At 42.3% G+C, this 72089-nt stretch overlaps 4 protein-coding genes across 5 annotated transcripts in view; 1 reads left to right on the top strand and 3 right to left on the bottom strand.

The window, feature by feature from the left end:
- The window catches only part of CASP2 (caspase 2), a 20460-nt gene extending 18516 nt beyond the window's left edge, over positions 1-1944 (bottom strand). For both annotated transcript variants that reach the window (XM_081102500.1, XM_081102499.1), the window contains exon 1: positions 1791-1944. In XM_081102500.1, coding sequence (XP_080958626.1) covers positions 1791-1864 — 74 coding nt within the window. In that variant the 5' untranslated portion in view covers positions 1865-1944. The remainder of the gene's footprint in view (positions 1-1790) is intronic.
- A 301-nt stretch (positions 1945-2245) lies between these two features.
- Positions 2246-4677, bottom strand: TMEM139 (transmembrane protein 139). Its single transcript, XM_081102511.1, has 2 exons — positions 4386-4677; positions 2246-3904 (listed from the first exon to the last, which is right to left on the bottom strand). Exons 1-2 carry the CDS (start codon positions 4616-4618, stop codon positions 3490-3492), a joined length of 648 nt encoding a protein of 215 aa, XP_080958637.1. The 5' UTR covers positions 4619-4677; the 3' UTR covers positions 2246-3489.
- An 8500-nt stretch (positions 4678-13177) lies between these two features.
- Positions 13178-18205, bottom strand: GSTK1 (glutathione S-transferase kappa 1). Its single transcript, XM_081102512.1, has 8 exons — positions 17900-18205; positions 17310-17391; positions 17037-17165; positions 16628-16728; positions 16423-16458; positions 14530-14646; positions 13719-13812; positions 13178-13455 (listed from the first exon to the last, which is right to left on the bottom strand). The coding sequence occupies exons 1-8, from the start codon at positions 17969-17971 to the stop codon at positions 13406-13408; spliced, it is 681 nt and encodes a 226-aa protein (XP_080958638.1). The 5' UTR covers positions 17972-18205; the 3' UTR covers positions 13178-13405.
- A 34618-nt stretch (positions 18206-52823) lies between these two features.
- Positions 52824-66646, top strand: LOC308527366 (olfactory receptor 5V1-like; the record flags this gene model as incomplete). The annotated part of the gene is made up of 2 exons (XM_081102664.1): positions 52824-53747; positions 65711-66646. 2 exons carry the CDS (start codon positions 52824-52826, stop codon positions 66644-66646), a joined length of 1860 nt encoding a protein of 619 aa, XP_080958790.1.
- Positions 66647-72089: the final 5443 nt, after the last annotated feature.

Genomic DNA, 72089 nt, shown 5'->3' with positions numbered 1-72089 from the left:
CAGTAAAAACCTGCTACAACACAATATACAGAAATCAAAAAACTATTTAATAATCACTTTAGAACACACCAAAGCAATAACAATGATAAAACTCAGGTTAAAATAAGTGTAATGAGGCCAACCTCAACGTAAAGCCATCAGTAAAAGGCTTTGCCATACTCATTTTAATATGTGCCCGTTGCTGTTAACTTTTGATGAACAGAAAACTAAAGCAGCCCTGGCCGGTGTGGCTCAGTTGGCTGGGCGTTGTCCCAGGCACTGAAAGGATGCTAGTTCGATTCCCTGTCAGGGCACATGCCTGGATTTTGGGCTCATCCTCGGTGGGAGACATGCAGGAGGCAGCCTATTGAAGTTTCCCTCTCACATCGATGTTTTCTCTATTGGTGTTTCCTTCTCGTGCCAATGTTTCTCTCTCTCTCTCTCTCAAAATAATAATAATAATAATTAATAATAATAATAATAATAATAAAACTAAATCAAACAAAATAAGTTTTTCCTCCCTTGGATCCCATGACACCATTCTCTCCAGGTCCTCTCTATGACCACCATATTCCTCGAGAGGACCTTTGGCCTGCCCTTAAATGTTGATATTAAGAACCCCTGAAAGAAGCTGTCCCTAGTCTGTCTCATCCATACTCATAATTCAATAATTAACTCCCAGTTTTTAAACCTTGCAAGTCCCATACCTGAATTTTCAATCAAAAACTTCCTTGGGTTTGATCTGAAGCATCATCTGTTTTCTTTTCTTTTCTTTTTGTTAACCCTCACCGAGGATATTTTCCCATTGATTTTTAGAGAGAGTGAAAAGGAGGGGTAGAGAGAAAGAGAGAGAGAAACATGGATGTGAGAGACACACATCATTGGGAGCCTCCCACACATGCCCCGGGTGGGGGCCGGGATCCTGCTAGCAACCAAGCAAGGTATGTGCCCTTGACCAGAAACAACACACCCTTTAGTCTGAGGACCGATGCTCTGACCACTGAGAAACCGGCCAGGGCAGCATCGTCTGTTTTGCACACACCTGCTCCTTTCTGTATTCCATATTGAGCCGTGAATCTCAAAGGTGGACTTTCCAAAAGTAACCACCATCCTAGAACTTTAGGACTCATCTGGAAGGGGAGGACGGGGTAGACAAAAGGACACAGAGTTCTTCAGTCCTGATCCAGTGTCCTCCATCAAGTTTCAGTTCCGAAGTCTTCAATTAATCTTGTGTCTGGACCAGGAGGCTCTTAAATGTTATCCTGTGTGCTGTCTGCCATTAAATGCTATAACTGGGGCAGAGATGGAGACACACAGGGGGCCTGGGGAACCTCCTGGTCCTTTCAAAGTGATCTCACCCTTTCAAAGCCTGTGCTGACTGCTTCGAAAAGCTGGTCATTAATACCCAAAGCAATACGGGTCATGCTATGCTCAATCCAAATCAAATGCATATTAGGCAGCATCAGGAGGTCTGCAGGTCTCATGCAGAAGGGAAGCAGGGGAGAGGCTCTCTGAAAGATTTAAAGATGGAGAATCTTTAAGAGAGGCCGAGATTTGGCAGGGATGGAAAGCGCTCCCTTGTTCAAAGCCCCCCTGGGTCGGACGAATCTAGGCCGGGCAGGGAGGGACTTGGCCGAGAAGAGGCTCGCGCGCTCCTGGGGGCGCAGCCCGGCTTCCCACTCCTGGCAGGAAGCTCGGACAAGGCTCCTTAGGGGTCCAAGGTGGGGAGAGGCGCCAGGGCCACACGCCTGAACCGCGCGGTCGCCTTCCCTGGGCCCCACTAAGGACCCCTGGGATCTTCCCTCACTCACCGGCGTCCCCGGTCAGCGGCCATTTGCCCATTTAGGGGGAGGGCGGGCCGGGAGCCCGCGATCGGCGTCGCCATTTCTCGCTTTTCCCGGGCTATGCACGCACCGCCCACGATCCAAACAAACCGAAAGCCTCCGAGTCCTCTGCATCCCTCTCCCGACTGGCGGCCCCCAGCGCGCCTGCGCCCTACCTCGCTTGGCCCCGCCCCTCGACGAGGCCGCCCCGCCCCGCCTGGCACTGGCTGCGCGCGCAGGCGCAGAGCCTCCCGGTGGAAGCGCTGTCCAATGGAGAGCGCGCCCTCGGCGGAAAAGGAAGAGGTGGGCACAGCGCGAGGAGCCGCCCCGCCGTCCGTGGGAACGCGATTGGTGGTGGGTTCCCGCGGAAATCATGGCTCCTTCCCCCGCACCGCCCACTCCGCCCACCTGGCCTATTGCAAGAACTTCACAGAGGCGGGCGTGGCCGGACTCTGTACTTTATTGAAATGTTGGGGCGAGAGGAAGGAAGCGAACACTAGGAGGCGCCAGACCGCTACCCGCTCAGTGACTGGAGGCCGGTGTGGGCGCGCCCCGAAGAGGAGGGTAGGTCAGCGGTGGTTGAGCAACTCCCAGCGGCTCAAACCTACACCACCGCCCAGTACATGATTCCAGTCTCACACGGGCGGAATAAACGAGGCATGCGGGCCGCGAGTTTGACATGCTTGTGCCAGACCTGTGAGGAAGCAGGGCCGGGCTGATGTGAAACTCCAGCAGTTGAGAGTGCAGGGGTGAGGCTGAAGCGATGAGAGTCAGTGCGATTGATTCCAGCCTTCACATTGGATGACGCAAAGGGATCCTTAGATACTCCCCCACCTCTGCCGAGAAGCTCACGCTTTATCCTTGCTGATCCACCTCTCCACCCATCCTCGAGACGGGGAGACCGTAACCATGGGGCAGTTTTACTCCCCCGCTTCCCGTAGGATGGGGACCCTTCGTGGGGCACTGCTCTCCAGCCCTTGGGCCAGAACTGCTTCCCGCGTGGAGCAGGGGTTAGCACAGCTTTGACTAGCCTTGTGCCTCCGGGAGGCTGGGCACACGCCTGATCACTCTCAGCCCACCCTGTCCGCAGACACAACTGGTCCCCCACTCTGTCTACCATCCCTCACCAGCAGTTGCCTGAGACAGACCGAGAGATGTGGGGATGGCCTGCCTACCTTGTTTTGAGAACATCATAGGCTTTCGGATCAGAAGAGCAGAGTTCAAGTTATTTTTATCCTGTTTACTAGCCCTGTGCTCCTGTGCAAATAATCAAACTTCGCTGACCCTTGGAACCCTCATTTTCCAAATGAGGGTGATTTTACCCTATGAGGCTGGGAAGTCTAAGTGATCTAATGGAGGCAAAGCACCTAGAGCAGAGGCAACATAACCTCACTCAGGTGTTGTTTCTTTTCTTTCTTCTCCAGATTCTCTGGATCGTTGCCTCATCTCACCCTCAGTCTAACTCTGAAAATAACGATTTTGGGTTAGGTTTCTGAATGTCACCTGAAAAATTCAAATTGTACCACCAGCATCTCAACTGAGAAGGGCTTACCTTAGCCTAACTCCCCTCTGGGTTAAAATCCCCGTTGGTGATGTCCAGTTCCTGATGCGTAGCAGGCACTGGGAAAAGTGGTCAAATGAATGAGTGGGTCTGTTGCAGAGAGATGATATATCCTGGGAAAGTCTGTTAGGGGGGTGTCCAGTTGTCTTCATAAAAAACATTCTCATCATCAGGGTGACTGAAGCTGACATCATAGTCAGGCGGCGGAGTGAGAGGCTCCAATCTGGGGAGCGACTCCAATTTGGGGAGCATGCCCAAGCTCTGCAGATCAAGAGCAGTGGACGCAACTCGTGGTCCCCGAAGCCGAAGGCTGATCGGAGCTCTCCCAGCACTTCCTGGGGCCATAGACCCCTCTGAGCCCACTCGCCTTTCCACTCTGGCTCTCCTGGGCCCCTCTGGATGGTCAGGCTGTCCCTCCACAAGTCCTGGGGAGATTACCACACTGCTGTAGGGAGGTGGTTGATCCAACTCTTGGGGGCGGCACTGTGATTCCAACACCACGGCCTCTTCATAGGGTGGCACCTCAAAGGCTTCATTGTCCCTGACGAAGGAGAAATAAGGTCATTGGTGGCTTACTGAAAGGAGCCCTTTTCTATCTTCTACCAACAAAAGACCCCTCCATAGCCTCTGCCCCCTCCTCTCACTGATACCAGTGATAGAGGTGGAAAGCAGAGCCCGTATGTCTGAGAGACAGAGAGACACAGGGAGAATGGGCACAGCGCAGCGATTTTTCATCCGGTGTGCTCCAAGAATTTTAAAACATACCTGACTACTTAGTCAAGGGCACTGACCTTCCCCTTAGGCTGTCTAAAAGACTAACAGTAGCCATCACAACCATAGCTGTATGGTGTGAATGAATCAAAATCATACCTATTATTTTTGTCAGATTGGCAAAAAAAAAAAATACGTTTTTTGGTGTGCTGCAGAATTTTAGTAATTAGTTTATGTGTGCCACGAGTTGGAAAAGGCTGAAAATCACTGGTACAGTATATTCCTTCAATCCCGCCCACCCCTCGACTCACCGAGCATTGCCTGAGGCCCCTGGGCTCTCCGGCTGCACTGATTGGAACACCCGTTCCAGAAAACGGGCCAGCAGGCAGGCAAACATGAAGAAGCCACCCAAGGCCAGAAAGAAATAAGCAACAGGGACGGTGTCCGGCTGTATGCCCAGCAAAGCCAGCCCCAGGAAGAAGGAGGCACAGCACAGGTAGAGAAGCGGCTTCTCCAGTCTCCCCCACAGCTGGCTCGGCAACATGGCCCCTCCCCAGGCTCCTGCAAAAAGACACACAGCTGTTGTGTCTCGACCAGCAACTGGCATCATGGCTGGGACAGATTCCAAAGTAACCATACCAGACACCTTCTGGGGGTTTCAGGCTCTTCAACCTCAAATCAAATAAATGGCCAAAATAAATGGTCATCCGTGTCCTCTCCAGTTCTGTAATTCTCTGTAGGTTCACTCTGTACCGGGTCCCAGGGTATCAGGATGTGTGGAATAAGCCAGGACACCTGCCCAAGAGTTCTGATTCCCAGCCATCAAGCCAGCTTACTGTGTCATGGCCCTGCCCCCCTTCCTTCTTCCTTCTTCCCTGGATTCTCCCAGTTCTATCATTCCACATCAGGATCCCGTCCTGGGTGGGCCCTGGGACCTTGGGGTTCACTGGCATCTCTGGAATCCAGGTGATGGGGCAGGCCCTGCCCTTTTTCTATTATTGCTTGCACTGGACCTCTATTCCCCAGCCGCCCAGCCAAGGCCCTCAGTAAGACCCTGTTGGGGTGAGTAGGGAGTGGGGGGCACCACTTACCTCATGTCTGACCCCACCTTCACATTTCCTCCAGTCAGTCCATTCTAGGTTGGAGGGAGAAAATGCACAGGGCCACAGCTACGAGAGAATCTTACAAAGGCCTAGGGCCATGGACAGAAGCCAGATAACCTCTGACCTCTCTACACTTCACACTTTACACCCACCCGGGTCCTCCACCCTCTCCTGGGTCTAACTCAGTCAGCTCACATTTCTAGTTTTCTGCCTGCAGTAAACAGGGGCTGGGAAGTTCGTGGGAAGAAGACGCTTCTTTCCTTTGCAGCACAGCGGCAACTGACAGGCAACCATGTCAGGAGTTCCCTGAACTCTGCACAGCAAGGACTCACAGACTTTACAAAGGGACCAGGCCCCCTCCTTACACCCCTGCCCCAATCCCATGACCCTCCCGCCACCTGTCACTCACCTTAGGAGTTCCTACCTCACCAGTCTGGACCAGACACCAAAGAAAGTAGGTTGTGGGGGAAGTGGGAGGAGGAGAGGAGGTGGAGCCCACTGGCCCCACCCTCTTTTTTGCTCCAGTCTCAGAGTTCCAGCCCAGGCTTCATTTTTCCCCCTTTCTCCATCAGGATGACCTCTTGGGGCCCCGCCTTGATTTTTTTTCTCACTCCATCCACCCCCTTCAGTGCCTTAATGAGAGTGCTTTTCCTCCCACCCCTGTGAACTTTGTACTTAGGACCAGAGTTAAAATCACCTGTCCTTATCCATTCTCAATTCACAGTGCATTCAGAGCAGTTTGCCTTATGTTCAAGGAGTATATATTGTGCCTGGGAGCAGAGATCACAGTTTGTTTTAATCTCTGTAGATCATACTGTGCTCTGCAGACTGTAAGTACTGCTGTGGGCCTGGAATGGCGTGTTCTGCTTTCACTGCCACAGTACCTTTTCTATGAACTGCTTGTTTTCTGCAGACCTGTAAGATGAGTCTGTGTGTATGCTTCTTGGCATGGTTAACTCTTGATTCTTCAAAAGCCACCTCTAAGGTCATGCCTGCTGTGGAGGCTGTCTCCTCGCTGTGACCACAGCACTCCATCCTATCCCAGTCTCAGCCTTTACCTGTTTCTATAGTAATTTTTTGTTTATACACTTTTCTTCCACTGCAAGAAATCATGGAGAGTGATTAGTTTTCAGTCATCTCTAAATCCCAGCAACTAACTCAGGCCCTGACATATAGCAGGTGCTTACTAAACACAATGGAGGCCCAAGACCCACTCTTTCAGTTGTGGGTCAGGCAGTAAATCTGGGTGAGGGAGATGCTGGGAGGGTAGGTGCAGAGTGGCTGGAAGCACACCTTGTCCTTGAGACTCAGAGGACAGACAAGGCTGGGTGCCATGCCTTCAGAGAGTTACCACTGGACAAATGGAGGGGAGTAGCAGGTAACGGGGCAGAAGTCTAATCCCAAGGACAGTCATGGGGCATAGCCTGGGCTGTTGCAGTAGACCATGTGGAGCCTATGTGTGTGTGTGTGTGTGTGGTGTGGGAGGGCGGGGGGGAGGCGGGTGCCTGGAGTGGTATGCCTGTGTGTATAGTAGTGGAATGCCCATGATGATGAGTCTCTGTCCCAGACCGACGGAGAGGAGAGGGAAGAGATGTAACAGGAAGGCTGTTGTATAAATCAGGTGTGTCTCTGTCGACATTGGGAATGCAGAGTGGGAGGAGAGCTGATTGTTATTTTGCTTCCACCAATTTCCTTACTGTTCAGCTCTCATATGGGAAAAGTGTGGCTGGGGTCAGAAGAATTTCAGTCTGCAGTTAATATACTAATAGAAGGAAATTGGCCAACAGCCCTTGGTATCTATAATAAGTGTAGAGGTAAGAATGTCTAAACCTGCAGAGAATTTTTATGAGTTTATTTGAGCCAAAACTGAAAATTGCTGGGAAGCAAGATCTAAAATGCTCTGAAGAATGACAGGGTTGCAGTTTCTTTTATGCATTGGGAATTAAGGAGAGAACACAAGGAAGGTGGAGAGAGCAAGGTGGGCAGGGATGGCATTACAGGATAAGTTTATGTGCTCTCTTGAGGGGGATTATGAATTCAAGGGGCATTACTTCTGGTACTTCAAAGTTGTGTTTAACCTAGATGCACCCAGGGCAGGCTTAAAAACCGTTCACTAGAGAAGTGAAAGGCCTAGGCACAATTACCCACTGTGACCTTCCCAGTTAGGAATTTATGATTAGATCCCCCTGTGAGGTTACTTTCCCTTTTCATCCACAACATCTGGTAACATGTAATTTTCCCTCCTTTTTTGATTGTTTTCTCCAGTTGAATTCTGCTGGAAGCCGGTCCATCCTTGCTGCTTGACACAGTCGCTGCAGGGAAGAAACATCTGCACAGCATATGTTTCAAGGGACCTGGCGTATATGGCATACTGTTCTTAATATGTTTGCTTCCCTACTTAGCGCTATGTGTTTTAACCAAGGTCACCTCTCTGAGAAAGGTTGTTTCCCCAGGTGGGGATTTTTCCCTGGAGTTAGGGATTAAGAGGACTAAGGAAGGGAATAAATCAGTAAAACCCCTTAACTAAGTGCCAGGCGGGTAGTTAATCACTTTAACTATGAACAATCACGCTTAAGCTACATAACCTTTGGAATAGAATGGATAGGATTAAAATCAACTGGTATAAATACAGATATAAAGGAGAATAAAGACAGAACCTGGCTGGAGGACCTGACTAGAGAACCTGGCTAGGCTGCTGATCAACTGAACGCTGTCTCTATGTCATTCCTTCTTCGCCGACTCCATTCACACCTTCGGGAACCCCTGGACCTGCTGGGGTTGGACCCCAACAGAATTCTAATAAGTGTCATTACTGAGATAAGCAATTTGAAAGTGTTTATTGCCTAGAATACTCATGGCCAAATTGCTTCCCAAAGCTCTTATTCTTTTATCAATTTAGCATCCTTAGCAATTGCCCATCCATTTTCTACTTGCCTGCCTTCCACAAACCACCTTCGTAAAAGTTGGTTGACCCCTCTCATCTGGCCACTGTGCCCAACTCATTTGTGGGGATAATGGCAAAGGGAAGTGAGGGGCCCAGACGGCATGGCTCAGTGGTTGAGCAATGACCTATGAACCAGGAGGTCATGGTTTGATTCGCAGTCAGGGTATATGCCAAGGTTGTGGGCTCGATCCCCAGTAGGGGGCATGCAGGAGGCAGCCAGCCAATCAATAATTCTCTCTAATCATTGATGTTTACCTGTCTCTCTCTCTTTCTCTGCCAGGGCTGACCAGCAGCCCCTGAGTGATGGATGAACAGATTACCCTGACACAGTTTCACTATGGGGGAGAGGGATAAGGGATGGCCCAGCTGAAGAAGCCAGGCAGCCACGACTACCTGCCTCGTTAGCCTTTTTTTGTACAGCAGGGTGAGATAAAGTTTATCTTTTAGATTCAATCAGCAGGTAAGTAATATTGGGAGGACACATGTGTTTGCATTGTCCTCCAGGCAAGGGCATCCAGGGATTAAGCATAAGGATTCCAGTAAACACCCAAGGGTCTGCACATGCACAGACCTGTTTGGAAAAGTCAAGGAATAATTAGGGGCGCCACCTTCAACACTCCCCTAAATCTCCCCTAAGTTGGAATTCCAATAAACAGGGAAGACGACCTTCCACACACTTCCCTTTTCTCAGAATATCCTCCTTACAACTTTCCAACCAAGTCTTTTGTGCTCCTCAACATCTCCCTTCCTCTCTGAAATCAATATAAACATATTTTTTAAAAAGGGAAGTGCGGGGACAGGGGAAAAGGGAGAAGCGGAGATCATTGACAGACTTCCAGTGAGTCTACCACTGAATGCTTCTCTAAGACTGTATTTCTGTGATTTTGTGCTTCTGAATATGGGTCTGCTTTATACTTGTGGCCAGCATGTGTGCATTATTTTGTGTACTGCTCACTGTGCTAAATTCTTTATGCAAATTAAGTAATTTAAAATATGTAATAAGAGGTACTGTTATTATGTCCATTTTATGGGTGAAGTCAGAGACTTGAGGAAAATGTTTAGCTAATCAAGGGTGGGGTCAAGACTTGAACCCTCAGTCCCAGTCCAGAAACCTGGCTCTTAACCACTTAGTATGCCCACTCTAAACATTCTTTTTGGCTGCCCTCATAATGATAATTTAATGAAACACCTGTTATATTCTAAGACCTTTATTCTGATCTTCCCTGGAGAAGTGGTTAGATCAGGGGTGGGCAAACTTTTTGACTCATGGGTTCTTAAACTGGACCCGAGGGCCGGAACAAAAGCATGGATGGAGTGTTTGTGTGAACTAATATAAATTCAAAAGTAAACATCATTACATAAAAGGGTACGGTCTTTTTTTTCAATAGTTTTATTCATTTCAAACAGGCCGGATCCGGCCCGCGGGCCGTAGTTTGCCCACGGCTGGATTAGATGCTATTGCCTGTTGCAAAGGCAGCAAAAGAGAATATCAGAAAATGACATAAGATATGGACTATAAGGCAAGATTGGGAAATTAAAATCACAGGCTCTGTATCAGGATGCTTATCATTTATGAGCTCATTAAGACTGATTGTGAAAGGTTAACACTTTTTTTTAAAATATATTTTATTGATTTTTTACAGAGAGGAAGGGAGAGAGATAGAGAGCCAGAAACATCGATGAGAGAGAAACATCGATCAGCTGCCTCCTGCACATCTCCCACTGGGGATATGCCCGCAACCCAGGCACATGCCCTCGACCGGAATCGAACCCGGGACCTTTCAGTCCACAGGCCGACGCTCTAACCACTGAGCCAAACCAGTTTCGGCGAAAGGTTAACACTTTTAACTGAATGGCTCTGGAAGCCCAATGTTCGGGTGACTTCTTTAAAGGGTGTTGGTGGTAATATATGTGTGAAGAAACAATTTGGCCCACATCCATGATTTTCATTTGATCCTTAATAACAACCACGTGGGGGCAGTCTGATGATCATTTTCATGTTATAGCTCAGAGAAAGTACATGATTTGTTTCATTAGAATCAAACGTAGAATCTTGACCTCTTAACTTGGTTGAGAGTGTTTTTCTCTGTTAGTTGCCTTGCAGCTCCTCAAATGTGTAAGGAAAGTAGATGAATGATTTAACATGAAGCAGGTCAGAACACTGATATTTCTGGGTTGGAAACGCTTTCAAAGAATCATAAATCTTCAAGTATGTCATCACCTTCACCAACTAGTTGTCATCCTATATAATAAAGAGCTAATATGCTAATTAGACCAAATAGCAGATCAACTATCCAGATGACCTTCCGGATGAAGCTGAGGCAGCCTGGGGCTACGAGGGCTGAGCCCCTTGCAGAATTTCATGCATCGGGCCTCTAGTATTGTATAAAGGTCTCTGGGGACAAACTAAGTGAATATTGGGGTTCAGGCTGTCCCTCTCACTCAGATATTTAGGACTAAGCCACAAAAAGTGACTATGGAATTTGAGAAATTGTTTGTTATTGCCAAGTGACAAAAATGCATGTGTTTATTAGAGATGTCTACAGGTAGTGGTAACAGGTTCCCACATGAATATGCCCCTATATATGAGAAAACAAGGAGGCACTGATTGTGGTTAGTCACATATTTTTTTGGAGATGACCAAACCAGGTTTCAGATCTCAGTTCTACTGTTTTGCAAACTTGGATTTTATGTGTGTGTGTGAATGTATATATATATATATATATATATATATATATATATATATATATAGTTTTAAATTATGTTAATGAGAACACCTTTTCACTGTCTTTTAAAAAGATGATTTGAACTTTTAATCTGAAATGGCTCTGGCATTAGGACTTATTTGTCTCCTGGTCGACAGGGCTTAGATGCCACCGCATGGGTGAGCATGTCCTCCTCCACTGGAGGTCCTTGTCTTGTGGCCACCTCAGGAGCTTCATTCTTTTATGTTGTTGTTAATACTCACTCAAGAATATTTTTCCATTGATTTTTAGAGAGAGTGGAAGGGAGGGGGAGAGACAGAGAGAAACAATGATTGGTTGCCAACCAGGGCCAGGGATCAAGCCTGTAACCAAGATATGAGGTACGTGCCCTTGGCTGGAATTGAACCCGGGACCCTTCAGTCCATGGGCTGACACTCTATCCACTGAGCCAAACCAGCTAGGGCAGGGGCTTTATTCTTCTCAAATGTTTAACCACTGTCAATTTTCTATTCGCCGAAGGGGTTCTCCTGTGAACTTGAGGGGTATGCTCATTTTCTAATCTAAGCATCTTTATTACATCTTTCTCCCAATGAGGACATCTTCTTGAACTTTTTATTCTAGTAACAATGTGCAGTTAATGGGGGTGCACTGCAGATCACCACCATATTTTTCATGATCTGCAGGTGAAGGCTGAAACGCGTTATCTGGAATTCTTGTCTTGGTAGATTTGTGATGAATCCATTTTATACAAACAAAACCCTTTGTCATAGTTTGTAGTCTGCCTGGGGCCTCTGAACTAGTGAGCGCAAAACCCCGGCCTTGAGTGTGGTGACTGCTTTGCAGAGGCAGCAGTTGCTAAATGTCGTTCAGGCTGATTTTACCTGATGACCAATACATTTTTTATTGTTCCTGGATGTGACACTTTGAGGTATATACAATAGATCCCATAGGAATCTTATCTCAAGGGGCTTACTGTCCAGAAGAGGAAAGACAGGTATATACTAACTGTAAGACAAAGTACAAAGTGACAAATGCTGCAAACAAGGTACAAAGTGCTTCTGAGGTCAGAGGTGAGACATTGTGCTGAGAAGGGTGGGGACCAGGAATGTGAGGGGTCCCAGACTGCGAGAGGGTGCAGGCTGAGGGACCCCCTCCCCCACCCAGTGCACGAATTTTGTGCACTGGGCCTCTAGTGTAATATATTTTAATATATCAAGACAAAATTGAGATATACTATATAATCTTTTTTCCAATCAATAGCATAGCCTAAGATTTCCAATGTTCTTCATAATTCTTCAGACATACAGTTTTTGATGGCTATGAGACATTACATCTTGGATGTACCATAACTTATTTAAGCATCCTCCTACTACTAGATATCAAAGTTATTTGGTATCACAAACAATGCTGAGACAAGCACCTCATGAAATCTGCTTTGAAGGAGAGTGCTTATTTAGTCATGTACCTTGCGCACACTTCACAAATCAGCCTAGGAAGGATATCCTGAAATCCTGGAATATGCTGGAATAATGGAAAAGGGGGAGAGGGGACAAATGGAGAAAATAGATGTGAGACGAGAAAGAGCCAGCGGGAGGGGAGAATGGAAGATGGCTTTTGCTCTTAAAACCCCTCGAGCTGAGCCATCACAGGCTCTACGCTTGGTTCCCACCAGGCCTCCAAGTGTGGTTTCAGCTGCTGAATAAAGGGTATTCTCAAAGAAGTTCAAATACTGTTGGAACACAAGGTATTCTGATTATTGCACAGTGGGCACAGGTAGAGCAGGGACTTTGGATAAATAACTGGGGGAGTGGCAAAGCTATAGGTTAGTGTGGGAGCAGCAGGGCTTGCAGTAGGCAGGGAGAGAGGCCTGGGGTTTTCTCAGGATCTGTCCTGTGGGTGAGAGGGAGGAGCTATGAGGGGATGAGCAACTCCCTCAGGCCAAGGCAGCTCCAGCCTGTCTCCCTGCACTGCCTGCCCTGGTTCTGTTGGTCAGTGTAGCTGGACCTGGTTTAAATATTTGGGCACAAGCTCAGCCAACCTCTGGTTCCCTCTCGTCTTCTCCCACTGGGCCTCAGATTCTAGCCCCGTCTCAGACACTGTGGCTGGTCACAAGGTGGTAAGTGCCAAACTGGATAGTTGCAAAATCCATGTGGCTTAGTGTGCTGTCCCTGACAGAGAGACCTAGGGAATTTCTGCAGCAGAAAAAGAGGGACTGTTTCCTGCTCCTTCCACACAACCTGCTCGAGGGGGCAGGGAGCTGGGAATGCAGTAAGAGCTGCTCTTCTCAAACACCTGAGTAGACAGGATGTGATGGCAGCATCAAGGACACACAAACACTCGGAGATAGTATATCCAGTAGCATTAGGTTTATTCTGTGGGAAGGTCGAGTATGGGGCTCTCAAAAGGCACCTGTGAGGCACAGAGCAGCCCTAAAAGTGAGGCAAATAAGGCATCACAGCCAGGACCACAGAGGAACCTCCACCACATGGGGAAAACAGGGTCCTAGAGCCCCTTGGTGCAGGAGGGGTGAGCAGATGGTCTGCTTCTTATACCAATGGTTCTGCTTCCTCTGGGCATCCTTATAGTCTGGCACTCATGGCTGGAGGCACAGGGCCCATCCACTTCTCTCCTGGGTGGAGAAACTCACGCATGTCAGGCTGACTCCACAGCCCCAGGAAGAGCTGTGCTTGGTTTCAAGGCACAGAGGCTTCCTTCTCTCCTGAAGGTGAAGGTGGCCCCTCCCCATTCAACCTCAAGCAACTGTGTCTACAGAAGGCTTCACTGTTGGACATACCTGGAACATTTTTTGGTCTGAATATGTCCTTCTGCTCAACTGATATTAATGGCAGGGGGCTAGGGTCAAGGGCAGTTCAGTGTGAACTTGTCACTTACCCAGCAGGTGGGCCAGCAACTCCATCCGGTCAGAGCCAAACAGCATGTGGGTTTGGCCATCCAGGTGGGCCACAGTGAAAGGCAGCCCAAAGGCCTAGAGAAAGCATTAACAGTGCATGGAGGAGGGTGGTTGCAAGGCCATGAGCCGGAACTTGTCTGAGGACATAGAAGCAAAAAGCCTCTAAGACAAGCATGTCAAACTCAAAGGCTAATGTGGGCCAAATAAACAAGGTTTAAGTTTATGTGGGCCACAAAAAACAAAAGCTTTAATTTTCATAGAAATGTAGGTTTATTTCAAAAAGCATAGTATAAAAAAAAAGAACAAGAGCAATGATAAAATTAATGTTTTCTTCCTGACACTTGGCATCTCTTCTCTGCTACTATCTTTCCTACTTCAGGGGAAATCTTCAGTGATTACTTTCAAAACTGACCCAAGGTGAATGTCAGTAATTCTGGATCTGACAAGAGATTTATTTCCTGTCATGATAGTAAGTAACTGCTCATACTGTTATATTGGCTGGGCTGCAAAAATATTTGCTGTGGGATGCATGTGGCCAGTGGACTGCGAGTTTGACATGCTTGCTCTATGATAAGAGGCTCCATGGCTCAAAGGAGTTTCCTAACTCTCAGATGCTCTGTCTTCTATCACCATCTATCTCTCAGGGACAGGAAGAGAGAGGAGGGTCATCTGTGAGAGCTACGGAGGACTCATGTAGGGAGCAGCTTTGAACAGAAGCGTAGGGACCCAGCAGGGACTCACAGGCTCTGTTCAGCACTGGGGTAGGAGGCACACACATCAAGAGTGGCTCACCCCGTATCTGCAGGCTGCCTCGGTGGTCTCCTTGAGCTGGTTCTTCACCTGTGATGTTGAGATCTTTTCCAGAAGTGCCCGGGCTCCTTCTGTCGACATGCCTGCCTTCTCTGCAGCCTGAGGGGACGTGGCAGGGAGCACAACTGTGTCTGCATTAGTGGGAGTGGGGATCTCAGGAGAAAACTCGGGTCTTTCTACTTTCTGCCCCCAAGTTTTCCTGGCAAGGCCTTTACCCACCCACGAGCAGAGGTCTATCCTTGCCAAGAGGGGCTATTTTCTTCCATAAAAAAAATAAAAAAATAAAATCTGAGTTTGGTGGAAAAAGCAGTTATAGTTCTATCAACTGAACACCAGAGGGTGTCTTAGAGGCAGCTCCTGACCTCTTCAGTAACCAATGAGACAAGTCCAGGCGGTACCAGGCCAGGGGCCAGGGCAACTTTAAAAGCAGTTTGTTAGTAGCAGAACCAACGCTAGAATCTGGGGCTCTTGCCTTCCTACTTCTCAGAATTCCTGAATATCTCATGGTTTTTGTTGTTGTTTTGTTAAATCAAAGACTGTGCTCTAATTCCCATGGAATTTCCTGGGGACTTCTGAGCAGGGCACATGGCTGTAGCCACCTGCTTGGCTTTAAGAGGATGATAAAGACTTCTGTTTGGGGTTTATTATAATTTGGGATCAGTGGTCTGGCTGCACATTAGAATCTCCTGGGGGAGCTTTTAAAAATCCCAATTCATAGACCATCCCCTTGAGCAATTACATTGGAATTTCTGGATGGCGTTGCCCAGGTGTTCCAGGTGATTTTAATATACAGCCAAATTCGAGGACTACTGAAACCTGACCTCATCGGCCCCCCGGAGTGGAACAGGAAATCATGCAGTGCATTCCGATGCGACAGTGTCTTTTACTGCATGAGAGGACTAGACCCCAGACCAAATGCCCAATGTTAGGGGAATGGTTAAGTAAACAAAAACAAGTTCGCTGAATGGAATGCTATGTAGGAGCTAAGAATTACACTATAAATATTAAGTGAAAAGGCAAGCCTATGCATACACTTTGCAGGAATAAAAACACTGGAGGATATGTTGGCCATTTTAGTGTGTGTTTAACTTTTGTAATTTGCCATTTTAGATATTAAATTTGAATATGCCTCAACTATCTTTTGTAAGCTGAAGGGAAAATTCTGTTTTGAATTTCCCGATTTAATCCCAAAGAAAAACATTCTGTGTGGCACACATTTCAATGTTTTGAGCTATTCCCATTTGTTCTTCCTCAGGCTTTTTTATAATTCTGGCCTGACTCAGTTATCTCTTTTTGTCTTTTTAAAAATTTTATTAATTCTTTATTGTTAAAGTACATATGTCCCCTTCCCCCCCTATTGCCCTCTCCTAGCCTGTCCCTGCCCCCCAGCCCTGGCCTTCACCCCCTTCTATTGTCTGTGTCCATTGGTTATGCTTATATGCATACAGGTTCTTTGGTTGATCTCTCATCTTTTTGTCTTTTTAAAGCCTGTTTTTAAAGTATCCTGATTTCTACTCTGGATGTGTTGGTGAGATTTCTGTTGGGAGTGGTCTGGAGTCAAGACTTGACATTACTTCATCCCTTCCTATGGGGGGAGGGGAGGCGCGCTGGGGAAAAGCTAATAGTTATTCTCTCTCTCCCACTGACTTCTTCCATCAAAATTCAAATGTAGAATTTTCACTTCCCCTTTCAACCTTGAGGTATACTTTTGTGAGTCCTCTTAGTTCCAACCTTTCGGTAATCTGGCCTCTCAAACACAGATGTCCTTTCATCCCAAATAACAATGACCTCTTCCATGCAGTAAGAAAACTATGTCCTCTCCACCCCCAGCTGTTCTCCGATTCCCTATGGAGGGGGCAGGGCCAGGACACTCACTGCCAGGATGCTCTGGGGCTCCGTGATGTCTTCATCCTGGGAAGGAGAGCACTCAGTAGGAAGGGGTGGCCGGGGGAGGGGTGGGATGGCAGTAGGACAGTGCGCAACAGGGCAGGGCAGGAGCAGGTGTCTGGAGATGGGCCTCGGGGAGGGCCACCAAGTCCTCCAGGGTCTCCCATGTGGGTTTCTAGAGCCCTGCCCTCACCCGTGACCAGACCCGCATCCACAGTTCCCTGGACACTTTCTCCAGCATCTCAGGGTGCTCCAAGTTCACAGCGGTGAGGAAGCGCATGGCCGACAAACTTCCTGTGGGGCAGAGGCACTCAGAGGTAGAGCTCCCCCAGCTTGTTTCCCGATGGTGGGCCTGCTCTTTCCTGCTTCTGACATCCCCAGAGCTTAATCGCCCTCGGACTCCCACCCAGGTTTCTCATAACTGACTGTCCTGCTCTTTTTCCTCTTATGTCCCCTTAACATTCTGCTTGTTCAACTCCGGGCCTGAGTTTTTCCAGGGTTTGTTTCCTTGAAGTTAGTTTCCCAGCCCTTCCTTCTTGGGCCTACAATCTCTAACTTCGCTGCCTTCTACTTGCTGTCCCCACCTGTATCCCGCTCTTTACCTTTTTCAAGGATCACAGAGAAGAAGTCCTTGGGCATCTGGATGGGAACCTGGATGTGCTGTCCAAGGAGCTTTATGTCATTTGTCATATATTTGCCCTTCAGAGGAAGCAGAGCTGGTGGCTTGTTCCCTAAAAGTGGAAATTTGGACCTGCTGGTGAGAGACCTATGAATCCCAGCCTTGGGGGACCCCTACAGGGTTTTGGGCAGTCCCCCTGGGCCTTGGAAATCAGCCCTCCCTCAAATCCCAGCCCCAAGCGCTGCTTCCTTTATACCACTGTTTTTCATGACCCCTGCAATTAAGGTCGGGCGCAACTGCAGGTGGACGTTCCAGATGTTCTTATATCGGCACAGGATCTGCAGGAGCAGAGGAGAAGGTCAGAGTCCACGTGCAAGATGGAAGGCATGGGCATGGCAGAGGGAAAGGCAGCTGGTTAGCCAAAGGCTCTAAGCGAAAAGTAGGGATTAGGCGGACACTCTAAATTGCTTAGTTTGAAATGGCAAAACTCTCGCACTCCTAGAAATCTATCCCAGGACCTTAGCTCCTATGGACGGTTTCCACCCTCCCCGCCCCCCAAATTGACACCAGGGGGCTAAGAGGTGGGGGTGCCAAGGCTTTCTCCTTGACTTTTCTGAGCTGCCCCTTCTCCAAACCGCGGTGGGAAACCACTGTCTTAGGCTAGAAGGACTCGACCTGGAGCCAACGACTGTGTCCGTTTTACGGACACGAAGTGACCTTCAGCCCCGGTTCTCTATCTGCATGTCCCTAAACTCTTTAGGCAGCGCCAGGAATTGCGGGAGACGCTGGGCGCTGCGTCCTGCGCTCGCCTTCCCTCGGCCCTCGCCGTCCCAGCCCCGGCGTCACCTCGAAGCCCAGCCAGGAGTACGGGGACAGCACATCGTAGAACAGCTCCACCGTCCGCGGCAGGGGCCCCATGGCCGAAGAGAAGCGAGCGCGGCTCCAGAAGAGGCGGCGCACGTTTCCTTTCGCTGGAGCGCGGCGACACCGCCCGGCTCCCGGCCTGTCGCGAGGACCGCCTCCCGCCCTCACCGCGCAGCCTCCCGGCGGAGAACCGCCCCGGCGGGGTCAGGGGGCTGGCGGGGCGGGCGGGGCGGGCGGGGCTGCGCCGCCGGGAGCGGAGGTGGGTGCGGTGTCCCCAGAGGAGCTCGCAAGCCTGGTGACCAGCGGCACTCGAGGTCACCACCCTGCCTTGGGGTGGAGTCTGGGGCAAAAGGCGGTGGTTTGAGATGCATGCTGCACCTCCCACTTAGCTGTGCTCCCTGGGCAAGCTGCTCACCCTCTCTGAACCTGTTTCCTCAGCCATCTTACAAATGAGGATACTTATATGATAACCCCTACCTCATATAGACTTAAAAGGACTCAGATTGGCAGTTGCAGGAACTTCCCCGGACTGGAGCAGAGTAAGACGTGGCTAAACATATAGATAGATGGATATCGATATATAGATTATCTGTATTTCTCAGAGCTTAGCACAATGCCAGGAACATATTTGACCATCAATACATATGTTGTGAGTGAGGGAAGGTGAGGAGTAGGCCTTCCTGCAACAATAATTGGAGCGATAATGCGGAATGGTCTGTCTTATTTGTATTTGTGAATGCCATATTGTTTTATAATGGGATTACACTAAGCGCAAATACACAGACTTTGTTAAAGTTTCCTTTAATTTAAAATCACTTTTAACATTACTACTTTTGTTAACTGGAAAATACATAACAATAAATATTCCACTTCTCATTTGTATTTATAAGGAAAAACATAGGCCATCAGAATGCAAAGACACATTATAAACATTTACATAGAGAACATAGAAGGTGGAATGAGAAATGATGCTATCACTGTGCACTTGCAAATTAATTGCTTGTTGATCCCTGAAGCTGAAAAATTATACTTTGTTTTTCTCTATTGTTACAGAAAAACCGGAGAGGAACCAAGCAATGCTTAGAGAGATGGAGTTACATTTATTACGCGCAGGCCCAGAGGAAAATGTCTCTCAAATTCTGGGTGAAATCACACAGGAAGTTCCCTGTATTTATGCTATCTTACCCTCTTTGTTTCCCCAATATGGGGTTTTGCCGGTTCCCTTTGTAAGTTCTTAAAGGACCCTATGTGCTGGCGCTTTGAGACCTTGACCAAAGGCTTGGCCTGACGCCAGCACTGATAACTTCGTCTGGGGAAGGTTTAATGGCCTCTCTGAAATGGGAGTAGTCTTATTTTCCTTATTATTTAAGCCAGCAAGCATTTACAGAAGCCAGAAATAGCAGGGTTAAAATTTCAAACAGCAGTTTTTATATAAGATGGATGCTTCACTATAATATTATTTAAAAGTATCCAAGAGCTAATTGAGCCTGGTGATAATAAGATTTTATTTTAAAAAATAAAAAAAAGATTTTATTTTTAAAATTTTATTTTAAAAAATAAAAATAAGTTTTTAAACCTTTATAATATGGAAATAATTTTAGACTTAGAAGAGTTGTAAAGATAGTACAGAGAGTTTCTGCATGCCCCGCATCCAGGTTTCTCTCAAGTGAGCATCTTATGTAACCATGGTATAATGGTTAAACTTAACAAGTTAACATTGGCTAACATTACTATTAATTAGATTACGGACTTCATTTGGATTTCACCATTTTTTCCACTAATGCCTTATTCTGTTTCAGGATTCAGCCCCGGACACCACATAGAGTTTAGTTGTCATGTCTCTTCAGTCTCCTCCCATCTGGAAGTTTCTCAACTGTTTCATATGTTTCATGACCTTGACTGAAACTCGGCCAGGGGTGAACCTGAGGAGGGGCAGTGAAGGATTAAGGCAGACAGAGAAGAGATCACTGCCTGGATGAGGAAACAGTGACACAGCCTGTAAGCAGAAGCTTTGTTTTATAGTCAGATCACACAAAGCAAAACAAGGGGAGTGGTCAGCATGTTTACAATGTTCTTGCTGAGTTTCAAATCTATTTCTTTACTCAAGCCTTGTTTTGGCAGCACTTGCTGCACCTCCCACAGCCAATTAGCTACCTAGAAACAAGGGAGGATTATAAAATCAAGCTTAATTGTGCTAGGAGGGCTCTGCCCTCCAACCTGGGACTTGTATGTGGCTCTGCCACAGGTCAGTCCGAGGCTTGACCCTATAGCCGCTCCCTACACTTGACACTTTTGAAAAGTATTGGTCAGATATTTTGTACAATGTCCCTCAAATTGAGTTTGATGTTTTCTTAACACTAGACTGGGGTTATGGATTTTGGGGAAGTACTGTACACCACACAAAGTGCCCTTCTCCTCAAATTGTATCAGAGGGTTCCTAATGTCAACATGACTTATTACTGTTGATGTTAACCTAATCACTAGGTTAAGGTGGACCAACTATCAAGTTTCTCTACTGTAAAAATCACTACTTTCCCCTTTCCATACTCTATTCTTTGGAAGAGAGTCACTAAATGCAGCCCACTCTTGGGGTTGGAGGAAGGGTTGGGAAGATTAAACCCACCTCCTTGAGAAGAACAGCAAATAATTTGTGGACATGTATTAAAACCATCACAGTAGTTAAGACATATTTTGGAGGAGATACTTTGAGGCTGTGCAAATGTCCTGTTCCTCCTTAAACTTTCACCAACCAATTTTATCATTCATCAGTGAATCTTGCCTGCAGCAATTACTACTGTGGTGTTCTAATGGTACTTTTCTATTTCCCTTATTTTTTCTACATTTATTAATTGGAATTTTTCTGAAAGAAAAATTGTCGCATTTATTTATTTATTCACTCAATCATTTATATCAATATGGCCTCATGGATGACATTTAAGAATCATAGAATGGTAAAAGCATTTAATTTGCAAGTGTCTATATCCTTCTTCCATACATTATTATTATTATTACTAGAGGCCCGGTGCACAAAATTTGTGCACTCGGGAGTGGGGGCCCTCAGCCCTGCCTGTGCCCTCTCACAGTCTGGGAGCCTTTGGGGGATAGCTGGCAGTCGGACATCCTTAGTGCTCTGTGGAGGCGGGAGAGGCTCCTGTCACCGCCACTGCACTCACCATGAGCCCGGCTTCTGGCTGAGTGATGCTCCCCCTGTGGGAGCGCACTGACCAACAGGGGACAGCTCCTGCATTGAGCGTCTGCCCCCTGGTGGTCAGTGCACATCATAGCGACCAGTTGTTCCACACTTCAGTTGATTTGCATATTAGCCTTTTATTATATAGTATTATTGTTATTAGGTTGGGCCTTGTTGTGGATAATATGGAGTGGGACAACAATAGAGAATAAGTACACTTCTATGCACAATTATCTTCATACTAGAGGCCTAATGCATGGATTTGTGCACCAATGGGGTCCCTTGGACTGGCCTGTGGGAATCGGGCCAAAACTGGCTCTCCTACATCCTCCTAGGGCTCCTGGTTTCTGAGAGGACACAGGCCAGGCCAAGGGACCCCACCGGTGCACAATCGGGGCAGGGAGGGACCTCGGGAGGGCTCCAGGGCATGTCTGGCCAATCTCACCCAGTCCCCAATCGGCTAGACCCCAACAGCAAGCTAACCTACCAGTTGGAGCATCTGCCCCCTGGTGGTCAGTGCGCATCATAGCGACTGATCCAATGGTCAAACAATCAGACACTTAGCATATTAGGCTTCTATTATATAGGATTGCTGAGAGGAGTGTCTAATACTGTTTAGAGTTGTTGGAACAAGAAAGAGTATGTAAGTCAATATGTAAGGTAAGAAAAGTAACTGCTAGAGGAACTAAATGTGATGTAATTATACAAACTTTGGAGGAGGGAGAAGCGGGTATGTAAACCAAATTTCATCTTTCATGGACAAGTCAATGATATTGTCTACCGTTGAAACATCACTGGAGCTTTAGTCACGTAATTGAGAATTAAATATCTGAAACCAGAAATGCTTTAAAGAAGTTGCCTTTTCAAATCAGTAAAAGATGGATTATTCATCAAAAGGTACTGGAATAAGTGGGAGGTTTAGACAAAATGTAGTTGGACCCATACCTCACACCTTACACCAGGAACATATTTGGATGGATCAAATACTTAAATGTTAAAGAGAGAAACCAATAAAGTACCAGGGAAACTATGGGAAAACTTAAAAAAATAATCTTGTGCCCTGGTTAGGTAACTCAGTTGGTTTAGAGTGTCCTCCCAACAAGCCAAAGTTGGGGGTTTGATACCTGGTCAGGGCACATACAAGAATCAGTCAATGAATGCATAAATTCTTTCTCTCTTTCTAAAATTAATAAATAAATAAAAATTAATAATCTTGGCATAGAGACACCTTTGCTAACTATAATGCTAAAATGCAGAAACCTTAAAAGAAAAGATTTATACATTTAATTATATGAAATTCAAAAAAATCTGTTTGGCCAAATCCAATAAGTCAAAAAATAACTGGAAAAAATATTTGGGTTCATTTCAGTCAAAAAGCTAATTATCTTAAGGTAGAAAGAACTAAAAACGAAACAAAACACAACAAAGTAAAAGAACAGAAGCCTCGTGGGCAAATGAGCAAATGAAATGAACAGAACATTCTCAGAAATGGACACAGAGATGCTCTTAAACATAAAAAAAAACCTACTTGAACATGTTTATGGATATTTCAAGTTAAAATTACCCCAAGATATATTTTCATCTATTAAGTTGTCAGAGGTCAAAAAGTTTGATGACTCAGAGGGTTGCAAAGGCATTGTCTTATGTATGACAATGGGTGTGAGTATAAGTCTGTACAACCTCTAAGGAGGGCAGCTTAACAATATCTTTCCGGTTTACAAATGCACACACCCTTTGACCTGGCAATTTCATTTTTAAGAATTTATACTCTAACCACGTTTGCCTACATTCAGTATGGTGTGCAATGAGGTTATTTATAACAGCATGGTTTATAATGGCAAAAATTAGAAACTACCCAAATGTTCATCAATGTAGTACTAATTCAATACACCAATATTTATAATATTTTCAACTTTAAAAAGAATTTGGAAGCTTTTTGTATATTGAATGATATTCTATATATTAAGCAAGAAACAAAGTGTAAAGGAGTGCATATTTTTTGCTGTCTCTTTTAGGAATTGGAGTACTCTCTACGTGTGTGGGTATACACATGACATATATGCTTGTTGATATGCTGAAAGGAGTAACAAAAAGCTGATAGAAATTGGAGGAGAGAAGCTAGGTGACTGGGGGTGGGCCAGGAGAAAGACTTTTATTGTACATAATGTTTAACGCTTTTTGATTTTTTGACTCATGTGAATATATTATATACCCAGAAAGAAAGACAGGCCAGAAGGAACGATAGAGGGAGGGTGATAGGAAGAAAAACTAAGACAGGAAGGAAGTTGCCTTTAGGAACTTGTTCTGGCAGAACAGGAAGGGGGTTGCAAGGAGACTTATTTATATGATTTATTTCCATTTGTATATTTTACTTAGATTTAAGGAAAATGTCAGTGATGAAGGCTGTGTAGGAACACATGTGATGCAGTTTTAAGATATAATATTTGCCAAGATGCAACTGAGTATTGACATCACTGGTTCTAAATGCCCGACATTTTCCTAGGGATTTACCAAGGGTTATGTGAAATTCTGTGTGCTAGCTTTCGCATTTAAAAAACCAGACTAAAATGTGAGAGTGTGCAGTTGACATTTTTATTGGATAAGCTATGCTTTATTAAAGGAGGTAAGCCTTGACAAACCAGGGCATTCTAAATATGATTAATAAATTTAGTTGGACCATCTCACAGTTCATCAGGACATGTCAATGTGACATCATCACAACTGGGAGAAACTGATATATTCTGTCACTATACTTTTGTAAGTATGTACAAAACATATTGGACATGTGGGCAATAAAAGGAAAATAGCTGTATTAAGGACTAAATACATTTTTTCTTAATTTCCCAGACTCCCTTTCAGGCTTCGATAATTTCTTTTGTTTCACTTCTCTTTTTAATTTTTTTAAAATATATTTTTATTGATTTCAGAGAGGAAGGGAGAGGGAAAGATAGAAGCATCAGAGAGAATCACTGATCGGCTGCCTCCTATACGCTGGGGATCGAGCCCACAACCCCAGGTATGTGCTCTGACTGAGAATCAAGCTCTGACCTCCTGGTTCATAGGCCGAGGCTCAACTACTGAGCCACGCCGGCTGGGCCCATTGCTCTTTTATAAAATAGCTTCATTGACATATAACTGACATTCAATCAATTGCACATATTTAAAGTGTACACATAAGTAAGTTTTGACATATGTATACAGACCTGTGAAACCATCACCACCATCAAGACCATGAACATATCCACCATCCCCCAAACTTTCCTGGTGTTCTGTGGCAATCCCTTCATCCCAGCCCTCCATCCATTAACAACCAGTGATCTCTTTTCTATCACTAGAGGTTACTTTGCAGCCATCTTTTGTCACTATTAGATTCGATTTTTAATATAATAAAAATCTTCATGTCCCACAATGAATGTTAGAAGTCAGAGCCATTGTTTGCTGGTGTCGCAGTTAGGAGACCCAAGTCCTGGAGGTTGGAGAGGAGGAGCTTTATTACGGATAATAAGTGGTGTGAGTTGGCTGGGCCTTTACGCCCCTTTATATGCCAGTCATAGGATGCGGCTGCCTTGGCTGAGGTGGCTTTTCTTATGACTTTATTTTATTGAGGCTTAATTTATGTACCACAAAATTTTCAACGGTGGGCCGGGCTGTCTGGGGGCAGCACCTCAGGAGCTGGTGGTTATGTCTGAAGGGGGATCTGTGCGAACATCACGGTGCGGCCGGTTTAATAATTCTTATAGTTCTCCCAACCTGGGGAGTTCTTTGAAAATAATATCATTAGAGAAACAATTTTCAAATTGTGGAAAGGAAAGAGAAATATTTTGAGGTTTTTGGTTTTTTTTAAGAATTTGAAAAGACGGTGAGAACAATCCTTAAATTCAGGTCCAAAAGTGATTCATTTATGCATTAGTTCATACTTTCACCCACTATGCAGGATTTCTCAACCTCAGCACTACTGACATGTTGGCCTGGATAATGCTTGGCTCAGGGGCCTGGCTTTCCTGTGGATGGCAGAATGTTTAGTGGTGTCCCTGGTTTCCAACCTCGACCTGCCAGTACAGCCTTCAACCCAATGTGGCAATAAAATATACTAAGGGAAAGGAAACAGATGCAGGGGATGCTGTACTATATGATTGCATTCATGAATGTTAAATTTCCAGGGGAGACAGCAGATCGGTGGTTCCTGAGGGTGGGAGTGGGAGTGGGGATGGGCTGAGATGGCCTCGAGGGATCTTATTGAGGTGATGGAATTGTCAGATGTCTCCTGAGAGGTCAGAATCACCCCTGGCAGAGAGCCACCGTTTATTCAGTGCCCCTTATGTCCCATGTTCTGTCCCGAGGGCTTGGGGATACATACAATCACTCAGTTTATCCTTGGATGTGGGAATCAAAAGGCAAGAAGTTAGTTGGCAAATTCAATGTAAAGTGTGTAGTGTGCGTGTTTGGGAGTGAGTGGGGTGGTGGGGCAATGAGAAAGAATCAGAGAACGCTTTCTTTTGAAAGTGACCCTCCATGAAGACCTGAGGGTCGGTATGAGTTAGGTAGGCGTTTGACGATGGAGAGGCAGAGCAGGTGGATTTCCACCCAGACCCAGCGACACCTGTGAAAGTGCTGTTGCCTGGAGCCCAGAGAAACTGAGAAAGTTCACTTCTGCTGAAGGATTTGGAAGAGGGCAATGGCAGGAGATAAGGCTCCGGAGGTGGCAGTTAGAAGCCAGGTCACGTGACAGGTTTCAACATCTCTACTTGAATGACCTCAAGCTGAGCATGATATTTTAAAATGCATTTTAGAGAAGAGAAGTAATCGCATTGCTTAAGTACTCAGAAGTGCTTCCTGTGGTGTAGAAAAACACACATGAACTGTTAGTAATTTACTCGTGTTGAATCACGTAGCCACAAACATTTATTTTTATTACTTGGTAAATACGCAGAGAACATTTAGAGCTTACTACCTGTCAGACACGAAGTGTTTCTAAAAAATTAACTCATTTAATCCTCATAACAATCCTGCAAGGTAGATACTACTTTTTTTTTTAGCAGCTTTATTGAGGCTTAATTTATGTACCATAAAATTTAACTATTGTAAATGTACCATTCAATGATATTTATTAAATGTGTAGAGTTGTACAATCAGCACCACAATGCAGTCTTAGAATATTTCCATCACCTCAAAAAATTCCCTTGTGCCAGTTTGCAATCAATTCTACTCCCACCGTAGTCACAGGAAACCACTGATTTGCTTTCTGTCTCCATAGATTTGCCTTTTTTGGAAAATTCATAATATGACAAATATATAGGGTGTCCCCAAAATTTATACACACTTTAATAGCTAGCTGATAACTCAATTTTGAAAATGACTTGTGTGTTAATAAGCACTGACTTTATAATCATTCAAAGTGTGTATACATTTTTTTTGGATACTATATATATACTAGAGGACTGATGCATGAAATTCATGCAAGAGTAGGCCTTCCTTCCCACAGCTGCTGGTACCAGCTTCCCTCTGGCACCTGGGAACCAGTCTTCCCTCGCAGCCCTGGCTTCGTCCAGAAGGTTGTCTGGAAGGATGTCCGGTCGAATTAGCATATTATACTTTTATTATTATAGATTGGCATCTGATTTCTTTCACTTGACATGATGTTTTTGAGGTTCATTCATGTTGTAGCATGTAATAGTTTCTTTTTATTGCTGAGTAGTATTCCATTGTATGGGTGTACCACATTTTGTTTATCCACTAAACAGTTGATGGTGTTTGGACTATTTGCAGTTCGTGGCCATTATGAGCAATGCTATGAATATTTGCATACAAGTCTTGGTGTGGACATATATTTTCCTTTCTTTTGGGTAGATACCTATGAGTGGATACTGGGCCTAATGGCTTCACTTTTTAAGGAACTGACAAACTGTTTTCCAAAGTGGCTGTTCAGGTAGATACTCTTATCACATGGCCCAGATTTTATTGATGGGGAAAATGAGGCCTGGAGAGATTCGGAAGCGTGTACAAGGTCATAAAGCCTATAAGGGGTGGAGGTGGGAATGGAACCTGTGCAGTTTGGAGCTGGCCTCTGACCTTGACACTGAAATTTGGCAGCCACTTCCTGGGTTGGAAAGTATCCTCAATTTCAAAGAAGGAACCTCGTCTACTCTTTCTTACTTGAGTTTTGGTTTCAAACTGCTGGGGAACACGTTATTCAGCTCTGTCCGTGGGAACTGGGCTTGAAAGAATTTCTATGATGTTCCTTTCCTTCTTTACTCCTAAGGTCATTCCCTAAGCAAATTTCAGCCCACTCAAGTATTTTTATTTTCATGTTCCTTCCGTGAGAAAAATGAACAAACCTTGTGAGTGTTTGCAACTGGGATTTGTAAAGTCTCCTGTGACCAAATCCCCCTTCTTGGACCAGGAACCACCTTCTTAGGACAAAATAACATCCTAGCTGCTGACTCAATGTGTGTGCCCGTGGTTTTTTCATGCAGCAGTGGTTCAGTCCACAGTGCACATGCCAGCGATGGCTTGTGGGCTGACTTTCAGGTGCTCAGGGGGCCAGTTGCTTAAAAGACCCTTTTCTCTGCCTGGTAATTCCTTCCTCCAGTTTTAAAGGCCAGCACAGTCATCACTCCCTCCTGTTCCAAAGACTTGATGTGACCACCAGCCTCTGCACCCTGACATTCCTGAGGATTAGGAAAGAGTAAGTCTGCTTGCTCTCCAATAGGCTCTAAACCAGTGAGGAGATGCATTTTTAGTCCTTTGGGTTAACTTATACATTAATATGCAATTTTGGTGATTGTTCCTAAAGAGATACGAACTACCTTGAGAGAGGCCTAGTCATAGTTAAGGTCATGGAGAGGTTCTGCTAGGGTCTTTGAGTTCTAGTAATAAATTCTTTGGGAATGAGGGGTTTCTAGGTGCCATTACTCTGGGAATATAATGCCATATTGACCAGGACAAGGCACAACTGTGATCCTAACTCAAGTCCCAAATAGTAAGCCCTAAACCTGTCCCCTAGGACTCCTCCAGAATCCCTTTGTGAACCTGCAGCGGGGATAAGTGTCCCTCTTTAGGAGTCTTGTGCCATTCATACAGCCTCTTATGGCCCTTACCATAGTACATTGACATCTTCAGTATCTCCCACTGTAATGTAAAGTGCAAAGAGGAAGTGTGTGTGTGTGTGTGTGTGTGTGTGTGTGTGTGTGTGTTAATCTCAGGTACAGAGAGGGTTGGGTAAATGGTTCCCTTCAATTTATAGCTCACTATTATACACACAAGTCCCCACCCTTGCTCTTTTAAATTTTATTTTTCTCTTCCACTCTTGATTCCCCCACTCATATTATTATGAACTAAAGGCCCGGTGCACGAAAATTCGTGCACTTGGGGAGGGGGGTGGGGCTCAGCCCGGCCCTCACCCTCTTGCAACCCAGGAGCCCTTGGGGGATGTCTGACTGACAGCTTAGGCCCGCTTCCCATAGTCTAAGCCACAGTTGGACATCCTTAGAGCTGCCACAGAGGTGGGAGAGGCTCCTGCCACCGCTGCTGTGCTCGCCAGCCATCAGCCTGGCTGTGGCTGAGTGGCACTGGCCCTGTGGGAGTTCACTGACCACCACAGGGCAGCTCTGGCCCTGCTGCTGCCTGTGGCCTCCCTCTCCGGGAGCGACCAGCAGGCTAATCAGGGGATGGCGCTGGCTGGCAAGCAGCCAGTCCCGACCCCCATAGCCCCTCCACTGCCACCAGTCGCTGCCCCTCAATTGCCATTCCCTCCCTCTGCTTGCTGGCACCTGCCTTGGCTAGCCTGGCTCCTTCCTCTCGCCAGTCCTGCCCCCCACTGACCAGTCATTCCACTGTTTGGGTGATTTGCATATTAAGCTTTTATTATAAAGGATGGTCTTTGGTTGATTACCTCCCACCCACCCATGATTGGGGCTGGGGAAGGATGTTGGAGTTCGGCCAGCCATGGAGGGACTGCAGGAGGGCTCCAGGGCATGTCCTGCCTATCTCGCTCAGTCCCGATTGGCCAGACCCCAGCAGCAAGCTAACCTACTGGTTGGAGCGTCTCCTCCTCCTGGTGGTCAGTGCATGTCACAGTGACTGGTCAACCAGTCGACTGTCTGCTCCCTGGTGGTCAGTGCACATCATAGTGAGCAGTTGAGTGGCCTTAGCATATTATTAGCATACTAGAGGCCCAGTACATGACATTTTTGCACTGGGGGTGGGGGGTACCTCAGCCAGCGTATACCCTCTTGTGGCAGTCCAGAAGCCCTCAGGGGATGTCCGACTGACAGTGTAGGCCCACTCCCTGCCTAAGTTGGCAGTAGGACATCCTTAGCGCTACCGCGGAGGCCACTGCCACTATGCTCGCCAGCCATCAGCCCAGCTTCTGGCTGAGTGGCGCTCGCCCTGTGGGAGCACACTAACCACCAGGGGGCAGCTCCTCCGTTGAGCGCCTGCCCCCCTGGTGGTCAGTGCGCTTCATAGCGATCAGTTGTTCCAATGTTCAGTCAATTTGCATATTACCCTTTTATTATATAGGGTTAGGCTTTGATTGGTTGAACGGACAACTGGACAACTGCACACTTAGCATATTAGGCTTTTATTATATAGGATAATAACAACACTTTAGTGAGACTGCCAGGCATTAAGTACTTTATATTAACTCAGCTAACCCTTACAACAACCCCATAGACTAGTTACTACTATTATCTCCTGTTTTTCAGATGAAGAAACTGATTAATCAGAGAGGTTAAGAGACTTGCCCAGGCTTAGCTACTGTGTTATGTGCCTGTCCCAGACACATGTGCTGTTGTGGTTGATAACTATCACAGACATGAGCATGACCTCCTGAAATGTACAGTGCTGTTCTGTGTGGGAGGTGTTTTCACATATGTAAGTGGAGTTTGCAATTCTAGCGCACCGATTCTGACTGTGGCGTGATATTCCTTCCACACTCGGCACCCATCACAGTTGACTGATCCATTCTCCCTGTTTGTGGTGCCTTCAACTGCCTACCCCCACAGCAGTCTCCAAGGAGCATCTTTCACTGTGTCCCCTCATGAACCTGTGCTAGGGTTTCTCTTGGGGACATACCCAGGAGTGGATCTCTGCGTCAAAGCATATGTAAATATTTCATTTTACCAAGTACTGGCCGATTGTTCTCCAGAATGAGGGAGTAATTTCACAATCCTGCCAGCAGTTCCGAGATTTTCCTTCCTTCACATCCTCACCAATGCGTGGCAGTTTTGGGCTATTCTGATGAATGTGAAAATAGTATCTATTGTTATTTTAATGTGTTTGTCTCTAGTTACTATGGGGGCGAGCATCTCTTCTGTTGTTGGCCATTTGAGTTTTCTTTCCTGTTTTGTTTTTTTAAAATATATTTTATTGATTTTTTACAGAGAGGAAGGGAGAGGGAGAGGGATAGAGAGTTAGAAACATCGATAAGAGAGAAACATCGATTCAGCTGCCTCTTGCACGCCCCCTACTGGGGATGTGACTGCAACCCAGGTACATGCCCTTGACCGGAATCGAGCCTGGGACCCTTCAGTCTGCAGGCTGACACTCTATCCGCTGAGCTTTCCTGTTTGTATTTGTGCATGTGCCACCCCCCCACCCTTCGCCCCCTGGCCTTTTCGTGTATTGTCTAGCTAGTGGTCTTCTGTAGCTTTTAGATGTTGTAAATGTCTTCTCCATGACTGTCACCTGTGCCTTTCATTGAGTGGAACTCCAATACATTTTTGAGCTTTTTGGGGTCTTGTTTAATAAGCCACTCTCCACCCTTTAGTCACAAAATTATTCTATATTCTCTTCTATTAACTTCATAATTTTACCTTGTACATTTAGGCCTTTTATCCATTTAGATTTACCTTTGTATGAAGCAGGAGCAAGGGATCGAACTTTATTTTTCTCCAGTGAGCCTCACTCCCAAATTGATTATCTATCCTTTGCCCACTTATACATGGCTTACTTTTTATCATATCTTAAGTTCCAATGGGTATTTTTATGGTTATTTTCCTGTTCTATTAGTCTAACTATAACTTAATATTATGACTTAATATCTGGCAGAGATGAACTATTCAAGGACCTTTATTCTTCTATATAAGTTTTAGAGTAAGTTGTTTAGTTCATTAAAAAATTAATATTTTGCCGAGACCGGTTTGGCTCAGTGGATAGAGCGTCGGCTTGCGGACTGAAGGGTCCCAGATTCGATTTCGGTCGGGGGCGTGTGCCTGGGTTGCGGGCACATCCCCAGTGGATGTGCAGGAGGCAGCTGATCGATGTTTCTCTCTCATCGATGTTTCTGACTCTCTGTCTCTCTCCCTTCCTCTCTGTAAAAAAATCAATAAAATATATTTTTTTAAAAAATTAATATTTTATTTCTAGAAATATCTAGTAGACTTGTTAATACTAGTAGGTGTATTTTGCTCCTATATGATCACTATTTACCTTTATAGTTTTCCTACCTGCACATAGTGTCTCTGTAAATATTGATAGAACTGAACTGCTGCTCCACTGATTTATGGTCTCCTTCCAGTGACAGGGCAGGGAAACAAATGACGTGACCATTGAGGTCACGTTTTGAGCTATCTTGTCTTCTTTTGAGCCAGAGGAGAGAAATGAAGGCAAAGATCAGGGAGTTGACCCCTCCCATAGCCAACTGTGGCTTTGGTTTTAATTATTATAATTACTAAACAAGATTAGCAACTCTTGATTGAGAATAGCTTCAGCATAGAGATTGAGAGGTTTTTTTTCCTGTTCAAGAAGCATTTTATTGTTGTTCCAAGTTTAAGATTTTTACCTACAGAAACATCAACACTTTCAGAACACCTCCCGCATGGCCTTGCTCAGCTTCTGGGTCTTGGTTTTCGCAGACATATCAGTATACTTCTCTCCAATGCGGATCATCATCCCACCCATGATTGACCGGCCAGTCAAACTTCCAATTTCAGTATTTGGCCTTTACCTAGGAAACTGTTCAGAGCTGTTTTTATTTCAGAAAGAGTGGCTTCACCTAAAGCAGACGCAGTGGTCATTACATGGGTCAATAGCTGGGTTCCTGGAATGTCAAAGGAAAATATGGAGCTTAAATCAAGAGTGAAAGAAAGGGTAAATGTTACCAGTTAACATAATCAAATTAGCAATGAGTTGGAAATAATCTCTGCCAAAAAAGGTTTGTGTTACAGAAATGAGGAGGCTGCCACCTAGTGGCCGTATATCAAAACAACACTGTTTGATCCTCACTCCTAAGAAATGATAGGAAACACAGTGCTTACAATATGTTAGGCACTATCCTAAGAATTTTGCCCATTACAACAATAACCCCACTAAGAGCTGGTCCTGGCCTGCGTTTCTCAGTGGTTAGAGCATCAGCCTTCGCACTGGAAGGTCTCAGATTCAATTGCCAGTTAAAGGAGGCAACCAATCTGTGTCTCTCTTTTTTAAAAAATTTTAATTTATTATTATTATTACTATTACTATTATTGTTGTTGTTGTTGTTGTCAATCCTCACCCAAGGATATTTTCCCATTGATTTTTCGGGAGAGTAGAAGAGAGGGAGAAAGACGGAGAGAGCCATCGATATTAGACAAACACATCAATTGGTTGCCTCCTGCATGAGCCCTGACCAGGGCCTAGGCCGGGGAGAAGCCTGCAACCAAGGTACATGCCCTTGACTGGAATCATCAGACCAGGACCCTTCGGTCTGCAGGCCGATGCTCTATCCACTGAACAAAACTGGCTAGGGCTATGTGTCTCTTTCACATCAACATTTCTCTCTCTCTTTCTCTCTCCCACTCTTTCTAAAAATCAATGGAAAAAATACCCTCGGGTGAGGATTAACAATAAAAAAAACGATAAATCCCCAAAACAACAACAAAAAAGAGTCACAGAGCCACAGAGCTAATAATGTGATGAATCTCTTTGCTATTTTGCCTGGGAGGAAGAGGGGGTGGTGTGCTGGAGAGAGTGTGGATGGTGTCCAACTCTTCCCACCTTCCTGTCCAGTGACATCACCTTGGTAGTTTGAATTCCATCATGGTGAGACTATTTACACAATGTAAACTAAAAACTTTATACCTCAGGGCTTTTATTTCCCTTTCTCTCTCCCTCCGCCCCCTCCTACCAGAGAGCTGGTTTGCCAACACACTGTGGATGAGAAAGACCAAGAATTCAGAAATATAACCTTCAGCTTCCTTTAGAACAGCTGGAAAAGAGATTGGAAAGTAATCAAAATCTAATTTTTGGGTGAGGGGGTTGGGGGTGGAGGGGTGGAAAGAGATCAACCAAAGAACTTGTATGCATATATGCATACCCCATGGACTCAGACAATAGGGTGGTGAAGGCCTGGGGTGGGGGTCAGTGGCGGGCTAGAAGGAGTCAGTGGGGGAAAAAGGGCACATATGTAATACTTTCAACAATAAAGATTAAAAAAACCCCACAACCCCCCCTCCTAGTTTTTGGGAACCCGCTCCCCCACCAAAAATGATAAAGAGATCTTAAGACTTTTCTTCATGATAGTTTGGATTACAACAGAAACAGGCAGTTTATGACTAATGTAGAACCTCTCAAAGAAAGACTTGTTGAAGAGTAATATGAAATTGCTCATTACTTTTTTTATGAGTAAAGAAAAGAAAACAGTTGCAGCACCTATTTTGCAAGGCGCCTGAGAAACAGTCAGACAGATGAGCCAGGAGAAACAAGCAGAAGCATTTTTAGAGGAACTCATGCTAAATACAGCAGGACCTACGTAAACATTGTGGAAATGGGCAAAGTAGACATGGAAGAACTAAAGTTTAGTATTATGCTAAGCGAAATAAGCCAGCCAAGAGAAAGGCAAACATCATATGATCTCACTTATAGGTGGAATGTAATGACTAAAATAAGCTGATGAACAAAATAGATTCAGAGACATTGAAGCATGCAACAGAATGATGAATTTCAGAGGGAAGTGGGGAGAGGGGGACAGATTAACCACAGAATTTATAGGTATATCAGAGGCCCAATGCACGAAAATTCGTGCAAGAGTAGGTCTTCCGTCCCCTGGCTGCTGGCACTAGCTTCCCTCCAGCACCTGGGACCTGGGCTTCCCTCCTCTAGCCACTGCCAGGCACCCAGGACCCGGGCTGCTACCCTCCTCCGGCCGCCTGCAGACACCTGGGTCCCTGGCTGGCTTCCCTCAGGCCACCTGCAGGCACCCGAGACTGGGCTGGCTCCCCCCGTCCCCTACCGCCTAGCCTCGGCTTTGTCAGGAAGGACATCCAGAATGACTTCTGGAAGATGTCTGGTCTAATTAGCATATTACCCTTTTATTATTACAGATATGCATAGCCTATGGACACAGACAATAGAGTGGTGGGGGAGGGGGTCAATGGGGAAAAAAGGGACATCTGTAACACTTTCAACAATAAAGATAAATTAAAAAACAATAAAGTTTGGAGAGTAAACACACACATGACTATTTGAAGGGGATCAAGTCAAACTGAGAATGGCCATGTCATTTAGCAGAAATGCACAAAGTTGCTATGACTTTTTAATTTAAAATCTGCAATATAGTTTAGGCTAAAGCTACTGGAAATACAGGGTGGGCAAAAGGAGGTTTACAGTTGTGAGTATGCAAGAGTTTATTCTTGCATTATTATTTATTGTATTATTTTCCATAAGAGCAACTGTAAACCTACCTTTGCCCCCCTGTATTTGAATTCTCCTCAAAAGACTTTAATACACAGCATTGACAAGAGGGTGACAATTACTGAGGCTGCGATACTCAGAGGATCATTGTACTGATTCTCCACTTTTTTGTATGTTGGAAATCTTCCATGATTAAGACTTCAAAAAAGAACCAAGCCATTCAGGCTCTTCAAATGATCATATACAGTAAAGTGAATAAAATAAAGTTTCAAGATCTGTCCGAAAAGGTAGGCCAGTGTGGAGGGACCACTGGAGGATTTTAAGCAGGTGGCATGGGTGTGTGCACACGTCTGTACGAGTGCATGTATGTGACATTCAGTGTATGTATGTCTGCTTATAGAGGAATGGAACTGGGGTAAATGTCATGCATGTAGTTGAAAGGTAATGCTAATGCATGAAATCTGGAGATAGTCTTAGTCATTTTGATGGTGCTAGGGTGGCTAACTGTTCGGCTTTGCCCTGAACCAGGGGGTTTTCTGAGATACGGGACTTTTAGTCCTGGATGGATGGTCACCTTAACGGTGGTGACAAAGTGTGAGTGAGTTCTATGCTTGATGGATAAGGAAGCAGGAGAAAAAAACAGTCAATGAAACAGATTTGGAAGCCATGCCCTTGGGGACCAAAGAGGATGGAGACTGAGGCCAGACTGTGACTTTTCAGAATGACTTCTTCAGATCAGGACTGGCTTTTAGTTAGTTAGGCTTTGGAAACAAAAAACAAACCAGAACTTCTGCTACCGGATACAATTTAATATAATCAGAGCAAAAATTAAAATGGTATGAGTACCTTTAGATATCAGAACACAGATGTAGGAATTAACTAGTTAAATAACTCATGGAAAGGTAAACTACCAAGACAAAGGTATTATAATAATTTAATCAACAATTTGATTAGTTCACAATCTCTTTCAGTATTTGCAGATAATTAATTTTTATTATATTAAAACAAATCAAACAAAGTTGAACAAATCAGTCAAAAATATAAATATAAGGCATCAACATAGCTAACTTCATATATTCCCAAATGTGTAATTTTACTCTATTTGCTCATCTTGTTGATCTTAATTAATCGATTAATTGAGTCTGCTTGGCATTTGCTATGCTGTGCTGTGAATAAGGTTCTGGGCTGAGGGTTTCAGGGAGTAGAAAGATGAGTTAGCATCTTCCAGTGTATAGGGAATGTTTTTCTTTTGTCAGAAAGCTGCCTTGGGCACCATGGAGAGCAGACCCTAGGCCGTGTATTCTCTCCATGTGCAGCTTGGACTTCAGGGTTTATTCACTGAGGTTGTCAGTGCACTGATTCGCTGGAGTGTTGTCCTGTCTGTTCAGACACACCTCAACCAGAGATCACCAAGTCATGAGGCCTTTCCTTTCTTGTACCTCAATCACTATGGCCAGATCTTACCTTTATTTCTCCCTATCACCATCTCCACATACTCCTTTAGTGCAGAGAAAATGCTTCATCTAGTTCTAAATTAGAGACTCATTCCCGCTGAGTGATTTCTTCCAGTGATAATGTGTCTTAATGTTTTTGCTAGTTTGCTTTTTATAGATAGAAAGGTGATGATAATGGAGCTATACAGATAAATGATAGATTGATTTGACTGAGAGCTTCCATGTCTAGGAATTTACTATAAGAAGATAATAGAGAAACCAAGATGGCGGCATAGGTAAACACTGGAGATTGCTGCCTCGCACAACCACTTCAAAAATACAACTAAAAGATGGAACGGACATCACCCAGAACCACAGGAAGGCTGGCTGAGTGGAAATTCTACAACTAGAAGGAAAGAGAAAAGCATACTGAGACTCAGAGGAGGTGCGGTGAGGAAGTAAAATACTAAGGTGCGGAGGGCATGCAGAGCGGGCTGGTAGCTGAGGGCGCGGTTGTCTTTTTCAATCGGGAGGGAGTCTCAGGCTCTGAGGTCCAGTTCTGGGCGAGTCTCTGGGGACACAGACTCAAACAGGAGAAGCGGGACTGTCTGGCATTGGTCGGAACTCGAGGGCAGCTTTCTCTCTGAGGTACTTGCAGCAATTGCTGGGACACTGAGAAGCAGAGTCTCTGAAGGCAGGACTGAGAGCAGCCATAACTGCTCGCTCCACCTGCCCTGTTGATCCCCTGAGACCCGCCCCGCCCAAGCCTTGCATGCAGGCATTTGCTGGATAGCCTCAGACAGAGGCTAGATTAGCACCTCCCTAGAGATCAGGACAGACATTCTCCCACTGCAGACACAGCTGATTCTCATAGCCAATTGGCCTGGAGGTCAAATCCCTGCCAGTGTTACCTACAACAATCAAGGCTTAACTACAACAAGACTGTGCACAAAGACTACAAGGGGGTGCACGAAGAAAGCATAAAAAATGCGGAGACAAAGAAACAGGACACAAATGACAGAAATGGAGGAAAGCAAACTGCTGGATATAGAGTTCAAAACCACACTTTTAAGGTGTTTCAAGAACTGTCTAGAAGCCGCCGATAAATTTAGTAAGGCCCTCGAAAAGACTGGTGAGACAGCCGATAAATGTAGTGAGATCCTCAAGAAATCTAGTGAGACCCTCGATGTTGTGATAAAGGACCAACTAGAAATTAAGCATACACTGACTGAAATAACAAATATTATACAGACTCCCAACAGCAGACCAGAGGATCGCAAGAATCAAGTCAAAGATTTGAAATACGAAGAAGCAAAAAACACCCAACCGGAAAAGCAAAATGAAAAAAGAATCCAAAAATACGAAGATAGTGTAAGGAGCCTCTGGGACAGCTTCAAGCGTACCAACATCCGAATTATAGGGATGAGAGAGAAGAAGAGAGAGAGCCAGAAGAAGAGAGAGAGCAAGATATTGAAAACCTATTTGAAGAAATAATGACAGAAAACTTCCCCTACCTGGTCAAAGAAATAGACTTACAAGTCCAGGAAGCGCAGAGAACCCCAAACAAAAGGAATCCAAAGAGGACCACACCAAGACACATCATCATTAAAATGCCAAGAGTAAAAGACAAAGAGAGACTCTTAAAAGCAGCAAGAGAAAGAAAGTCAGTTACATACAAGGGAGTACCCATCCGACTGTCAGCTGATTTCTCAACAGAAACTATGCAGGCCAGAAGGGAGTGGCAAGACATATTCAAAGTGATGAATGCCAAGAACCTACAACCAAGATTACTTTATCCAGCAAAGCTATCATTCAGAATTGAAGGTCAGATAAAGAGCTTCACAGATAAGAAAAAGCTAAAGGAGTTCATCACCATCAAACCAGTATTATATGAAATGCTGAAAGGTATCCTTTAAGAAGAGGAAGAAGAAAACGGTAAAGATACAAATTATGAACAACAAATACACATCTATCAATAAGTGAATCTAAAAATCAAGGGAATACATAATCTGATGTACAGAATGAACTGGTGATTATAATAGAATCAGGGACATAGAAAGGGAATGGACTGACTATTCTTGCTGGGGAGAAAGGGGTGTGGGAGATGCGGGAAGAGACTGGACAAAAATCGTGCACCTATGAATGAGGACAGTGGGTGGGGAGTAAGGGCGGAGGGTGGAGTGGGAACTGGGTGGAGGGGAGTTGTGGGGGGAAAAAAGAGGAACAAATGTAATAATCTGAACAATAAAGATTTAATTAAAAAAAGAAAATAATAAAAGATATGATATACAGATAAATATATACATATAATTTAGTCACTGTAGTATTATATTGCATACAACTTAGAAGCTAATATACTATGTAAATTAAAATGTTTGTATGCAATGAAATAGTATGCAACTGTTTAAAGTATGTTGCAGATAAATAAATAAATACATACATACATAAATAAATATATTTTCACCAGAGGATATTTTTCTAGAGAGGGTGGGAGGGAGGAAGAGGGAAGAGAGAGAGAGAGAGAGAGAGAGAAGGGGAGAGAGAGAAACATTGATTTGAGAGAGACACATCTATTGGTTGCCTCCTGCACATGCTCCTACTGGGGCTGAAGAGCCTTCAACCAAGGTATGTACCCTTGACTGGGAATTGAACCCACAACCCTTGGGTCTGCAGGCTGATGCTCTAACCCAGGGGTGGGCAAACTTTTTGACTCGAGGGCCACAATGTGTTCTTAAACTGGACTCAGAAGAAGGAGCTGCGGCCGTGTTTCCCGACGTTGCCATGTTAACACTGCTGCTGGTGAAGGAACGGAGGGGAGAGCAAGAGAACCCTCTGCTCTTTCGGCTCCGTGGGCTGGATAGAACAGCCGAACGGGCAGGTTCCGGCCCATGGGCCGTAGTTTGCCCATGTCTGCTCTAACCACTGAGCAACAGGCCAAGACCAGATAAATATTTGACATGGAAAATGTACATGATATAATTATAAATGAAGGAAATACATAAACAATACTGATCTTATAATTTTAGTTAATTATGTATATCAAAATATATGTATATAAAAACATTATATATATGAAATGATATAATTATGTACATGAAAACATAGATACAAATTATTAACAATGATCACTTTTGGCTGTGTGTTTCACATGTGTATTATCTCTATACCTTTTTTTATCGAATTTCATGTTGTTTTAAGATACTTTTGAAAACTTGGCAGCACATATCCTAAAATTGGAATGATACAGAGAAGATTAGCTTGGCCCCTGCACAAGGGTGATGGGCAAAGACATAAAGTTTCCCTAGTTTTGAGAAGCACAGGTTGGTAGTTACAAAATAGTCATGGGAATGTAAAGTACAGCATAGGGAATATAGTCAGTAATATTCTAATAACTATGGATGGTGCCAGGTGGGGAATAGAAATATCAGGGGGAACACTTTGTAAAGTATATGATTGTCTAGCCACCTTGTTGTATACCTGGAACTAATATATAAAATGATATTAAATGTAAAATGCAATTATAATAATTTTAAAAATTAATAAAAGGAAAAAAACCCACAATGTCAAATCTCATATGTGGTAGGTGCCATATTTATTCACACAATGAACCAGACTATTGAAAGTTTAATCTGTAAATCTAAAGCTTCAGTAGTTTATAATTATCTAAATATAATTAAAACCATGAAAAATGTAAACAAGATAACTAATAAGATCTGGGGATTATATATATAGTTTTGCCTAAAAACAAACTACTGCAAAATATTGAGATAATTTTCTTTGATATTAATGTTAATTTAGTGAAATAGATTTGTCTCTGTGTTACAATTAAACAAATGAATTTAATAATCTATTATCTTATAAAAATTTACTTATTCTAAATTATACACTTCTATTCAACTATAGAATTAAAAATTTAGCAACAATTATGACAAAAAATTAATTTTTTAACACCCAATAAAATCAGATATTGCTTTGAAAATATGATTCTCCAGTAAAAGGAACCAGGTATTTTTGTGTGAAATAACTGATTCCAAGCTGAAGTGGGAAATTTATGAGATGAGCCTAGAAAAATTTGTTAAGCCAGAAGTAACAAAGTGCTTAAAAATTATGGATTAATACTTTTATAATGGAGATTTGGAAATACTACCTTATCCAAGTGATCCATCCACATTAGCATTACCAATATTGGGGCAAATTAACACTATTTATGTATTAATGAAATGCATTAAGAGGACATGTTTTTCTACCCAAAATTTATAATCCTGACTGAAACAGGAGTAACCAATGGAAAACCTCATTGAGAGACATTATAATACAAAACAGAGGTCTGTACTCAAAAATATTAGAGTCATGACAAGAAAGGCTGAGCAGCTATTTCAGATAAGAGGAGATAAAATGTTATATGTGATATTGGATTTGCTTCTTGGGCCAGAGGGGCAGAAAAATGCTTTATTCAGAATAGTGAAATATGTTAATGTTGTATCTCCTGATTTTTGTAGTTATACTGAAGAGAGATTAGTGAATATCTTTGTTCTTGGGGAAAAAATAAAGTGTTTAGAGATAAATTGACCTTATGGCTATACTTTACTTTTATGTGGTTCACAAAAAAATTAATAATAAGTACATATAGAGAAAAGGAAATGATAAAGAAATGTGAAAGAAAAATTGGTAAAATGTATATATAGTTGACTCTTGAACAACATGGATTTGAGCTGTGTAGATCCACTTATACACACATTTATTTTTCAGTAGATACTGTACATGTATTATCTCTTCCTTATGATCTTCATAATAACATTTTCTTTTCTCTAGCTGACTTTAAGAATAAATATATAATGCATATAACATAAAAATATGTGTTAATGAACAGTTATCAGTAAGGCCTCCAGTCAACAGTAGACTATTAGTGGTTAATTTTGGGGGAGTCAAAAGTTATAGGCAGATTTTTGACTGTGTGAGGGTCAACATCCCTACATCTCCTGAGTTGTTGAAGAGTCACCTGTATTAGTATTATTGATAATTCTTTATAATTACCTGAAAACTTGAATTACTTTATAATAAAAAGTTAAAAACCAAAAGGCAAAGATACATAGAAGGAAAAAACTCCAACTGAAATAAGGACAAGCATGGAAACTTCCTCTGACTTCATTTTTTGATAACTCCAGTTTTCACTGATCTTTAGCTCTGACTTTCTATTATACTTTAGTCCTTATAGATTGTCTTTAAAGAATGGGAGGCAACCTGTCATTGGGCTGCAGATTCATCCTGGTGGGATCCCAGCTCAGTGAGGACATGGAAGTCCTCTTCTTCTGTATCTTCTTCCCATTCTATATTTTCAGTCTCTTGGCAAATGGCTATATCAATCCTATATAATAAAAGCCTAAAATGCTAAGTGTCCGGTTCTGGTCGTCTGTTCAACCAATCAAAGTGTAATATGCTAATGATATGCTAAGGCCGCTCAAACACTCGCTATGACATGCACTGACTACCAGGGGGCATATGCTCTGACTGGTAGGTTAGCTTGCTGCTGGGGTCCAGCCGATCAGGACTGAGAGAGATGGGCTGGACATGCCCTGGAGCCCTCCTGCAGTCCCTCCCTGGCTGGCAAACCTCCTGTGTCCCTCCCCGGCCCCAATCATGCACCGGTGGGGTCCCTCAGCCTGGCCTGCACCCTCTTGAAATCTGGGACCCCTCAGGGGATGTCAGAGAGCCAGTTTCAGCCCAATTCCACAGGCCAGGCTGAGGGACCTCACTGGTGCACAAATTCATGCACCAGGCCTCTAGTATCACATAAAAAAAGAAAATGATCAGAAACAGAGAGTAATATTACATAATGACAAACGGCTTAATCTATCAAAAAGACATAGCAATCCTAAATGTGTTTTCACCAAACAACAGCTTCAAAATATGTGAAGTAAAAATGTAAGAAGATATAGAAAAATGCACATGTGGTTAGAGTCTTCAGCACCCCCATTTCAACAGGTGATAGAACAACTAGGCAGAAAATCATCAAGAATATGGATGAGCCCAGCAGGCGTGGCTCAGTGGTTGAGCATTGACTAATGAACCAGGAAGTCATGGTTTGATTCCGGTCCGGCACATGCCCAGGTTGTGGGCTTGATCACCAGTAGGGGGCATGCAGGAGGAACCGTTCAATGGTTCTCTCTCATTGATGTTTCTACCTCACTCTCCCTCTCCCTTCCTTTCTGAAATTAAAAATAATAATAATAATAATAATAATAATAATAATTTTATATATATATATATTCAATAGCCCCAGCAACCAAAACAATCTAATAGTCACTTATAAAACATTCCATCCAATAACAGAAAAATACACATTTTTTCAAGTGCCAACAAAACATCGATCAAGATAGACCTATTCTAAGCCATAAAAAAATCTCAAAAAATTTAAAAGGAATAAGAGTTATACAGAATGTGTTCTCTAACCACAATGGAATCAAATTGCCAATGCTTGGAAATTTAAAAAAATACATTTTTTTTTTTTTATTGATTAAGATATTACATATGTGTACCCTCTGCACCCCCCCCCCCCCGCTCATCCCCTCACCCCCCCGTTGTCCGTGTCCATTGGTTAGTCCTATATGCTTGCATATAAGTCCTTTGGTTGATCCTTCCCCCTTGCCCCCACCCTCCCCTACCTTCCCTCCAAGGCCCGACAGTCCAATCAAAGCCTCTCCGTCTCTGGATCAGTCCTTGTTCATCAGTTTATGTTGTTCATTATATTCCACAAATAAGTGAGATCTTGTGGTATTTATCTGCTCTCCAGTTCCATCGATGCTGTGGCAAATGGTAAGAGTTCCTTTTTCTTCTTCCTCTTCTTAAAGAATACCTTTCAGCATTTCATATAATGCTGGTTTGGTGGTGATGAACTCCTTTAGCTTTTCCTTATCTGTGAAGCTCTTTATCTGACCTTCAATTCTGAATGATAACTTTGCTGGATAAAGTAATCTTGGTTGTAGGTTCTTGGTATTCATCACTTTGAATATTTCTTGCCACTCTCTTCTGGCCTGCATGGTTTCTGTTGAGAAATCAGCTGACAGTCGGATGGGTACTCCCTTGTAGGTAACTGACTGTCTTTCTCTTGCTGCTTTTAAGATTCTCTCCTTATCTTTTGCTCTTGGCATTTTAATTATGATATGTCTTGGTGTGGTCCTCTTTGGATTCCTTTTGTTTGGGGTTCTCTGCGCTTCTTGGACTTGTAGGTCCATTTCTTTCACCAGGTGGGGGAAGTTTTCTGTCATTATTTCTTCAAAAAGGTTTTCAATATCTTGCCCTCTCTCTCCTTCTGGTACCCCTATAATTCTGATGTTGGTACGCTTGAAGTTGTCCCAGAGGTTCCTTACACTATCTTCATACTTTTTGAATCTCTTTTCTTTTTTCTTTTTCGGTTGGGTATTTTTTGTTTCTTTGTATTTCAAATCTTTGACTTGATTCTTGGGATCCTCTTGTCTGCTGTTGGATCTCTGTAAAATATTCTTTATTTCAGTCAGTGTATGCTTAATTTCTAGTTGGTCCTTTTTTATGTCCTCCATGGTCTCACTATACTCCTTGAGGGATTCATTAAATTTATCGGCGGTTTCCATAAAATTCTTGAAAAACCTTATAAACGTGGCCTTGAACTCTATATCCAGTCGTCTGTCCTCCTCCGTTTCTGACAATTGTGACCTGTTTCTCTGTCTCCGCATTTTGGCTGCTTCCCTGTGTTGATAGAGTGTCCCTGCGCGCCAGGTGTCCTGTAGGGCCCAGTAGCTCAGCCTCCCCAGTTACCTGGGGTGGACACTCTTGGTGCACTCTTGGTGCCTTGGTTGATGTAGGATCACTGGGAGGAATTGACCCCCAGGCCAATTGGCTGTGGGAAGCAGCTGTGTCTGAAGTGGGAGAATGGTCCCCCTCTGACCACTGGGTACAGTGGCTCCTGGATCTAAGGAGGTGCTAATTCAGCCCCTGCCTGAGGCCTCACAGCCAGGCCACGAAGAGGCTCAGCTGTGAAGCAATGCAAGCCGCTGCGGGGCCTTGGGCCTTCTCTTGGAAGTTCCGGGTCTGGTTGGCCCGGCTGCAGTTAGGTAATTATCAGGTTGCAAAGGGCCGGGGCATTCACATGCAAAAGCCTCTGCCGCAGCCTGGGTGGGGCGGGGTCTCAGGGAGTCAAAAGGCCGGAGAAAGAAGCAATGGCTGATTCTCCGCGCCCGGAGTCGCGCGTCTCAGTGTCCCAGTAATGGCTGCAAGCACCTCTGAGGGAAATCCGCCCTCAAGTTCGCCCGCTGCCGCCTGAGAGGGCAGCCTCTCCCCGTATGTGTCCTGGGTCCCCAGAGACTTCCCAGAACCGGAGATCAGAGCAGTCGGGAGCTTGTGATTCAAAAAGACAGCCGCGTCCTCAGGTGCCACCCCCTTTCCGCGCGCGCGAGCCGCCGCCGTACCTCTGCACTCAGTCTCCGCAGCTCCTCTGGCTCTCAGTGTGCTTTTCTTGTCTTCTAGTTGTAGAAATTACACTCAGCCAGCCTTCCTGTTTTTCTGGACGATGTTTACTCTGTCCTTTGGGATAATTTTCAATTGGTGTGGGAGGCGACTATTTCCCGGTGTTTATCTATGCCGCCATCTTAGTTTCTCCAAAAAATACATTTTTAAATAATTTATAAGTCAAAGAAGTCTCAAGGGAAATAAAAAGTACATTGAATTGACTGAAAATGAAAATACAACATATCAAAGTTCTGAGAGAGAAACATCAATAAAAGCACAGGTTAGAAAAGTAGTCTCAAATGAATAATAGATGTTCCTAACTCAAGAACCTAGAAAAATAACAAAATAAATTCAAAGCAAGCAGAAAGGGGGAAGTAAAGAATAGCAGTAAACATTAAAATTTAAAAGAGAGCCCTGACCAGTATGGCTCAGTGGATAGAGCGTCGGCATGCGGACTGAAGGGTCCCAGGTTCGATTCTGGTCAAGGGCATGTACCTTGGCTGTGGGCACATCCCCAGTGGGGGTTATGCAGGAGGCGGCTGATCTGATCTGATTGATGTTTCTCTCTCATAGATGTTTCTAACTCTCTATCCCTCTCACTTCCTCTCTGTAAAAAATCAATAAAAATATATTTAAAAAAAATTTAAAAGAGAAAAAATATTAGGTAAATCAATAAAACAAAGAGTTAGTCACCAAGAAAGAGAAAGGTGCATACCATGCCAAGCGCAGGAAATGAGAGGTCAAAGAGCAAGGGGCAGGGCCTCAATGGCTGGCCAACAGCTCTGGGGGTCCCTGCACCTCGGGTGGGTGCAGGTGTTTAGCACTTGATGGCCCACGGTGCCGAGGCCCCATCCCCAGAGCTCATGCCGCCTGGGCACCGGTTCTGTGTTCCCTTGGCACCTTCCCGGGGTCCCGGAGGCCAGAGCCCGCTCAGAGCCCAGCTGGAGCCGCCGGATCCCATGTGACGTGGCCACCTGCGGGCACCTCCCCAGCGTCCCTGTGAGGCCTGGAGCCGGGTGCTCTTTCTCCGTGGCCTCCAGCCTCACCGCCAGGGGCGAAGGTGTCGGAGGAGTGGACACAGAGCCTGACCTGACTGGGTGCTGCATCCCCGCACCCCTTCCTGGAGGGTAGGTCCTTTCTTCGCTTCTCAGAAACTTGGTCCTGCAGATGCCAATTTCAACCTTTGTAAGGGTGGATATTTCTCCCCAGGAAAAGGAGTCCTCATACCTATTATCCAAGACACCGCAGTTCTCTTTTAAAAAAATGTGAGAAATGTGTAAAAAGTAAGAATGTGGCTCAAGGAATGCAGAATCAGAGAAAATGGAATTAAACAATACGGAAGGGTATTTTTAAAAACTGTAGAAAAAAAACTCCAATAGATCACAGTTCTCATAATGAGAACCCAGGTGTCTGCCAACTGAAGTGTCTGTGTCTTGGGCTGCGCCCAAAAATTTCTAACAAATTCAACTTATTTCTTCATTTTTCAAGATTCCAATTAAAACATTGAATTTTCGACCTTTTAACACACAGTTACCCCAGAAATGCAATTAATAACAATTTACAATTATTTTCTATTAATTATATGACTGACATGACTTTCTGAATATCTGTTCACCCTTGAGTTGGATATTTATAAAACATCAATTAAAAGTCAACATTTTGCAAAGCAATTTTCAGGTAGTTTCGCTTGGGAGTTGTTTAAATTATCAATTTTTACTTATTCTACTTCCAAATAAAAAGCATATTCAAATTTTAGTGGCCCTTGCTATAACCCTAACAGTTATAAGTGCAGGTTTAAATAAGATCTGTGATTTCAGAAAATGCCCAGTGCTGACAGGTAATGTAAATATCTGAGAACATATTTATTGCAATTAAGAGCTGACTGTGTTGTGTATGTCATTTTCCTTTGTATACATTTATTTATGTATGTGTATACTTTGAGCCTTAAAAATTTTTTTAAAATATGTTTTTATTGGTTTCAAAGAGGAAGGAAGAGGGAGAGAGATAGAAACATCAATGATGAGAGAGAATCATTGATTGGCTGCCTCCTACATGACCCCTACTGGGGATTGAGCCCTCAACCCGGCCATGTGCCCTTGACTGGAATTGGACCTGGGACCCTTCAGTTTGCAGGTCGACGCTCTATTCACTGAGCCAAACCAGCTAGGGCACTTTGACACTTTTGGAAGTTAGAAAACATGTCATTTTGAGAGGATGCATTGCCCTAGGTCAGTGATGGCGAACCTATGACACGCGTGTCAGAGGTGACACGCAGACTCATTTTTTTTGGTTGATTTTTCTTTGTTAAATGGCATTTAAATATATAAAATAAATATAAAAAATATAAGTCTTTGTTTTACTATGGTTTCAAATATCAAAAAATTTCTATATGTGACACGGCACCAGAGTTAAGTTAGGGTTTTTCAAAATGCTGACACGCCGAGCTCAAAAGGTTCGCCATCACTGCCCTAGGTTAAAGTCTGTTTGGTACCCTAAGGATTTATATTTAAATTTTTAATGTCTTGGTTCTAATTTTTTACTTTTTATAATTGATGGTCAGATGATGATGTAGAAAATGATGTCCTAAATTATTTTTTTCACAGGATCAGTTGGCTCCTGATTTTGTCACCTATCTATCAGTTTTCTGATATTCTGCAGGCCACCTGTAATATAAAAAGAAAAAGGAAGAAGATAGGTGCCAATATTTATGGATTGACTGGTACACACCAGCTTTTCATATGACATTTCAGAAGCCATTTTGGTGTTTCTAAATGTGTGTTTCTCCTCCCTGTGGATAATAGGGTCAGAGCACAGGGGGCCGTGTTCTTCAAACTTGGTAACTCTGCTCAGTTTTCCCAAGTTTATGTTACAAACCCAGCAAGTCAGGAATCACACACTAGTGAACAAATTAGTTTGTAAGTTGAATGATTGGTTGATATGAAATTTCCAAAATAATGTTTTGACTCTGTTATGTTCAGTATAAGAATGCAGTAGAGTACAAACAAATATGACAATGTCTTAGGTTGCAAATCTCTCAGTCTCAGAAGAGGCAAGAAGCTCTGAGGGGAAGCTGCCGTGGAGAGGGTCCCTTCCTCCCCTCCGCTGAGGGACTGGACTCAGAATCTCCTCACTTCAGAATAGAGATTAGAGGACACCTTCAATGGATTTATCAATGAATTTATCCTGAAAAATCCTCCCTTAGGAAGGTTCTAATAAGCCCCAATGCGACTCTTGGCCTCTTTTTGGAGTCCCTAGTCTACCCCTGTGTCCACAACCAGGTGTCTATAGCATCTCCAAACCTTGAGCTGTCACTGGAATCAACTGTTGTTGTTTTTTTGTGGGGGGGGGGGATCCGTTCATCCCACCTTTGCTGTAACACATGGGACCCAGATCACAGTGGGCATAAGCTGAATCACAGAGTTTAATGCCAGGAGCTTACCCATTGTCACACGGATTCTGTTTCCTTATGGGCTCACCTGGACCAGAATGGGGACTAGGGCAGTGCTGGGATTCATGAAATTCAAATACTATGGAGTGTTCGGGTTCTGTAATGAGTGACATCGCAGAGGTGTGCCCTGTGTCTATCTGTGTTTCTAACTGTGCGTCCCGCCAGAGATGAGAGCAGAAATAGGAAGAGAGAGTAGCTTGTCTCCTTCCCAGTGGAGGTGGGCACGCACTGCATCTCACAGCCCACCCTGCAGTGAGCCGAGGAGCTGACAACGAGGATGAGCCCATCAGAGAATAAATCCCCTTTTCTGAGGATTCTGCCCCATTTTTAATCAGGAACAAAAGAGAAGGTTCTGCAGCTCCCACAGAACTTCCAGAAAGCAGGACCCTGCCCGATCTTTAGACACTTTCCTCTTCTTTGGTCCTTGAGTCCAAATGTGGGTGCTAAATAGGTTGCCTTGTTTTATTTTACCATCAGTTCATCCTAGATGAGTTGTAGCCTCTAGGTTTTTGTTGACTGTCACTCTTACTACCAATCTTCATTTACATATTGGAAAAATACTTTCCGTTAATGTTAAACATATATATTGATCACTAATAACCACTCTGAATAGTTTCAGGGGAACACTATTATTTTCTTTCTTAGTTGGCATGTACACTAAAATAACTTTAATTTAGGAAATTATCTTCTTCTGCCTTTGTGTTTGAGTATAAGAGTAGTCATGGCCTGGCCAGTGTGGATCAGTGGTTGAGTTTTGACTCATGAACTAGAAGGTCACAGTTTGATTCCCTGTCAGCCTTGGGTTTTGGGCTTGATCCCCAGTAGGGGGCATGCAAGAGGCAGTTGATCAATGATTCTCTTTCATCATTGATGTTTCTATCCCTCTCTCCCTCTTCCTTCCTCTCTCTGAAATGAATAAAAACATCCTATATAATAAAAGGGTAATATGCAAATTGACTGAATAGGGGAATGACTGGTAGCTATGATGCACACTGATCACCAGGGGGCAGACGTTCAATGCAGGAGCTGCCCCCTGGTGGTCAGTGCCCTCCCACAGGGGGAGCACTGCTTAGGCAGAAGCCCTGAGCTGGCTCACAGCTGGTGAGCACAATGACAGTGGTGGGAGCCTCTCCTGCCTCTGTGGCAGCACTAAGGATGTCTGACTGCTGGCTTAGGCCTGGCTCCTGGATTGCGAGAGGGCGCAGGCTGGGCTGAGGGATACCCTTTCCCCTCCCTGCACTAATGTTGTGCACAAAAAACAGATATAGATAAAAGAATAAAGGAGAAATTTAAATCACAAAGGCACCACCAAATTGTCTCAGTTGCATTCCCTAGAATTGTAAAAGGAGGTCAATTTTCATTTCAAGATGAGGAGAAAATAGTAGAAGTTACAGTCCTAGAGGAAACTTGATCTTTCTTTCCTCCTTGACTCAGAATCTCTGGAAATGATAGAATAGCAAGTGTAAAGGTGGTGAGAGATTTCCTTCCCTTTTGGCACTACAGTTAAATTCTACCAAACAGGATTTAACAAGTCCCCTTGGGACAGCTTATCCTGTTTCTGACTCCTTCACATGTTCTCCATCAATTTCCAAAGCTCCTGCTATCTGGTCTTACTTTATAAGTTGTATTTCTTGTGGTTACTTGATGAAAAAATTATATAGGATACATGTTCTGGTCAGGTGTAACTTAAAATGTGGGCAACACTGGAGAGGATGGAAAGAATAGATGGGTTCCATATGCCCTGTTTACCACTTATTCTATTTGGAGATTTAGTAGGTGGGGAAATGTTCTTGAAACCATAATAAATCCAAGTGTGTGGTAATTGTAATGTATGAAGGAGTCCCAGAAATCACTCTAGAGCTTCTAAATTGATGATCATGGAGCTCCAGATTGAAGGAATCATCAACATCTTCTTGTTGTAAATGTCCCTCTAGAGAAAACCAGAGACAAGTCCTTGGAGAGCCCCTTTTCCCTGGAAGGAAGCAGATGGCAGTGTGCCTGGTGGGTCTTTCTCCCTCCCCTACACCAAACACTCAGTCTATTGCGAGGTGGTGGAGTTAAGCAGAGAATAAATCTTCTCTTCTGAGCGGAATCCCATTGCTTCTGTTGGGGCACCTTTTCTCCTAAGAGATAGATCCTTGTGAGACAGGATTTCAACACTAACTCACAGATGCTATTCGCTTTATTGGTGTATTTTTGCTTATCCCAACTCACATTCACCCCGTCTTCTCGTTTTTAGCTGTAAGTCTGTGGTAAGTTTTTTTTATTTTATCCCGACGTTGTTCACTGTACAGTTTCAGATAGGCTCTAAGGAAAAATCACAAATGGAATTGTTATTGTCTGTCAATGCCAGATGTCTGCTATTTCTAGACTTACCTTTCATATCCAAAGTTACTGTCTTTTTTAGGTACATCTAATATGGATCATTTACTTTGATGCATTCAGTGTTGAATTTCATGTTTAAATTATAAAATAAGATAGCTGTTTGAGAGATTTGCTTGAAAATTTTTCCATTGTTTCATGAAATTAGGTAATGTTTTCATACAATAATAGACCTAATTGACCACAAAATGAGTTTGTTACACAAGAGTGCCTTGATTTATTTTTGAAAGTGAACTTCCATTTGGTGAGTTATTTAAATAAGAGAATTATCATCTCTTGAGTCCTTTTAACAGTCTGGTCATTCTAAGCAGGTTATATACACCAGCAGATAGGAATTGTCTTGTGTGTCCTCAACCAAGTCCTGTGGTGAGACATTGAATATGTTTAGTAAATATCTGTGGATTTTATGTTTTGTGTTTTACCTACTGGCAGATAGGAGGAAGATGAGATGACACCCATTAGTCCTTCTAATTTAGTTCATTGTGTGCCTTCATCCATGACATTTTAGAAATAGCACCACTGTCTCCATTTTCCCCAAATGTTGCAAGAAAGTCAAAATGAAAACGGCTAACACTTTTCTATACATTTAGGGCCAGTGAATCCTATAGTTGGAAGAGACTTCAGCATTCTTCTTGTTCAAGTTCTCACATAACATGGGAATTCCATCTTGAATAGATGGCCAATCAATCTCTCATTTAAAACATTCACTGACATGAAGGTCAGTCCTAATGAAACAGTTTTCTTCAAAGAGGGGATTCCAATTGTTATGAAGTTATTTCTTAGTCTAAGATAAAACCATCTCGCAATATTTCTATTGTGAATTCCGATTCTTCTTTTGAAGCAGGATAAAACCTTCACACTTTTGCTCATAAAACTTTGCAAAGATTGCCCTAACTGGTTTGGCTCATTGGATAGAGCATCAGCCTGCGGACTCTAGGGTCCCAGGTTCGATTCTGGTCAAGGGCATGTACCTTGGTTGCGGGCACATCCCAGTAGGGTGGGTGCAGGAGGCAGCTGGTTGATGTTTCTCTCTCATCAATGTTTCTAACTCTCTGTCCCTCTCCCTTCCTCTCTGTGGAAATCAATAATATATATTTAAAAAAAACTTTGCAAATATTAACTTATCAGAAAATTTGAATGGAGAACTGATAGATAAGAACTCAGTTATGAATTTTTCTGGGATTTTTGTTTTAGTGAAATTCAGATGGATTCTGGATTGAAGAAGGATATAGAGTCAGACAGAAAACAGAAGCAATGGTTTAATAGTTGCAAGTCAAACTTCAGAATACCCACTCTGAGGTAGAAGTACTTTTTAAAAAATTGATAAGCCATAAAAAAGTAAAGATTCATGATAAATAATATCTTTCTATTAGAGTTAAGCTATACAATATGTTGAAGGTTCTATGAATATGAGTATATAGTTAGAGCTTTAGCTTTAGTCTAGGATATTGATCAGGATTTTTTAAAATCCTGGTCTATGACCTATCAAGATATTCAACTAGCATTTATACTGGTGAAATAGAGTAGAAAATAATATAGAAAATACCATGTACCTTACACACTTGCCCATAATAAGGATTCAAGTGCATGTATGCATATATATAATTCTATATCTAACATATACATCATGCACACACGTACAGGTATAGGATACAAATATCCATATGGAGGATAAGAAGGTGACAGGCAACATCCAATCATAAAACAGCACGATCAGAATAGACCATCTGGGTACAAAGGTCAAAAGACAAAGTTCTATCTTTTAAATCCAGCTCAAGATGTGGCAGTCTGCTTGACATTCTCTCAACTTAACTCAAGATTATATTGTCAGTAACAATGATAAGGCTAACAAATTCATATAATGAAGGCACAGCTTTATGAGGTCACCTGATAGGAGGGTCTGGGACATGCTTCTGGTCTGTCTTCCCATCCTCATGTGCAGATAGAGATACAAGACCACAGACCAGATTCTCACATGTTGCTCTGTGTGCACTGCGATGTGGAAAAACACACGGGCAATCCTCTGATGGGATCACACTGACCGGGAAAGTGACCACGGCTGTGAAGGCAGTTGCAGTGTTACCATATTGTGAACAGTGGTGAAAGTTTGAAAATACAGGTAAGATTCACTGAACACTGTAAGAGAATACTAGCGTTTAGTTTATCACAGTGAATAACAATTTCCTTCTGTGTCATTTGCAATGCATAGTATTCACGTAGTAAGTGACTAACAGACAAACCTATCCTTGGAGATATTTTCTGAGGAAAGAAACAATGCACATATCCACCAAGTTAGTCACTCCGCCCCCCCCTCCCCCCCCGCAATTCAGACATGAGCACCCTTGTCATTTTCTCAGGAAAATGGGGGAAAACCAGACTTTGGTCACAGAGTTCCTCCTGCTGGGATTTCCCCTCAGCCCAAGGACTCAGATGCTCCTCTTTGTGCTCTTCTCCCTGTTCTACACCTTCACCCTGCTGGGCAATGGGGTCATCCTGGGCCTCATCTGGCTGGACTCCCGACTGCACACCCCCATGTACTCCTTCCTCTCACACCTGGCCATTGTTGACATGTCCTATGCCTGCAACACGGTGCCCCAGATGCTGGTAAACCTCCTGAGTCCAGCCAAGCCCATCTCCTTTGCTGGCTGCATGACGCAGACCTTCCTCTTCTTGACCTTTGCTCATACCGAATGTCTTCTCCTGGTGGCAATGTCCTATGATCGGTATGTGGCCATCTGCCACCCCCTCCGATATTCTGTCCTCGTGAGCTGGAGAGTCTGCACCACCCTGGCAGTGACTTCCTGGACTTTAGGGGCCCTCCTGGCCCTAGTACATACAGTGCTACTCTTACCATTGCCCTTCTGTGGACTCCAGAAAGTGAATCACTTTTTCTGTGAAATTCTAGCGGTTCTCAAACTTGCCTGTGCAGACACCCACATGAATGAGATTATGGTTTTGGCTGGGGCAGTGTCTGTGTTGGTGGGACCAGTCTCCTCCATTGTGATATCCTACATTCAGATTCTACGCGCCATCCTGAAGATCCAGTCAGGGGAGGGGCGCCGGAAAGCCTTCTCCACCTGCTCCTCCCACCTGTGCGTGGTTGGACTCTTTTATGGCACAGCCATTATCATGTATGTCGGGTCCCCACATGGGGACCCCATGGAGCAAAAGAAATATCTCCTCCTCTTTCACAGCCTTTTCAACCCCATGCTTAACCCCCTGATCTACAGTCTGAGGAACAGAGATGTCAAAGCTGCTCTGAAGAGGGTGCTGGAAAAGGAGAGAACTTCATGAAAGCCTTATGGGATCAGGAAACAAGTGAGCTTAAAGGGACCTGAGGACTCCTGTCAGCCAGTATCTACAAGATACACAGACATGCTCTAAGGCATCCTTTTCATCTTTAAATTTCCCTGTGACTCCCTCCCGAGAAAGCCATTCTGCTTTCCTCCTTCCTCAGTGCTGCACAGAAAGTGAAAACCTCTCCCAACTATCTGTATGTTGCACACACTTTTAATATGGTATGTGAAATATTCTCATATGAGGGAATACATTTATATATTCCATAATCAGGACTTGCAGACAAAATGTAGAATAAAACAAGATTTCGGCAGAATACAGGCATTGAGAGAGATCGATTACATAGTAGTTATTTAAATATTTTAAATTTGGTAACTGTCATCTTCAAAAATTTATCTACATTTAAAATATTTGAGTATGTTCCTGCATATTTCTATGAGAGTTAGTGATGTTTTCTAAGGCATTATCAACTTAAATTAGGAAGAGCATGAGCCATGACTTTAAGGAAAAGAGGATTAAGGATGTGATTGTGATGGAACTAACAAGAACAAAACCCCAGAGGATGTCATGCTAAAAATATACAGACATATTGGAGCTTTCTTGGTCGCTGTCTTTCTCTGCTTCTGGAGTGTAGGCAGAGATCCATAGATCGTGGAGATGAGAGGCAGAGAGCAGAATGGAAGTAGCTGAGAGTCCTTGGAAGAATTATACATTTCCTCTCATTGGTTTGGTCAATTGTCTTTATGGAAAATGACCAAAACTTAGAGACAACATTCTGGCAAATAAGAATAGATTGTATTGTTGGGATGAATAGTTGACCAATGCTACTAAAGCTATAAATGGTCAGATATGATTTGCTTTTTAAATTAAGAGGTTTGAGGCAAGTTAAATAACCATTTTAATCAAACATGAAACTCCAACACTTACTAGTAATTTTGAAGTGATAGAACACAGTAAAGAAGTAGTGGGAAAGGATATATGAAGAGACATAAGCCTTCTGAATACTTAAACTGTATCAAAGGGGAATATTTAACTTTCAAAATAATGTTGTTTTGTGAAAAGTATTTTTAAAGAGGAAAATGTATGGATTTCTTTCTTACAAAGCATCCCTTTTATAAGGAAGTCTGTTGTGTAGACCTTACTCCAAGATCAAACAATGGTTAAAAACCCATGATTTTGAATTCAAATAAAGCTGGTTTTATTTTATTTATTTATTTATTTATTTATTTTTTACAGAGTTCTGCCATTTGCTAGACTTACAAACTTTTACAATATACTTAAATTCTTTGTAATTTAGATTTATTATGTGTAAAATAAATTCACTAGTACTAAGCTCACAGTTTGTTGTGAAAAGGAAATACTCTGCAAAATGCTTAGCAGAATCCATGAGTTAGAATAAGAGCTCAATAAATGGTAATTATTCATATTATCTTCTACATACATTCCTCATTTTTAAAGAACAAGGACTGTGACATAAATGAGACAATGTAAAATGAGATTTTCTACTATACTAGACAAAAGCAGGACTATTACAAAAAGTAGCCTTTTATGTTATACAAATTGCCAATATTTCCAGTAATTTATGAAGTAAATGACTGAAAGAATCTTTCATTTACACTATCAATTCTCTGAAGAAATAGTATTTGAAAGTACACGGATAAATGCAATTCAAAATTGCAAACATTTTATATATAGTATATATATAATATATATATATATATGTTACACACACAAAATGTGCATTCTTTTTTATTTTCCTTTTTTTCACTCATTGCTATGTAAGATTCATTCAGGTTGTTACACGTGGCTCTACTGATTAATTTTAATTGTTTCGTAGCATTACATCGTATAAACCTATCACAATTTATCTATCTCATTTCGGGTTCTCTACAATTTTGGCTATAATAAATAGTCCATGAATGTTATTGCACACAGGTTTTGGGGGACAGATGCAATAATTTCTGTTGGGCATGTTCTCAGGAAAGTTCTGGGTTATGAATGCCCTAGACTTCAATCTGCTTTGGCTTGAATGTCTGATAGGCTGCCGATATCATTATTGCTATCATTTACTCATCACTTACTATGTTCCTCATGCGGAGATAATGACGGTAAGACAATGGTGAGCCAAATACAGTTGACCCTTGAGCAACAGGGGTCCACTGTTATGCAGATTTTTTCAATAAATACTGTAAAGTGTTTTCTTTATGATTTTCTTAATAACATTCTTCTTTTGCTTGTTTTATTGTAAGAGTATAGTATATAATACATATAACGTAAAAATATGTTAATTGGCAGAATTTTTACTTTTCCAGAAAGGCAGATAATGGATGCCCTTACATCTTAGGCTGAGTTCTTCAGTAGTTTCAGTAGCCTGGGCTCTTCCATTAAAACCTGATGTAAAAGCTTATGTACCAACATTTAATTATAAATGAGGAAAAAGAGGAGTGAGACAAAAGGGTAGGGAAAGCAAGTTCCAGGGTGACTTACTGATGCTGGTCACTGTGTGGTGTTAGAAACAACTAACTGTTCCACCTCATGGGATGATCTGATGAGAGGCCTTCAGCAGCATGCATCTTTTTGTTTTGTTTTTTTTTAAAAGCAGCCTGCCTTGGCTCACTTCTGTCACTGTAACTTTTTATTTTTTAATATATTTTTATTGATTTCAGAGAGGAAGGGAAAGGGAGAGGGAGAGAGAGATAGAAACATCAATGATGAGATAGAATCATGGATTGGCTGCCTCCTGCATGCCCCCCACGGGAGATCAAGCCCAAAATCCGGGCATGTGCCCCTGACCGGAATCCAACCCAGGACCCTTCAGTCTGCAGGCCGAACTCTATCCACTAAGCCACACCAGTCAGGGCTGTCACTGTAACTTAAAAAAAAAATAAAAAATAAAATATATATATATATATATATATATATATATATATATATATATATTTCAGAGAGGAAAGAAGAGGGAGAGAAAGATAGAAATATCAATGATCAATGATGGGAAAGAATCATTGATTAGCTGCCTCCTGCATGCCCCACACTGGGGATCGAGCCTGCAACCCAGGCATGTGCCTGGACCGGGAATCAAACTGTGACCTCCTGGTTCATGGGTCAACGCTCAACCACTGAGCCACGCCAGCCAAGCTAGCAGCATGTATCTTAAGACACTTACATCAGGAAGAGATAAAGTGAAGAAGGTAATGGCTCACTCTGACCTCCCATTGGAAAAAGGAATGTTTCACTCCATGGGGTGTTATTTATGTCGCAGTACAAGTTGCATGTACATCATGGCCACTAAGTAATCCAGGGTGACTTTCCCCAGGGGCAGAAGGAAAGCCTTGGATCAGGAAGCAAGAGGCATGGGAAGTGACATGAAGTGAGGTGCTCTCGGGTTATTCCAGGTGAAGCCGAACAGGTCAGAGCCCAGAGCTGGTCACAGTGGTGGCTGAGTTGGGATAATTGGGTGAGGGTCCCAGAGAACGGAGGTCGAGAGGTCTGAGAATGTGAGAACTATAAGGGCTAAGTCCCAGAGAAACAGATCGTGATTTATTAATGAAACATGATTAATTTAGAAGTCTTTCACACAAGGCCTGAATTGTATGATTTCTATATTGGTATGGGCTCAAAAATTATATTTTAGCTGTCAAAAGCAGAATTTGGAATGACTGAAGAAGTTTGCCTCAAGTTGGTCAGTTTTTTGTTTAATAAAATGTACTTGGCTATTTAACTATGACATTAAAATGACTCATTATAAGTTATATTAATTAATTTATCAACTTTAGAATTTTTTAGAGGAATTTATGTTCATTTTTTAAATCAGTTGCAAAAACACAGAGAAATTCAAGAGGAGGGGATCACACAAAGGTATGAATGGGGGGTCATCTGAAAGGTTGGCTACTGTAGTTGGCATACAGTTATGCATCTTAAGTTTTTCACTTAATAGTGCTCTGTGAGTATTCTTCCATGTTAATATGAATAGATATGCCTTAAAAAACAGAGAAAGTCAGCATCATCTCTAGCAGCAAATAGGCTTTCTCTGTAAGACTACATGATAATGTATTCACAATGGTAAATAAGAAAAGAGAACTAACTTTCTTAGAAAGAAAACTGCTTGTCCAATTAACATTTCAGTATTCCTTATTAAACCTCCAGTTTTTAACTGGATGTCTCCTCTACATGAAGTATTTTTAACAACTAAGTTTTTTCCCCAAAGTATTTTAAGAGTTTAAAGAAAAAAAAAAAAGACCAAACTGATTAGAACATAAAATTTAAGTTTTTTTTTTTTAAAGCATTTGCAGAACACTTTAAAAATGGCTTCTCAAATTATCAGGACAAATATCATTAGAAATAAGGATTAAAGTAAAAAAAAAAAAGACACAATTATCTGCAATTAATATTGATGCTTTCCATTTTATTATCTTTTTGTGGCAAAGCTTTGAGAAAATGGGTAATGCCATGCAGTGCTGATGAGGGCCTGGAGCCTCCTATCTTTCACAGAGCAATCTGGTACATAATAGCAAGGAGATGAGCACCACAAGTTAGTTTTGATCCAGTAATTTCAATGTAAATAATTCATCTAAGGAAATAACTATGAAAGAATCCTAACTGTAGTGTTTTTTTGTAGTAACAATTATTTGACTCCCTCTCTAGGTAGGTTAGTTTGTTTATAAAGATGGAAAACACCTTAGAGTTCCAATATTAGGAGATAGGTAAAATTTATATTTATATAGAACGTGCATATTAAAGAATATTAAAAGTCAGGTTTTGTTGTCTTTATTTTTTGTTGTATATTTATTGACTTGAAATATATTTACAATTTATATTAAGTGAAAAAAGGAAGATTACTAATGCCATATGTCATCCAATTGTTGGGAGAAAACTCACAGTGATAATTATGAAAAAATTTTTCTTCTATTGCTTATCTGAATTTTCAAATTCATCTGTGATGAATTTTCTATACAATAAATATACATATATGATACAGAAATACACAATTTTTGAAGATTACAGTTTGAAAAGTAGAAAGTCTATGCAATAATTAAATTGAGGTTTATAGATCTGAGTATGTAGAGACAAGAAAAAATCTGTATGGACATTGTTGCTCTATGGGCATCAAGTACTATTTGCAAAGGGAAATAGCAATTATTTGACTCCCTCTCTAGATAGGTTAGTTTTTAGGAATTTTAGAATAGAAACAATAGGCAATACAGCAGAGAAGCTATCCTGAAAACCATGTTATGACAAAGCACCTAAAAATACTGGATGAAATATTCTAAAAACCATAATTTTTAAATGGTAACTAGGTTTGCAAGAGAGTAAATGAAACTCCCAAAGGACAAAATAAAAATGAGGCGGCATCAGTAACTGCATGGTGAGATCGGAAGCCAGTACCTGGCTTAAAGTCATTTTCAGTCTCTAAGATCCCAGGTTGAAATGACTGAAAAGGGCATATGAGATGAGGCCTTCCCATATGTAAGGAAGGGGATAAAGATGCCTTCGTGAACCTGGGTCCTCCCTCCAGTACCATAAGAAATTCTATATAATAAAACCCTAATATGCAAATTGACTGAACAACTGGTTGCTATGATGCATACTGACCACCAGGGGGCAGATGCTCAATGCAGGAGCTGCCCCCCTAGTGGTCAGTGTTCTCCCACAGGGGGAGCACTGCTCAGCCAGAAGCCGGGGATCATGCCTGGCGAACATAGTGGTGGTGGCGGGAGCCTCTCCCGCCTCCACTGCAGGTGGGTGGTAAGGAGCGGGAGATCCCAGATGGTGAGGCTGAGGGGACCCCCACCTCCAGTGCATGAATTTCATGCACTGGGCCTCTAGTATAGTAATAATAAAAATGACGACTTCTCAGTTGGAATTATGGAGGTCAGAGGATAATGAGTAATATCTGTAAAGTGTTGAAAAAATAACTCAATCAAGAATTTTATATACAGAAAAATATGCTTCTAAAATTAAGATGAAATGTACATGTTCCCAGACAGAAACAAAAATAAAAAATAAAACAAGTAAGCAAACAAACCAACCAAACCAAACCTGAATCTTCCTTGCCAGCAGGCCTATACTGCAAGATACAGGATGTATCTTTTTCCAGCTAAAGGAATGACTCTTGTTGGTAATGGGTAATAAATTTTTTTCTCTGAGTTTAAAAAATATTTATCTTTGGTTTTCAGAAATGTCACTATAATATGATCAAGTATTATTTTATACCAACTTATCCTACTTGCGATTTGCTGAGATTTCTCTTTATGAGAGCGTATCCTTCATCATAATTGGGAAATTTTCAGAAATAATTTTGTCAAAATTTGCTTTGTCCCCATTTTGTTTTTCTTCTTGAGTATATGTTAGAATATTTTTTTTAGCACTTTTCAAGACAAGGTATCATTCTGACTCAACTCCATGTTTCATTTTATGCCTTTTTGATAGTTTTCTATTAATCTTTAATCAGGTTCATTGGTCTTGCTCTCTGTTGGGGCCATCTGTTATATTTATCTGATATTTTCTTAATATAAGATGTTATATCTTGCTATTTCAGAATGAATAATTTGATGTTTTGTAATACTTCACTGAAATATACATTTTTTCATTCTTTATATCTGTTTCCCTTTCTTGACATAAATCATGCTTATTTGAAGCCCTTTTTTGTAACTTCCATTACTTGTGTTATATCTGGGACTTCCGCTGTTGACTTCTATGTTATACTTAGATAAAGATTATTAAGGTTTTGTGCATTTCTCCTGAACAAACACTTTAAATAGGACCTCAGCAGCCCCAAAGATTTTAAAACATTTTATATGCTGATAGCACATAAATTAATATCTCATGACAGGCCTCTTTCCAAAATGCAGTATTCCAGGTAAATGTTTACTACTGCACATCAATGTGAAACAGCAGTGCCCACTGACTTCAGATCTCAACACAGCAAACTTGGTGCCCTTGAAACACTTAAAAGGCCCCAATTATAAGAGAATAAGTTTCAATCTCTATGAGTTTCCAAGTAAAAATAAATATTTGCAATGGAAAATTTTGAGAATTTATATCACAATAACACTTTCAGCAGGCAAAGACTGTTTACTGCCTAGGGAGGACACAGTCCTTTGAGGTGCTTGCTTTAACAAGCTCCATGGGGGCCACACACATCACATCATGAAACTTTTAAACCATTCTCAAGGGGGTGTGGAGGCAGGCACAGCCTCAAGATCAACTACTCAGAAGTCCAAATACGCGGTGATTGTACTGTGACATCACCATAAGACACTACTGAAGCCTGTTAAATTTTCATGACAAGATCCTTCTGAGTTGGGTAACCTGCCATTTTTCCTGAGTTCTCGCTTTTCTGCATAAACACCACACACACACACACACACACACACACACACACACACACACACACGCACACAGTCATTCACACTCATCACATACACACTCATTCACACTCAGATAACAGAGCTATAAGTCTGTAAGTCAAGAGCAGAGGGGCAGGTTTGTCCTACCCTGGGAAGACCTGGAGTGGTGGGAGGCTTTGTAATTTGTTCCCTGGACTCCACAGGTATACGTGTGGGGAATGGGTTGGCTTTAGGCGATGCGCCCTTGCCTCCTGTTCTCATGGTCAGGACAGAAAGGGAGTGTGGGATTTTGTCAGCCACTGGACCGGCTTCAGGAAGTAGGCGCTTCAGCTCCAGCCTTTCCTCTCTCTGTGAGTTTTCCTGTACTCTCAAACCCAATTCGAGGGAAATACCAGAAAGAGTATCCTCCTTTGTGCAAATTATTGTATGTGAGCTGCTTAATGATTTACAGAAGAGCAGGACATAAGGCTGGCAGAAATCCTCAGGTTTAGGAAGAACCCCTCTCTGGGCACATTTATAGTTGCCCCCTTTTGCAACTGAAGGTGAAGCCAGAGGTGTTACAGTTTTCTCTTTCTTTTCTTCCTGTGCTAAGAACCATTTTCTCCCACCTCCTAGAAATATCCTCCAGCCAGGAAAGGGCGAACACGGGGGCTTCTTTTCTTTGCTGCCCACTTTGGAGGAGTTAAGGCATGGCAGGGAGCAATCCTATAGGGATGTGATAAAAATGCCATTGAATTTATCTTGTTTCAGTGAAGCTGGTAGGGGAATCAGATTAGCTTTTCCTGATTCAGTATTCCAGGTTTACTGCCCAGGGATGGTTGGCCTGATCCCAGGGAGACCCTGTGTCAGATCCTAGAATGGAATTATGTGGCTACCATTGTCACTCACATGTTTTTTTTTTTTTAAATTTCACTTTTAACATGTGTGTGTGTGTGTGTATGTGTGTGTGTGTGTGTGTGTGTGTGAGAGAGAGAGAGAGAGAGAGAGAGAGAGATAATCATGGTCAGAGCACATGCTGAGGTTTGCAGGTTTGATTCCTGGTTGGGGTGCATGTGGTAAGCAATGAATCGATGTTTCTCTCTCTCCCTCTTCCTTTCTGTCTCTCTAAAATAATAAAAACATATTAAAAAAATACTTAAAAAGAGAATCTTACACTTTTTACTGCTCAAACATCCCTCCCTCTATTTACTTATTATTTTCAAAAGGCTTAATTTTATCCTTTTAAAATACCATAGTAATTATTTTATAGCCTATATGTATAAAATTTGCCAAATAATTTTCAAACTATGTTTCTATATTGTTTTCATATATTGACTTACCTGTGGGTTCATTTTTATCCTTATTGAAGAATATACTTTATTAGTAGACTGAGGATCTTTAGGTCCTCAGTACCTTTTTATTTGCATATTTAATAATGCTGTACTTTGCCCTAGTTCATTCAGGGTTATTCTCGACAACATAAAAATTTAGAACAGCATTTTACTCCTCTTAGCACATTAAAGATAGTAGCTTATTGTCTTCAGACTGTCCTGCTGTTGAGAAGTCACTTTCAGTTGAATTGTTGTTCCTGTAAATATAATTGTATTTTACCTTTGATAACTTTTACTATTTCCTCTTTTTTTTTTGCAAAATTTTTAAAAAGTTATATTTTCATTGGTTTCAGAGAGGAAGGGAGTGGGAGAGAGAGAGAATGATTGATTAGCTCCTTCCTGCACGCCCCACACTGGGAATCAAGCTTGAAACCCTGGGTAGGTGACCTGACCAGGAATCGAACTGTGACCTCTTGGTTCATAGGTTGGTGCTCAACCACTGAGCCATGCAGGCCGGGCTACTATTTCCTCTTAATCCTGGAAAAAGTAAATTATATAAAATAGTTGAACAAAGACTGTTTAAGAGTCAAATGAAATTATAGCTCCTATTAAATATCATAAACCTCATGAAATAATAAAGGAATATAATGGAGCAAACAAAACAATGGATGTAAAAAGAATCCACTTAAAAATTTTGGAAAGCAAAAATAAAGTCATTAAATTTAAAAAAATAACGAAGCAGATAGGATAAATTTCAACCTGGTGTCAGTCATAGAATAACTGTACAATTAGACTATAGTTATGAAATGTCTAGAACATTGTGAAGACAGCAAAAGAGAAAAATATCTGAAAGGGTAATTAATTAAGAGACATAAGATAGGTTGACTGACTGCATCATTGTTTGAATAGGTATTCCATAAAGTGTAGACACAGTGAAGTTTAGAGAATGGAAGATAGACAATAGTCAAAGAGATAGGGAGGATAAATGGTGATGGAGGGCACTTGAGGTGGTGAACACACAACACAATATACAGATAATGTATATAGAATTGTACACCTGAAACATATATAATTTTATTAACCAATGACACCCCAAAAGATTCAATAAAAAACATATAAAAGAATTTACATTCATTGAGAATTTATTTTTTATTTATCCTACTAGAGGCCCAATGCATGAAATTTGTGCAAGAGTAGGCCTTCCTTCCTCTGGCTGCCGGCCCTGGCTTCCCACTGGCACCGGCTTCCCTCGCAGCCCTGGCTTCATCCGGAAGGATGTCGGGTCTAATTAGCATATTATGCTTTTATTATTATAGATTTTATTCTCCTAGTATATATATTTAAAAATGTATGTCCTCTTTAGTTATGAAAAATTCTTCACTTTGCTTGAGGGCACTTTTATCATTTTTATTGCACTCATTAAGTGGAATTGTTTTTTGCAAGTTAAGGACTTATGTCTATTTTTAATTTTGGAATATTTTTGGATAAATCTCTTCAAATAATGTTTCTTTACTATTTTCTTTATTCTTTTGCTTTAGAAACTTCATAATATCTAAGTTTAGCCTCTCAGCCTATTATTTGTGTCTCTAAACTACACTTTCAAAAGTGTATTCCTTTGTCTGTCTGTATTAAAACCTGGGTGGACTTAAATTTGACTTTCCAGTATATTACCTCCCGCTTTAATGTTAGATCTAGAAATTATTCCCTTTATTGATTTTCTAAAAAAAATTTGTGGCTATATTCTCATTTCCACGGTTTGTAGTTAATCTGTTTTTATACACTGACTAGAGGCCTGATGCACAAAATTCATGCAAGGGGTTCGGTCCTCGCAGCCATGGTGGCTTGCCTTGGCCCTCACAGCCCTGGCTTCATCTGGAAGGTTGTCCAGAAGGTTGTCTGGAAGGTCGTTCAGCTGTCCAGTCTAATTAGCATATTATGCTTTTATTATTATAGATTGTGTTTTCATGGCTACATTGTTTATTTTTCGTAATGTAATAAGCATTTTAGTAAATATATCTTTTAAAATTTATTGAAACATCCTATATTTTTATGCATTTAATTGCATCTTGAATAAATTCAAGTTTCTAATTGTTTACTTTGTTTTTCCTCTTTAACATGAAATTTGTGTGTTTTCAAATTTTCTTTTACTTGATTTTAATTTGCTTTTTCAACCTTTTCTCTTTCCCTGTCATGTGATTTTGAGTTTTTGTTGTTCCTTACTTGGCTTCGCGCCCCCTAGTGTAGAATCAGGTCCTATGACAGTGTCTCAGGCTCTGGTGATTTAATGAGAGAGCAGCAAGCATACTGACTTCTTTATAGTCAGCTTACCCAGCAGCCCAGTAGCTGTTCTATACCTCCTTCTATGGCCCCAGACCCAGTGCTTAGGTTCAACGAACCATATTGGTACCCCACCTCCATCCAAGCTGAGTTCCAGGTATGACTCTCTGCTTTCATCCTGGGAGCATGTCATCATATTTCTGATTTATTTCTGATATGTGGAAGAATTGTCTCATTTTAAATTCTGGCTGTCTATTTGGGTTTGCAGTTTATATTTTGACCTGTAATTTTCATGTATTCCTAGTAGAGGAGAACTAAAGAACTCATCTTGAGCATAGCTCTTTACTTAAAACTAAATATACAACCAATAGCGTAAGTGCAATGATAAAATTAAGTGCCACTAAGCTTCAATTTCTGGGAAAAAACAGATTAGTGGTAAGTGACCTGTCTTTGTCTCTTCATTATATTCAGGTGATTATTGCTTACAATACTTTCCAAGGAGTATCAAAGCTTTTATTTTTTAAAGGAAGCCCAACACCCCAATTTTTTTTAAAAAAAGTATTTTATTGATTTTTTACAGAGAGGAAGGGAGAGAGACAGAGAGTCAGAAACATCGATGAGAGAGAGACACTGATCAGCTGCCTCCTGCACATCTCCTACTGGGGATGTGCCCGCAACCCAGGTACATGCCCTTGACCGGAATAGAACCTGGGACCTTTCAGTCCTCAGGCCGACGCTTCATCCACTGAGCCAAACCGGTTTCGGCCCAAGACCCCAATTTTTATGTGAAATCTCCAAATTTTTAATATTGGTCAATATCTAAAGTTTTAAAATATCTCCAAATGCCACATTTGCAGATCAGCATTACAGGACTGTGGGCTGGATTGAATCCATGAATTACTGATTTGTGGCTTCTGGTATAAATTCTCTCTGTATGAGCATATCATCTTTTTCCTTTTCTACTTCTCAGCTCTGAAGTTTCTGTTCTAAGTTCAGCATTGTATTTACCTGTCAGAAGAACATGGGGAGCAACCAGACATGGATCACAGAAGTTATCCTGCTGGGCTTCCAGGTTGACCCAGAGCTTGAAATCTTCCTCTTTGGGTTCTTTTTGCTCTTCTACAGCCTCACCCTGATGGGAAACGGGGTGATCCTGGGGCTCATCTGCCTGGACTCCAGACTGCACACCCCCATGTACTTCTTCCTCTCAAACCTGGCCATCGTTGACATGTCCTATGCCTCAAGCACTGTTCCCAAGATGCTGGCAAATCTTGTGATGCAGAAGAAAACCATCTCCTTTGCTCCATGCATTCTTCAGACCTTCCTGTACTTGGCATTTGCTGTCACAGAGTGTATGAACCTGGTGGTGATGTCCTATGATCGCTACGTGGCCATCTGCCACCCCCTCCATTACTCTGTCATCATGAGCTGGAGAGTGTTCACAGTCCTGGCTGCCGCTTCCTGGATATTCAGCTTCCTCTTGGCTCTAGTCCACATTACTCTCATTCTGAGGCTGCCCTTTTGTGGGCCACAAAAAATCAACCACTTTTTCTGTCAAATCATGTCAGTATTCAAATTGGCCTGTGCTGACACTAGGCTCAACCAGACTGTCCTCATTGTGGGCTCCGTGTTAGTCTTAGTGGGGCCCCTCAGCTTGGTGCTGGTGTCCTACACACGCATCCTCGTTGCCATCCTGAGGATCCAGTCTGGGGAGGGCCGCCGAAAGGCCTTCTCCACCTGCTCCTCCCACCTCTGCGTGGTCGGGCTCTTCTTTGGCAGTGCCATCATCATGTACCTGGCCCCCAAATCCAGCCACTCTCAAGAACAAAGGAAGATTCTATCGTTGTTTTACAGCCTTTTCAACCCTTTGCTGAATCCCCTGATCTACAGCCTGAGGAACGCAGAGGTGAAGGGAGCCCTGAGGAGGCTGGGGAAGAAGCGATCACTGTGAGGGATGGCTCCAAGTATTCTGAGTGTGTGAGCTCATCCTCAGGGACCTTGAATGCCCTTTTGAGTCTTTTAATTTAATCAACCCAAAACTCTTTGTTTTTGGACTTCTTATAAAATGAGAAAATGAATACTCTTACTATTTAAGCCATTGATACCAAACCTGAGATAAAGTGTGAAACAGAAAATCACAGTCTAATCCTATTCATGAGATAGATGCAAATATTTTAAAGTATTAGTAAAATAAAGTAATTTCGCATTTTTATAAAGTTTTTATGCCCCCAAATGCAAGAATTATTTAGCATAAAAACAAACAATAGGAAAATAACTTGTCACATTAACAAATTAAAGGATACATGTCAGAAGATCTAAGAAAGTTTTTGACAAAAATTAACTTTAGTTATAATAAGACTCTTTTTTTGTTGTTGTTAATCCTCACACGAGGATACTTTTCCATTGATTTTTAGAGAGAGTGGAAGGTAGGGGGAGAGATAGAGAAAGAGAGACATTGATGTGAGAGAGACACACACCCCAACTGGTGGTGGGGAACCTGCAGCTTAACTGGAATTGAACCTGGGACCCTTCAGTTGGCTGGCCAGTGCTCTATCCACTGAGCAAAACCAGTCAGGGCTGATAACACTCTTTACATGCTAATATAACAATAAGCATTTTTAAAGAGGACCTATCAAGAAAAAACAACAACAACCCACACAGCAGACGTCATACTTAATGATAAAATGCTAACATTCTTCCCTTTAAGACGAAGAATGAGATAAGCCCTAGCTGGTTTGGATCCGTGGATAGAGCGTCAGCCGGTGGACTGAAGGTTCCTGGTTCGATTCTGGTCAAGGGCGGGTACCTTGCTTGTAGGCTTGATCCCCTGCCCTGGCCCTGGTCAGGACGGGTGCAGGAGGCAATCAATTGATTACATCGATATTTCTCTTTCTCTGTCTCTCCTCCTCCCTTCGTCTCTAAAAATCGATGGAAAAATATCCTTGGGTGAGGAGTAACAAGAAAAAGAAAAAGGAAAAAAAAGAAAAGAAAAAAGAGAATGAGATAAAGATGTACAACATTGCTTTGTTTTCAACATTTACTAGAGATCCTAACAACATAGTTAGACAAAAAGAAGAAATACAGGCACGCGCGTGTGCACACACACACATTTGAGAAAGAATTATCCCATCATGGTTATATGCCAATGACATGATTATATATGTTAGAAACCAAAGGAAACTTTTGATATATTATTGTAATTGTAAGAAGTTTAACAAGGTAGTTTATTACAAAATCAATATGAATATCGATTATATTTTTACATAACAATAACAAATAATTAAAAATAAAAATTTGCGAAACCGGTTTGGCTCAGTGGATAGAGTGTCAGCCTGTGGACTGAAAGGTCCCAGGTTCGATTCCGGTCAAGGGCATGTATCTTGGTTGCGGGCACATCCCCAGTGGGAGATGTGCAGGAGGCAGCTGATCGATGTTTCTGTCTCATCGATGTTTCTAACTCTCTATCTCTCTCCCTTCCTCTCTGTAAAAAATCAATAAAATATATTTAAAAAACAAAAACATATTGACTCTCCAGCCCTGTATCATAATTTAAAAAAATAAATAAATAAAAATGAAAATTTATAAAATGCAGCCATAAACAGCAGGACTTAATTTTTCAATTCTTCTGAGTAAATGTAACAAAGGATGTATAAAATACTGCAGAGACAATTAGAAAAATGTATTGAGTCACCATGGTAACTAAGTACAAAGATATTCAATGTGAGATATGCTAGATTTTTTAATTTGGAAACATAATATTATAAACAGTCAGTTTCCTCAAATTGATTGATATATTTAATGTAATCTTAATGAATTTCCAACAATATCCAACAATTCCAACAATTCCAACCCAGCAGAATGTGTGGGTTTGTGAAGAACTTGAAAGGGCCAAGGCTAGCCCAAACACTATTAAAAAGATAAAATATAAGGTGGAAGGATTTGATCTCCCAGATAACAAGATGTACTATAAGGTGCCAATCAAGGGAAGTATGGTAATCATCTAGGGATTGACCAACAAACAAACTGAACAGAATACGAAGCATAGCAGTAGATTCATGTCTTCATGACCACTTGCTAGATGAGAGGTATGGCAGGGCAAGGAAGGGCTTTGCTGGAAATGGTGCTGGCACAATTGAGTAGCCACATACATACTCACTCGTGGAAAACACAAGTCCTAGTGTATTCAAGACCCAACTGTCAGAGGCAAAACTATAAAGGTTTTAGAAGATACAAAGGGGAAGGATTTTAAAAATAATATGCAAAATTATTAGTCACAAAAGAAAACATTGATAAATTTGACTAAATTGAAATTAAGAATGTGTATTATTCAATAAAGAGCATAAAAATGGTGAAAAGACAAGACATAAAATCCTCTTCTACCAGACCTTCTAATCTATTAGGTCTCAAGTATTCCCTCCTCCAAGACCAGCATATTTCAGAGTTCCACTTGTCACGACTAGGTGACTTTCTACCACATCACTCCAGTTTATCTTGTTACCCAAATCACTTTATAAAATAAACATACTTTAAGAATGAAAGCAGAATAGAGATTTTTTCCTAACCATATGATGGATGAACCATTTTCAGATGTTCTGTGGTACAATATCCTATATAATAAAAGAGAAACATGTAAATTAACTGTCCCTCCACTACGCTCACCAGCCAATCAGAGTGAGTATGCAAATTAACCTCATCACCTCCATGGAGACTGCCAGCAGGTAGGAGGCAGCTCCTAGCATGGCCTGCTGGGCCGTCGCTGTGGTGACTGGAGAGCAGGCAAGTGTGGCCCACAGGCAGCACCCAGTATGGCCTGCTTGGCAGTCACTGAGGTGTGGAGCCGGCAGGCCCTGCAGAGAGCAGAGAACCACAGGGAGCGAGCCTAAGCTGTCAGTAGGAAATCCCCTGATGGCTCCCAGATTTGAGAGGGTGCAGGTCAGGCTGAGGACACCCCCCACCCCATGCACAAATTTCGTGCACCGGGCCCCTAGTTCTAATGTAATATTTAAAATTAATTTTAAAAAGAGGCACAAGAAATTCTTTTGTTCGTCTTTCCCCTGTTACAGGAGAGACACCAGAAGCCTTTCCTCTGAGCAGATTTCCCTTCTCTGCCAGTGACCGAAGTTGGGCCAAATGATTGTCTCTAAACTGGTCACTGACAAAAAGGATGAAATTGAAGCTTGGCTTAGGTCAATCGTGGTTTACTCCCCTCTGGCTCAAAGTGAGGCCCACATCCTCTGATAATTTTACTTCATCATATGGGAAGAAAATCAGCATTGTTAGATCAGCAAAGAAGGGAGCAATGGCCCAGGACAGACAAATAACAGTATCTACTAAAACGTTTAAGTTCTGAAGCAAGCCTTCTTAAATCTTGAGAAGTCAGAAATTGAAGTGTATTAATTTCCTCATACTTCAGTTTTAGGGATCTAATTGATATTCTCTCAAGGTAAGACTTAGTGTTTAAAAACCTAATGGACACATCCTCTAGATAAAATGAAACATTATTCTTTTATCAAGGAGATTGTTTTGACTCTCATCTTATACCATTTTTAAAAAGGACTCTGACATAGAATATGTACTTTAGTTATGTAGTAAATAGTTTTCTTGCTATTACAGTGGGGTCTTGACTTATGAGTTTAATTTGTTCCGTGATGGAGCTCGTAACTCAAATTACTCGTATGTCAAATCAACAGTGAACGAGTGAGACACGTGATGCTGGGCTGATGTTGTGGTGTTCACTGTGATGTTCGCTGAGCCAACTAGTGGTGGGGTATCTGAAGCTGGCTTGTAACCCGAATTTTAGCTCGCAACTCAAAGCAAAAAATTGGCTGAGAGATGGCTTGTATCTTGAAAAACTCTTTAGTCAGGACACTTGTAAGTCAAGGCCCCACTGAACATTAAAAATAAATGTGCTTAGCCCTAACCAGTTTGGCTCAGTGGATAGAGCACTGGCCTGCGGACTGAAGGGTCCTATGTTTGATTCCAGTCAAGGGCATGTACCTTGGTTGTGGACACATAACCCATAGGGGATGTGCAGGAGGCAGCTGATTGATGTTTCTGTTTCATTGATGTTTCTAATTCTTTATCCCTCTCCCTTCCTCTCTGTAAAATCAATAAAATATATTTTAAAAATGTGCTTAAAATAGCATGAATATGAACCAATTTATATAAAAATATTTATCATGTGTTTATACTTTTCGTTTTCTAAGTGCAAAGAGATATGTGTGATTCCATTAACCAAATGTGAAATCATTCATGCATCTGTCCTATTAGCCTTGAATATATATATATATATATCCATCCAGAAATCTCCGGGATATTGAGCCTTTAATCATAATCCACAGGGTGCTGTGATCAGCAGAGGCAACATATTTGACAGGGAAACTCTACAATAGGCCAATGTTTTCTCTTACCTGACTTTCTAAGCTGGAAGAGTGTATATATTTACTACTTATAGCTGCAAGTAATGAAGGTGACTAATTTCCCTGCTATTTTCTGGTTTGGATTCTTTGTGCCTATTGCTAAAACTTTCTGTGCTTTCAGCCCCACTTGGTCATCTCGGATAATATACCCATTTCTCAGGAGATTTCCATTCTTTATCTAGACTGGTTACCTTCTAGAAATTCCATCTGCCTTTGTCCTAAGTTGGGCTCCTTAGTTCATTCATGTAATGTCTTCTTCTTTTTTGGCTTACTCCCTAGTTTTGGTGGAGCATATCCTACAATAGCATCGTACAGTTAAAAAAGATGTGCCATGACAAGTTATGATGAAAACAGTCACGAACACTTCTAATTTCTCATCATTGCTTATATTATTTTATCTTTCTCAACTATCCCATTGAAATTCTTTGTGCTAAGTGGACTTAAAAAAAAAAAGACTCAAGCCTTGTGAAGGAGGAATTTCTGTCTCAGAGATGGCAAAATATTAAAACTATATTTAGGTGCAGCTGAAGGTATTGAACCTAATTGTGGTCTGTAAACATTTTTATCCCTAAAGGTCCGTCACCAACAATAGAGCCAAGTATGCTTTGTAATATTTATTATTACTAAAATATAAAATAGTAATCAATATAAATATTAATACTCATAAGAAGTCTAAGGCTTTTGAGAGTAAATGTTTTTGCTCTAGTGTTTCAAAGATTAGAAACAAAAAATAAAGATGACTCATGACACCTCTTTGTATCCACCGTAAGCTGTGTTAAATGATATCCTATTGTCCCCATCAAAAGAAATAAAAATGGTAATTATGCATATCTGAATGAACATGCACCAAATTATTATCCTTAGCTCTCTCCAGGTATTGATAAGTGAAATTTATTTTTTTATAATAATTTTGTTTTGCTTGTAAAATATAGGAAAGATGAACACTATAAGAGTATTAAAAGTAAAAAGAAATTA

The sequence above is a fragment of the Myotis nattereri genome (assembly GCF_964212035.1).
Source record: "Myotis nattereri genome assembly, chromosome: 11".
NCBI classification, from domain to species: Eukaryota; Metazoa; Chordata; class Mammalia; order Chiroptera; family Vespertilionidae; genus Myotis; species Myotis nattereri.
This window is presented reverse-complemented; position numbering and strand designations above follow the sequence as displayed.

Excerpts from the sequence above, each read along its gene's own strand:
- TMEM139 (XM_081102511.1), bottom strand. The coding sequence starts at position 4,618 with ATGTTGCCGAGCCAGCTGTGGGGGAGACTGGAGAAGCCGCTTCTCTAC. Across the intron at positions 3,905-4,385 it reads GGGGCCTCAGGCAATGCTCG|GGACAATGAAGCCTTTGAGG; the intron begins GTGAGTCGAGGG and ends CTCCTTCGTCAG.
- GSTK1 (XM_081102512.1), bottom strand. The coding sequence starts at position 17,971 with ATGGGGCCCCTGCCGCGGACGGTGGAGCTGTTCTACGATGTGCTGTCC. Across the intron at positions 17,166-17,309 it reads AGGGGTCATGAAAAACAGTG|GGAACAAGCCACCAGCTCTG; the intron begins GTATAAAGGAAG and ends TTCCACTTTTAG. Across the intron at positions 16,729-17,036 it reads CTCTGTGATCCTTGAAAAAG|GAAGTTTGTCGGCCATGCGC; the intron begins GTAAAGAGCGGG and ends TCTGCCCCACAG.